We start from the raw sequence: 62,365 nt of genomic DNA, 5'->3' as shown, positions 1-62,365 counted from the left end.
GCAGTATTGTCCTCACAACCCTTTCACTGCACTAACATTAACTAACCTTGGCTGCTCTCATTGAAATATTTAAAGTTATTCACCACAAAATGTCTAAAATATAAACTGGCAGCAAAACAAAGAAATGTTTTGCGTTTGAGTTCAGAGTCGCTGCTGCAAACATTTATTTATTTTTATTCTCTTTTATTCTCTTTCCTGTGATTGAAAAGAACTTTGATGTTTTTATTTGACTTGAGGTTCCAGAGACTACACACACACACACACACACACACACACACACACACAGTAGAGACTACACACACACACACACACACACACACAGTAGAGAACACACACACACACACACACAGTAGAGAACACACACACACACACACACAGTAGAGAACACACACACACACAGTAGAGACTACACACACACACACACACACACAGTAGAGACTACACACACACACAGTAGAGACTACACACACACAGTAGAGACTACACACAGTAGAGACTACACACACACAGTAGAGAACACACACACACACACAGTAGAGAACACACACACACACACTAGAGACTACACACACACACACACACACAGTAGAGATTGAGGGTTGAGTTCCTGTTCGGACGTGCACAACACCAAACACACATTCCTGTAATAGTGCACGTCATCGGCTCAGCAGCAACAGACACACAACAATGATATCTTCGTGCACTGCACTTGTCGTGTTCAGTAAACAACGCAGTGGCTAAGTCCCTCCCTCAATTTAACCCTTGAACCGCCTCATGTCTGGATATTCATGTTTTAACCCTTGTGTGGTGTTCGGGTCTGTGGGACCCGTTTTCATTTTTTATTAAAAGAAAAAGGATACAATTAATTATTTTTTCAAACTGAGACTCACTGGCTTTGGCTCATTTTATGTGCAGAACATATATCAGAATACATATTTAATAACAACACACCATACACCCCCCCTACACATTTCTATTACATATAAGATGTTCGGGTCCACTGGACCCGGGGCTAATAGAAGTGTGGAAATTGATGTTGTGTGTACCACAAACACACCTACACACCACCACACACACCTACACACACCTACACACACCTACACACACACCTACACACACAGCCGGCCTAGACAGGAGGAGGACAGAATGCAGGTACACAGAAAATCAGTGGGTCAAATGTGCGAGATCTGGGCTGCCTGTGATGCTCAGAGCTCCCACCTCAACTGCTGACTTCAAAGAACAGGCCCGTCAAGTCTTCCAAGTTTGTATAAACGGCTGACACATCCCTGGTATCCTATGTGCCAAAGAAAATGTGGTACTCATGAGTACACTGCACGGCGATGGAAGAATCTGTGACCAGGAACATCACAAACCAAGATCATCATGGATCATAATGCCACAAAAGGAGGGGTAGACAACATGGGCAAGCTGGTGACGGCCTACAGCTGCAAACAGAGGACTCTACGCTGGCCACTGGTGATATTCTCTCAGCGTACAATGCCTTTGTCATTTGGATGGCACGAACCCAGAGTGGAAACGAGTGAAGCTCCAGAAAAGACGGCTCTTTCTTGAGGATCTGGGAAAGGCATTGGTGAGACCACAAATCAAGAGAAGAAAACATTTCCCCAGAACCCCAGCCTCTGCAGCAATGGTGAGGAGGATTCAGGAGGGGAATGCTGGTGCCCTGTCCACCCAACCTACAGAACCACAGTCTGCAGAGCCTGAAGTAAGTGTGTGATGCTGCTGCAGTGCATGTCTGGCACTCATGTCTTGTGTGAGAGAGAGAGAGGTGTTAGTAAAATGTCTGATGTTTTCATTATTCTAGGTTGTGAACACCAAGAACAAGAAGAAGCGGTGCAAAGTGTCCGACCCAAGATGGACAGGAAAACACAATATACATGCATCAAGTGCAAAAAATATATCTGCAACACACACAGTGAAGCTCTGCCCCTCATGTGTTGTATAGGCTAGTGGCTAAAGGCCATGTGTTCAATGGGGCTGATGTGTTGTCTTGACTGATATGTTTACTCTGAGTTCAGCTTGTGTTGTGAACCTGAATGGGTTAAATTTCAAGTTCAAAGAAATAAAAGTCAGTAGGTTTGAAAAACCTTGCTTCACTTGTAAATGTGTTTCCACTCATATCTTGATTTTAATTGATTTTCTTTATTATGTTTTAAACACAATATTTTTTATAAATGTGACCTAACAAAGGTAAAGGGCAAATACTAACCATATATATTGTTTATACTGCTTGTAATTGGGATAAGGTAAACATCTGTTCAGTATTTTAATATAAAATTGTGATTGTGAGGCATTAAAAGCCACAAAATGCAACGGGTCCATCAGACCCACGAACACTGGCTGAGTAACAACAATATGAACACCACACAAGGGTTAAATGACGTTTGCTTCCATTGCAAGCAAAACAATCAATAAAACTGGTTTTCCTGTTAGAAGTCATCGATCTGAATGTCAGACGCTCAACGTCCCGGCCTCCGTCAGAGGGAACATGAGCAGGCGTTGCTCTCTGGGTTGTGGTTGGACCGATTTGGCTTCGGTTCTGCAGGCTACTCTGACCCTGTGCCGGCGCGGCCCATCGTTCATTCGGCGTGATTACGGCTTCGTTATAAGGACCGCTGCTTTCACCGCGGCGAGCAACGGGACAAAGGAAGCATCTGAGACCAAAGGTTGCACGGAGACGGCCCGGTGCACCGGAAATATGAAACACATACAATCCATATATATATAGTTTTAGACACATGTATGCTTTAAAGACATAATTGTATTTACAAGGTATTATAAAACACTGAATGCTTTAAGTCAAACTCATAAAAAGTATTTTTTTTCTTCTGGCCAGATTAACATTTTTGAAGTTCTAAAAGATCAAAGTGCAAATTCCAGGGTAAAAAGGAATGATGTTTAAAACGGCGCGTTCTGTTACTGACTGATTTTTCACTTCCTGTCTGGAACCATAAGGCCATGGATTCTCATTAAAAATAGAATGAATGCAGAACATCTCAGAAAGCAGCGCTGGCGTAATCCAGCAACACAAACGCTGTTGCATGTGAAATGACACTTATCAGATCGCTGCGTCTCGGCGGGACGCTAGGCGGGACGCTCGGCGGGATGCTAGGCGGGACGCTAGGCGGGACGCTGGGCGGGATTCTAGGCGGGACGCTAGGCGGGAAGCTGGTCAGGACGCTAGGCGGGACACTAGGCGGGACGCTCGGCGGGATGCTAGGCGGGACGCTAGGCGGGACGCTAGGCGGGACTCTAGGCAGGATTCTGGGCTGGACACTAGGCGGGACGCTGGTCGGGACGCTAGGCGGGACGCTCGGCGGGATGCTAGGCGGGACGCTAGGCGGGACGCTAGGCGGGACGCTAGGCGGGACAAGTCCGGAGGAAACGCCTCAGAACAGAAACATCTCTCTTTCTCTGAATGTATTGAAACACTGCTGCCTGGATTCTTATAATAATTATATTATTATTATTATTATGGCACGATTCACCTAAATATGACCCCAAAGGAATTCAACATGAAGGGTTCTGATCTCTGGAAGCAGAGTCAGGGTTAGGGTATTCATATTTCATGTTTTGTCATTAAAAATGCAAATGGGAATAGACTGTAGGCAAGCAAAATGTTCACAGAAGTGGCTTCTAAACAGATCACCATCTGCTGAGGCCCCTCCCTACGTATCAATAATTACGCCCTTATTTACATCTCATCATGTAATTGGCTGCAGGAGTTGTTTCTAACATGGTTAGCTAAAACTGAAGATTCAAAATGTTACAGCATCAAACAAATCACCCTTTAGTCAGGTCACACTTTAATACTGGATAATCTAACATGTGTGGCAAGGTAAAAGTATACATATGTGTTTTGTTGTTGTTGATATTGCTATCTTGATATTATATTAACATGGCAATTTATCATCTGTGTGTGCATTCAGAGAATACTTTTATTTGTGTAGAGGAACAAGTGAACTGAATCCCTCGAGAGCTGCTGATTCCAATCATGACTTAGTATCAGCAGAATGAGGGTGAATGTACTCCCAGAGAGGGTGAATGTACTCCCAAAGAGAGGGTGAATGTACTCCCAGAGAGAGGGTGAATGTACTCCCAGAGAAAGGGTGAATGTACTCCCAGAGAGAGGGTGAATGTACTCCCAGAGAGGGTGAATGTACTCCCAGAGAGAGGGTGAATGTACTCCCAGAGAGAGGGTGAATGTACTCCCAAAGAGAGGGTGAATGTACTCCCAGAGAGAGGGTGAATGTACTCCCAAAGAGAGGGTGAGTGTACTCCCAGAGAGAGGGTGAATGTACTCCCAAAGAGAGGGTGAATGTACTCCCAGAGAGAGGGTGAATGTACTCCCAGAGAGAGGGTGAATGTACTCCCAAAGAGAGGGTGAATGTACTCCCAAAGAGAGGGTGAATGTACTCCCAGAGAGAGGGTGAATGTACTCCCAGAGAGAGGGTGAATGTACTCCCAGAGAGAGGGTGAATGTACTCCCAGAGAGAGGGTGAATGTACTCCCAGAGAGAGGGTGAATGTACTCCCAAAGAGAGGGTGAATGTACTCCCAGAGAGAGGGTGAATGTACTCCCAGAGAGAGGGTGAATGTACTCCCAGAGAGAGGGTGAATGTACTCCCAGAGCGAGGGTGAATGTACTCCCAAAGAGAGGGTGACGCATGTTACAGTCTGAGATTATAATCTGGTGACGCAATATTTAATGACATGTTCACAGAAATGGGCCGACCCTGGATTAAAGGTTAGAAAGCCTTCCAGCGCCTTTGAGCCAGGACTGCGTGCTCACCATTAGACATCGCACTCGCATATTTACCTTTCATTTTGGGATGCGTTTCCTGTTTCCTGTTTAGATATATTAGTCCACCATTACATTCTGGCACCAAGTGTTAGTAATAACAGCATAACAAAGAGCCCAATGAGACGACCATGATCCGGACACAACGAGGATTACAAGATGAAAGGCTTTTGAAGAGGACATTTGACCTTTCACAGGTACAGGGAATCATTTCCACTGACTCTAACGCTACTCTGCTGCACCCTACATATTTAATCTGCTTTTAATCTACCAGATTTAGATGTTCCTCCAGAGCTTGATGCATGAATTCCTTTTTGCCTGCAGCTTTGACTTTTTCCGCATCGGCTGGTCCAAACGGTCGACCTCAAGACCGTTTCTGGATCAATACGCTTCATTAAACTCAGGAGATGGAGCTCAAACAGCTTTAGCCTCGCTTTAGCCTTCTGACCTCCAGAAAGGCTGCCGCTCCAAACTCAAACGTGACGTCAGAGCTCAGCGCCTCGACGTCACGAGCAGAAATGAAGTCTCGCCGGTTGTTCTCCTGTTTCCATCTGAAAAGAGTCGCGTCTCCTTCTTCTGCTTTGGTGCGATGACGTCATGTCGGAGTCGCGTCTCCTTCTTCTGCTTTGGTGCGATGACGTCATGTCGTTATTATAAAGGGTCGGCATCATCAGCACGTCTTCCCTCCACATCGGCTGGAACACCTGTGGCGCGTAAACGACGACGTTGATGAGCTGCGTAAAAACGCGCGTGGACCGCGTCGTTGGCTGGAGCACGTTGAAGAATAGCACAGGATGAACTTTCACGTCTTTAGTTTACCTTCAATTCAGGCTGGATTTTGTTTTGTGCGCAGCGGACCGTATCAGCCGTGCGCAATGGCGCACGCGCGCAGTTTAGAGGGGACGACAAGTAAGACATTCCAATGTTTACATAGTAATCAAGTACATTTACTTTGAAACATTCTAGGTGTACTTACGGCCGTCTCTGTTACAGCTCTACACTCCCCGTGTGTGCGCGCGCGCGCGTGTGTGCGTGCGCGTGGAGGAAGAGGGGAGGGGATGTGGAGTGGCGTGGTGGTGGTTACAGTCCTGGAATGTGTGCGCGCTCCCAATTTTCTCTTTTCTCGGCGCGCGGGACACGGAGAGAGTCGTGCGCGTGCGCGGCCGCGACAGGTTTGGAGGGGGAGGCAGGACGACGCCGCCGGAGCAGGAGCGATGGCGGTGAACGCGGAGAAGGCGCAAGTTTGAGACCAACTATGTGAAGTGGACGCGACGCGGCGTCCGAGACGGGAGGCGGCTCGACGGTGAGCCCCCCCCGCGCCCCCCCCGACGCGCCTCGGGGATCGGCCGTCGACGCGACTCCAGAAAGACACAATGAAGAGTTGTTTCCGCCGCCAGAGTTCTATTGATCCGTTTGCGCGTAAAGTCCGACTTCGTTTAGCTCCTTAAAGTTCGCTGCGGCTTTTCCAACAACACGAACTCGATGCAGGACGCGGAGGAGAAAGTTCCGACCCGGTTCGGCTCCCTTTCACGGTTAGCGGGGGGGGGGGGGGGGGGGGGGTTAGCTCCGCGCTAACCTTCACCGGTTCGCGTTAACGCAGCTTTACGTCGTTCCCTCTAACAGATGACGTCATTTACGAGGTTTTCCGTCGGATGCGTGTTGAGTTAATCTGCTGAATGTTCCCGATCCTCGCGCTGAACTGTTCCCGTCTGCTTGGCTCTCCAGGCGGCTTCGCTGTGCGTGTTGAGACGCTGCGCCGCGCTGCGCCGCGCTGCGCCGGATCCATGCCCGTGTGAAGGTGCCTGATAGCGGCCAACGAGCTCCCCAGAGCCCGGATCTATTGTCAAACTATTCAAAATGATGAAAGCGGACAGCAAAGGATCCGAGAGGACCCTGAGGAGCGCGTCCCCTCACCGAAACGCGTACACGTCCGACTTCCACGCCATCAAGTGCTCCTTTGATGGGACGAAGTCCGAGGACGCCGCCAAAGCGTACGCCAATGGCTCCAGTGACGCTCGGGAAGACTCGAGGGGACGACCCTTTGGCACGAGAGTCAACAAGATCAAGAACATTTTCCTCCAGATGGACGGCCAGCAGCAGGAGTGCCAAGCAGAGGCCCCCCAGGTGTCCCCAACGAAGGTGCAGGTCCCAGCCACGCACAAGCTGAGCCCCGAGTCCCACACCCCGGAGAGGACGTCCAAGGGAGACGATGTCGAGATGGACAAGATCACTTTGGCAGAAAAGTTTTCTGTGACCAGAAAACTATTCGAAAGAGGCGCCAAGGAGCAGCCGGCAACCGAGAAGCAGGCTGCAAACAGGGCGGGGACCCGTTTGTCCCTTGGGAGTGCGTCTGATGAGGGACGAAGCACAAGGAGAGCGTCGGGATCGTCCGACTCCTCCGTCAAAGCCGAGCAGAATGCATCATCACCTGGAAATCGCCCAGACGAGAAGGACCAGAGCGATAGAAGACGTCCCTCAAGAGCGCCACTGAACGCCGGACCGATGTCCAAACGGCTGGGGAACTACATGACAGACACGGACTCGGAAGACAACACGGCTGCTGCAAAGGAAGACGTGGCGTCTGCCAAACGGCACTGTCCCACTGAACGCTTACGCCCTAGTGCCCCAACGGGGGACACGTCAGACAAACGTCTTCCTGCTGCCTCAACGGGGGACACGTCGGACAAACGTCTGCCTGCTGCCTCAACGGGGGACACGTCAGACAAACGTCTGCCTGCTGCCTCAATGGGGGACACGTCAGACAAACGTCTTCCTACTGCCTCAACGGGGGACACGTCAGACAAACGTCTGCCTGCTGCCTCAACGGGGGACACGTCAGACAAACGTCTGCCTGCTGCCTCAACAAGGGACACGTCAGACAAACGTCCTCCTACTGCCTCAACAAGGGACACGTCAGACAAACGTCTGCCTGCTGCCTCAACGGGGGACACGTCAGACAAACGTCTTCCTACTGCCTCAACGGGGGACACGTCAGACAAACGTCTGCCTGCTGCCTCAACGAGGGACACGTCAGTGAAGGAAGCCACTAACCCTACAACTAATGCGTCACAGACCACTTCTGGTTCTGGTTCTGGGTCTGGGTCTAAAGCCACGTTGCCAGTGACCAGCACAACTTACAGGTCTGTTCCTCCGTCAGCTGACTTCACGACCAACCCCAACTCAAAAGCGCCAACGAGCCCGGTGGGCTGTGGCCACAGACGCCCCTCATCACCTGGTGATGGATCCACTAAGCGATCTTCTGATGGTCCGCCTCCAAGGGTCAGGAGCATTCCGAGCACCAAAGCCACTAAACAGGTCGAAGGAGGTCGGGGTGACGGTCCTGGTCCGACCAAGGACAAGCAGGCCAGCCCCACCCAACCACTGGACTCCAGAAAGGGGGGCACGGTTAGGGCCGAACGGGTAGTGGTCCAGAACGAGTCCTCGGAGAGCGAAGAAAGTGAGGATAATGTGTTTGAGAAGCACAAAGGGCCAAACTCAAAAGGCCTGCCGGCGGATCTGGACGGAGCGCTTTCACCAGAGAAACTGAACTTTGACCCGTCGCGTCATGCTGTGCAGGAGAGACAAAGACAAGCGGAGACGATGGGTGAAGGTAGACTCTTGGAGGACAGTGAACCGTTTGCATTGAAAAGGGATCAAAGGGAGGACAGAGATGATGACATTAAGCATGAAGACGATGGTCTAGAGGATGAAGGTGAGCTGGAGGAGCAGGTGGGACAGAACGCCCTGGACAGAGTCCTGCCAGCGGTGTGCGGCATTGAGAACGCAGGATTCGTGTATGACAGAGACGTGGACCAGCTCCTGAGGGAGGAGGAGGAGGATGAAGATCAGATGTATGGGGACTATGACGTCTGTCATAAGGTGCCTGGTCTGTCGGACGAGGAGGGACCTCCTCCAAAGAGGAAGATCAAGTTCTCCACAGACCCCATTCTGGTAAGCATGTTGCTTAGCGCTGTTGTTGTAAATCGCTGAGTCAGCAGCCGGGGATTATAAAACAATAAATCGCTGAGTCAGCAGCCGGGGATTATAAAACAATAAATCGCTGAGTCAGCAGCCGGGGAGTTCCTCTGTAGACACACAACAGGTTGGTGGAGTTCGAGAGTCGGTTCCTTCGTCGGCTGCTGAACCGTATCGTCACCGTTCTGAAGCTCTAACTGGGTATTGATCTCACCCAAGTCACTAGAGGGAGGGGACTTCTGGTGTCTCAGCCCTGCAGGAGATCAGGAACAAGGGGGGGGGGGGGGGGGGGTCAGGGACACAAGGCAGCAAAGTCGTACATGAGGCACTTTGAAGGTTTCCCGTCTGTTACCCATGGCGACTTTGTAGTTCTCTCCAGCATGGATAAAGGGATTCCGTACGCCTGCGTGGTTTCAGAGGAGTCCCTCTAACTGTCCAGTTTACAAAGAGATGGAGCTTCTGTTGGAGGCGCGGAGGCGCTTTGTTCTCTGAGGTCCGAGTGTCCAACATGTCTTCACTCAGGAAATGGATCCTGGTTTGGTTCGTGAACATCTAGTACTACAATAGTTCTGGTTCTGGACACGTTTTAAATGCTTTTATACACGACTGATGTTCCAAACGCCAAGCGTGGAGTATACAGTATGTGTGCTGATTGATCTTTGTCTTTACCGGTTAAATGGTATTTTTACACTAACTATAATCTCAGACCTTTAGGACTCTGTACTTCAAAGTGATTCTCAAGATGACATCTTTAATATTTCTGCACGTCCTGTGACTGAAACCTTTCTAGTTGGCTAGGTGTTGGCTTCCATCGTCATCATCATCATCATCATCTCTAACACCCCCCCGGAGCTTGTGAACTGCTGCGTGTTTATCCAGGCTGTTATCTTTGGCTGTGGATTGCTCCATCAGTCATTCTGGTAGGGGGTCCTGGGAGAGGGGACCAGAGTCTGCCCCGGGGCGGAGGGCGGTAAAAACCAGCGTCCCCTCGTAGATACAGTAGAGCTGGTGACGATCCGGATCACCATGTGGAACGAGCTGCTCGGCGGAGGTCTGTTTCCAGTCGTTTGTGTCGCTGCTCTGGCCATAGAGCTGGAGCTGGAGCTCTAATGTGAGCCCACCTTCAGGCCCTGATCTCAGATCAAAGCCGGCGATTGAACCTTATATGGTGTGCATGTTAGCCAATTCATTCCCACCAGTGCCCCGAGCGAGGCTAACGGTAGCCTCCTAGTGGCGGTGCACGGGTCTCCACGGGAGAGAAGGGGAGCTCTGTGCTGCTCGCTCTCCTACAGTCATCCTGACAGCGGTGTCTTGTGAGGATTAAAGGTCTCTATGAAGGGGAGTAGTGTTCACTCTGGTCACAGTTGAATGAATGAGTGAATGAGTGAATGAGCACTTGAGCGTTGAAGGCAGTTAGATTCTGTCTGTACATCCATATAAATAAGTCACATTTATATTTGTACTTAAACCGCTGATTTGTTAGTTTACTTGTTTGTTCACGCTGAACTGTCAAAGAGCAAAGTGCAGTTCAATGATTAACAACTTTAATGTTATCTGCTCGGAGACAAAGTCATTCCGGATTCTCCAGAGAGGTTCGATCACGCTGCAACAGGAGCCTCGAAGTGGTTTAGCACGGCCCAAAGGCAAACGTCTGCAAGCAGGATCTACACCTGCTGCCCCCCCCCCTGCAGAATGACACCGAGCAGCAGCAGCTGCTATTGGCTGGAGCAGCAGGCCGGGCGTGGTGAAGGACTGCTGAGCGCATGCCGAGCTACTGAATTCAGCACTTCTGATTCCGCTTCACTCACCTGGGCAGGACGTTTGCGGACGTGATGCAGCCGGATTAGAATTAGAACGCGCAGAATCGAGTTACGGTTGAGATTAAGAATCTGACAGATGGGGAGAATAATCGGATGCCCCCCCCATCCTTGCTCCTGATCTAAAGATGAAAATGAAGATGCAATATTTGCAGCAAGTCTACACTATAGTCTGATTAGTGGGGGGGGGCATCCCATCATGTTATTCTTTCCATTTCCTGCATGATGGGCACGTTTGACACGACTCCACCCTGATCCAGCGAGCAGACAGGCCTTCCCATTATAGCATCCGGTTCCCATCAGCCACCTGGGCAAGCGGGTGGCCAGCCAACCAAAGGGGACGGAATACTAATGTGGCTCATGAAGCGGCTTCACGTTGTGATTGTAGATGAACGATAGCGTGTTAACCCTTACTGTGCCGTTCGCCCCTTACACACAAACCCGTTCAGCCTGTTCATGTCGGCGCTGCTTTGGAAATTCGATTCCATTTCCCTCAGGCTACCTCTCCTTGCTCAAGTTCACGCATTAATACTGTTAAATTCTGTTATTCATGATACTCAGCACAAGAAGAGAAGAAATACTTTATCGTTGAATCTATACATTATATGTCACACTCTACACTGCGACACACAACGAGATTGCGTTTACACCCGAGTACAACGGGCCCCTCGAAACAACCACACACTAATACATGCATCAAAGGGCCGAGCATGAGGAGAGGGAGTAGGGTTGTGCTCTGGAGGCAGACTGGCCCCTCTCCAGTCACCAGCCCACACCACCAGAGCTGGGAGTCAAACCGGGGAGGTGGTGGAGTTCTCCGCTTCCCAACCCACTGAGCCAAGCTCATCAGTTAACAATTTCAAGGTCGACCTCCAAGAAGAGACGTGTATGTTTTTCTGCCGTAAGCAGGATCTGAAAGAGTAGGCCCAAAAGAACCAAGTCAGGCCGTAGGACTTCCCCATCTTGGTCTCTCGGGGTGTTCTGATTTGTCTTTTTGATTTTGACATCATCTTGTAGGCCTGCTTGCATCATCAGCTGAAATCCAGTGCGCTCATTTGTCTCTCCTGAAGGGTTTCCCTGGGCTGCCGACCCATTTCCCACCCTGGTGTTCTGTTACGTGGAGGAGAATGATGGGGCTTCAGTTGGATGTTAGCATGTTAGCACATGTAGGAAGGGCAGATGGAAAACCCTCCCCGTTCATCCTGTCGGGAGGGAATGGAAATATGAGGATGAGTACTTTATTGACCTTCAACACGCCCTCGGCAGGGATTGAGTTTCAGTGCAGGCTTGTGGTTATTGCGTACATTTTGGTAATTCCAGTAAAACTAGCTCTTCTAATGCAGGAACTTCCTGCACCGATGTTCCATCTTACTAGAGACTAACATAGAAGCTGGTGCCGGACGACCGTTGCCATGTAGCATCATCCAGACATCAGTGACTGACCCCATTGACTAACATTTACGCTAACAAGTGGTTCAGTGTTTGGGTCGAAAGAAAAGCTGATGTTTTGTCTGATGAGCAGAAACGCTAATACTGATCAGCTGTGGCGTCGGAATTCTTTGTGAGGAGAGAGATTCTTCCTCTCGTGGTGAAAACAGTGTTTGAGTGATTCGGTTTCAGCATTGTTCTATAAAGGCCTGGGAGTCCATGGCAACAGGCGAGTGGGGGGGGGGCGGGGGGGGGGGGGCATTCAGGGGGTAAAGGGCAGAAACCAATCGCATTGCTGCTGCTCCGATAATATTGAGGATGTCTATATTTTCAACCCTTCCTGAGTAACTAGTAGGACTAGTTTTTTGGTGCACATCTGCACCGGCCTCGCCTTCCTGAGATTAAAAGAATAACGCATTCCTATCAAAAGTACAGCCAAGTGTCTGGTCTGGTGTTCTATTATGGGGGCCAGAATCTTTCTAAGCAGACGCTCTGGATGCCTTAATTTCACGTTTTTTATTTTTGCAACATTGTAATAACAATTGTTTGTTTTGCGAGTTAATGCATTTTTGAATATTCCGTCTATTTGAAGCCTTGGATTCCACCGCCAGGTTATTGGGCTTGCTTCTATTGAACTTCAGTTCAGTGCATTGTGTGAAAGAGCTCTGTCATCTTTGAATAATTGCACATAGTCCAGGTGGACAAAGGCATACAACCAGAATGCATGGTTCTATTGTTTATTATGCTGCCCCCCCACACACACACACACATGCATGATGGAGAATTAAGTGTTCAGATCAGCTTTCAGTGAAACCTCTCGTTAGCTTTGTAGTAGCCTGTAAAATTACATTCGCTGATTCGAGCATTCTTAGCAGGCCCAGCTGAACAGGCAGTGTTCATGTCACTTTGATCTCTGCCTTCGAACACAATATTTATTGTATTTATATTCATCCATTGCGATGGTCTCCCTGGCTCTGCCCTACATTTCGAAGCCTGAGCATCGTGGAAAAGCCTCTGGGACACGGCCATTGCTTTGAAAGGTGTGCCTGCAGAGTTAATGAGTTTATATAACGAGTGAAAGTTCTAATGAGCACGTCTTGGGAATGCGTCTATTTTCTTTGTGCAAATGAGATGAAGCCACGAATGATGGGAAAGAGGAGTTGCTGATCGAGTCTGTTGTGTTAGAGCACTGAATATTCAGAAAGGAGCTCTGCTAGGTGTTACTATGAGAGCAGTCAGAAGAACAATGAGAGAGTTCCACTGCAAGTGGCCCTCAAAGAGCTCCACCGACCCTCAGGAGCCGTTAGCACCATCAAGTTACTCTCCATGGGATGCACAAAGGACTGTTTTCCGTATTTATATACAATATGTATTTTGAATCTGTAAATAGAGTTTTTATGGATTTACATAACCTCGGCGGAGGTTATAACAGAAATTATTACCTGCATCTGTACTATGAGATACTACTCAGCATGAATGTATGTGATGGTTACTACTTGGTCAGTACACAGGGCAGAGTACTGAACCTGTGTACTTCATTGTGATTAACACAGGTCTTCGGTACCTTTTCCAACGAGGAGTACGATCGGAGTAATGATGACGTGGATCCAGTTGCTGCATCCGCCGAGTACGAGTTGGAAAAGAGAGTGGAGAAGATGGATGTGTTTCCTGTGGAGATCGAGAAAGGTGGGTTTCGTTAACCTGCAGGTAAATTCCAGCAGAATTTCGTTGGGTGGGTGGTCACCCAAAGTCACGTACAAAGACAAACAGCTGTGAATATTTACGTTTAACACCTACTTTTAAATGCTCTAGTTCTCATAAATATATAAAATAGTTTGTCCATTCTGAACTCACTGTTCCTAATCTTTAATTTAAAGTACCAGTTGGGAGTATCAGACACCTCCCCATTTTAATGCACCAGTTTGGCTGATGCTCTATAGACATCGTCCTCACGTAAAGATTCATGGTTTCTGTGTTTAGGAGAGAACGGGCTTGGAATCAGTATCATAGGAATGGGAGTGGGGGCCGACCAGGGTCTGGAGAAGCTGGGGATCTTCGTTAAAACCATAACGGAGGGCGGAGCGGCTGAGAAAGATGGACGGTGAGTTGAAGCCCTGAAGGCTCCTCTTGTGCCCAGCGTCAAACCAAAAACATGAAGCTTGCTCACTGTGCCCCCCCCCCCCCATCTCCAGCATCCAGGTGAATGACCAGATTGTGGAGGTGGACGGCACCAGTCTGGTGGGCGTCACCCAGCTGTTTGCTGCTACCGTCCTGAAGAACACCAAAGGCACAGTGGGGTGAGCTCAGAGTCCATCTTCTCAGCCACGGTGAGAAGGTCCTAGTGATGAGACAGGAAACAGGCCCCAAAAACAGCCACGTTGAGAAGGTCCCGGTGATGAGACAGGAAACAGGCCCCAAAAACAGCCACGTTGAGAAGGTCCTAGTGATGAGACAGGAAACAGGCCCCAAAAACAGCCACGTTGAGAAGGTCCCGGTGATGAGACAGGAAACAGGCCCCAAAAACAGCCACGTTGAGAAGGTCCTAGTGATGAGACAGGAAACAGGCCCCAAAAACAGCCACGTTGAGAAGGTCCTAGTGATGAGACAGGAAACAGGCCCCAAAAACAGCCACGTTGAGAAGGTCCCGGTGATGAGACAGGAAACAGGCCCCAAAAACAGCCACGTTGAGAAGGTCCTAGTGATGAGACAGGAAACAGGCCCCAAAAACAGCCACGTTGAGAAGGTCCTAGTGATGAGACAGGAAACAGGCCCCAAAAACAGCCACGTTGAGAAGGTCCTGGTGATGAGACAGGAGACAGGCCCCAAAAACAGCCACGTTGAGAAGGTCCTGGTGATGAGACAGGAGACAGGCCCCAAAAACAGCCATGTTGAGAAGGTCCTGGTGATGAGACAGGAAACAGCCACGTTGAGAAGGTCCCGGTGATGAGACAGGAAACAGGCCCCAAAAACAGCCACGTTGAGAAGGTCCTGGTGATGAGACAGGAAACAGGCCCCAAAAACAGTCTTGTTGAGAAGATCCTGGTGATGAGACAGGAAACAGGCCCCAAACACAGCCACGTTGAGAAGGTCCTGGTGATGAGACAGGAAACAGGCCCCAAAAACAGCCACGTTGAGAAGGTCCCGGTGATGAGACAGGAAACAGGCCCCAAAAACAGCCACGTTGAGAAGGTCCTAGTGATGAGACAGGAAACAGGCCCCAAAAACAGCCACGTTGAGAAGGTCCTAGTGATGAGACAGGAAACAGGCCCCAAAAACAGCCACGTTGAGAAGGTCCTGGTGATGAGACAGGAGACAGGCCCCAAAAACAGCCACGTTGAGAAGGTCCTGGTGATGAGACAGGAGACAGGCCCCAAAAACAGCCATGTTGAGAAGGTCCTGGTGATGAGACAGGAAACAGCCACGTTGAGAAGGTCCCGGTGATGAGACAGGAAACAGGCCCCAAAAACAGCCACGTTGAGAAGGTCCTGGTGATGAGACAGGAAACAGGCCCCAAAAACAGTCTTGTTGAGAAGATCCTGGTGATGAGACAGGAAACAGGCCCCAAACACAGCCACGTTGAGAAGGTCCTGGTGATGAGACAGGAAACAGGCCCCAAAAACAGCCACGTTGAGAAGGTCCTGGTGATGAGACAGGAGACAGCCACGTTGAGAAGGTCCTGGTGATGAGACAGGAAACAGGCCCCAAAAACAGTCTTGTTGAGAAGGTCCCGGTGATGAGACAGGAAACAGGCCCCAAAAACAGCCACGTTGAGAAGGTCCCGGTGATGAGACAGGAAAGAGGCCCCAAAAACAGCCACGTTGAGAAGGTCCTGGTGATGAGACAGGAAACAGCCACGTTGAGAAGGTCCTGGTGATGAGACGGGAAACTATAGCCCATTTCCAGGGTTGTAGTTGTAGTTGTAGTGAAAGAAGCAACACGGATAGGAATGATACGTATGACGAGGATCGTTCCAAACGTTATTTTCTTAACCATGTTTAACTTGTTCCTTTGTATGTCACACTAACGCATTGAATTCCAAAAAAAAAAACAGGTTTCTGATTGGACGAGAGAAGCCAGGGTCACAGAGCGAGGTGTCCCGCCTCATAAGCGAGACTCTGGAGCAGGAGAAGAGCCAGCAGCAGCTGGATGATCCCTACGAACCCTCTACAGAGGAGGTGAGCACCCCCTCCTCATGTTCTATGAGAGACTGAGGCATCCAATGAGGACACGTTGGAACTTCCTGCGCTTCCCCAGTCATAACGACCGCTTTAAAGTCTGTGGAATCAGGCTGATCGGTAAAACCCAACTTGGGTCAATGTGAGGCGGAGCGTGAGTGATCCATCCGTCCTGAGTAATCCATCCGTCCTGAGTGATCCATCCGTCCTGAGTAATCCATCCGTCCTGAGTAATCCATCCGTCCTGAGTAATCCATCCGTCCTGAGTAATCCGTCCGTCCTGAGTGATCCATCCGTCCTGAGTGATCCGTCCGTCGTCACTCTGCTGCGTCGGGAGGCGTTGTTCAGTCACCGCCAGGCGAACTTTTGAAATATTTGCAGTCTGAAGTTCAAGCCTGTAGCAGGCAAACCGAGGAGACGCCGTTTTAATGCGGAGTGTGTGAGTATACGTCTGAGTATTCACAATGGTATTTTGCTATTTTCATTGATTCTGTAAAGCTGTGTAGCTAAATCTGCTGCGACTAAAGGTTCTGCTGCGGACTGGTGGACCTGCCACTGGGCGTGTTGTTGACTCAAGCCCACATGCTGGGTGTGTTGCTGTTTACAATGTTTGATGCCATGTGTGTAATGACATTTCAGGAGGAGCGCTATGAGGAAGAGGAGGAGGATGAAGCAGATGAGAGGATTTTGAGCTCCAATTTCTCTCCGGGTCAGAACACCGAGGTGTTGGAGCTGCCTGATTTTGAGTCTTTGTTCATGCCTGCCAATATGGACAGCTCTCAGATGGCCTTCAAGTTCAAAGAGGTATTAGCCACGCCGCTACTTTCCATCTTGTGTGACTTCAGTTTCAAAGATTCTGAATTTTGCATCGACAACCAGAAATTCTTAAAACGCAACATTTGGCTAAATCAAGTATTTTGTTTTCTCATTTGTGTTTCTTAGCTGCAGCTCAAACACAGAATTGCCATGGCTGAAATCAATCAGCTCACTGAAAAGGTAGGATTTAAGTACTTTGAAGATTTTTCTACTCCCAAAAGGGAATTTACTAATTAAGAAAGTTCTTTGTAATTATGCATGAAAACGAACCGAAGTTTTTACTGGAGACTAGAAGGTTCTTAGCAGCATTTTTGCTGACGTTTGACCTCGGCTTTATTAAATAAGACTGTCTGCTGCCATTAGATCTAACCAAATCCAATTCATCCAATGAAAATAACTCTGTCTGTGCAGCTGAGAGCATCTGAGGAGGACAAATCATTGTGGGTAGCCAGGGAGTCGGCAATGGAGCAGAAGATCACAGATAACAATGACAAACTCCTGAAGCTGGAGAGTTGCTGGCTGGAAGCCCAGACTCTGCGTAAAGGTGTGAATGAGCAGTTAGCCGACACGCAGAGTCAGTACGAGGCCGTGGACAAGAAGTACAACAAAGCCAAGAAGCTGCTCAAGGACTACCAGCAGAAGTGAGTATCAGCTCGATCGCATTCACCGGATCACGTTTCAAAATGAATGACCACCAAAAAGACGGGACCGTCGTAGAGCGTGCGTCTGACATTACGACCGTTACTGTTTCACACCGAATGCAAGACGATCGGCGATTATTATAACCTCATTGTGATCGAGTAGACTTTAAAATGCAGAGCATTGCATGGCATTAGATAAATGTTTAAATTCATTAAAACGAGATCCACACCGGAGTCTAACAGCGAGCGTGTTTCTACTCGGTCACATCTTCTATCACTGAGGCGGCAGTAATGGCTTGTGGGTCCATTACTGCCGCCTTTCGGCGCTAGTACTGTAGCACAGGTCACATGTCCATCCATCCTTTGTCTTGACGAGACGATCGTCTCATCTACAGCCGTCTTTCCGCCTTGCGGGTCACGGGTCTGCTAGATTCAGAGAACATGTTTACCGACGACAGGACTCATTTGAAACCGCATTTCCTCGCTGCCTCCCCAGAGAGATAGACTTTGTGAAGAAAGAGGAGGAGCTGAAGAAGACTCTGGATGAAAAGGACAAGTGGTACAAGGAGCAGCTGGAGACACTGCAGAGCAGGGTGAGACCCCAAGCTGAAGCAGAAACAGATGCTCTAGGGGGAAGCGGCGCCGCATTGACTGCGTGTTGTTCTAGGTAACAGCCTTGGAGTCCAGAGACGTCGCAGTTGTGGAATCTCAAGGTAGTCAGGACACGGCAGCAGATGAGAGACCGAGCAGCCGAGACCCGATCCAGAACTCTGTGGACTCACTGCAAGGTACGAAGGCCCGCTAGCTCTTTAGTGAAGCCGCTCGTGTGCCAGCAGGTGCACAGGTTCTGATTTATCCATTGATCTGTGCATGTGCTGCGCAGAACGAGACTGGAACGAGCTGGTCCCGGAGACCGAGCGCCTGGACACCAGCGCCCACAGAGAGAAAGGCCTGCTGGCTCAGAAGGCCAAACGGCAACCTCCATCACGCAGCAAGCTGAAGGCTTCAGGTCACACTCAGGTCAGCGTCAGGTCAGCGTCGTGTCAGCGTCGTGTCAGCAGGGACCCGAGCCCTGGCGTGACGCCTCGGGCAGGTGTGTGCACGCCGGAAACGCCATCCCAGCTGCCCTCTCGTGTACAGAGAGCACGGCGCCGTCTGAGCAGAACTCTCACGGGGAGCACGCTGGGACTCGTGTTGGAGCAGCACAAAATAGAAATGATGCGACAATGTTCAGTTCAGTGTTTCTCAAGAACCCGGAATATATACAGCCTCAATCTAGTGTTCTGTATCCAGCGCAGAGCCTCCTGTTATATAATCATTGACCCCCCCCCCCCCGTATCGCCCTTCTAAATAATTGGTTTTTGTTCTGCAGGAAACTGAAGAGGAGGCGGATCGAGAGGAGCAGGAATCTCCCTCCAGGAGGAGGTCCCTCCAGGAGAGTCTGTCCATCCCGGTGCCCGTCTGCTATCCTGGGAATGCACAGAAAGATGTTCCGGGGGAGACTGGAGGGATATCTGGGAGTAAGGCGGAGCTCGCCAGCAGCCCGTCTTTGTCCCCGTCGCTGGGAGAAAGTGTTGAAAGCAGTGGGAGCCCGTCTTTGTCCCCGCCAAAAGAAACCCCGTCAACGCATTCCCCCTCCGGTTTCATGCGTAACGTTAGGAAGAGGGAGTCCAAAGGAAAGGGGAAGGACAGCAGAGGTACTGCAGACCAACTGGCACGCCTGCAATGGCGGCGCTTTGTGTTGCTGCTGCTAATCCTGCTTCCTGTTTCATCTCAGAGGAGCTCAGCGAGGCTTCGTCGGCCGGGAAGCCAAAGCGACGCTTTCCAGACTTTGGGTAAGTCTCCATGGCGTCCACTCGGTTATTCCCGTCTCACCATCATCTGTGTCCTGATGGAGAAAAATTGTTCCTGGTCAACAGAGGACTTCGAAAGTCAGGCAGCAAAGGCAAGAAGCATGAGAGGGAGGCAACGAGAGCGTCTTTGGACAGCAGGTACGTTTTAGTCTCCTCTTTGTGCCTAATGCTCATCACTGTTCGAGTGAAGCGTGAAGAAGAGGATCTTACTCTTCCTGCACCGTTAAGGGGGTCGGCAGAGTTGCTGGAGGAGTCTGGGGGCAACGTGTCCCCTGCAGATTCAATGACGTCCATCCCTACCTGCATGCCCTTCTCCTGGTTTGGAGACAAAGAGCGGGACAAAGACAGAGAGCCTTCATCATCCCTCAGTAGTCTGCCTCATGCTACGAGCGAGAACAGCAGTGAGCTGATCCAGGATCGGAGGAATAAGGTGTGTGACTTGATGCAGCAGCAAACGCTGTGGTCCAGTGAGCTTTATAATATTAAATTAGAGATTTAACCTTAGTGAGACAATCGACCAGCTTTAAAACGGCCATTCTAGACTTTAACATGCATCCAGATGCACTAAAGCTGCGAGCGCTGCATGCTGGGTCCGCGGGTTGATGCAGCTCCAATGGGAGCACCCAGTTAAAGGCCTGCCTGGCTCGTAGGCTGCGGTCAGGCTGGTGTTCCACAATGCCGTTAAAGCAGTTCCAGCACAACAATGACAGAGTTAACGCATGAAATGAAATACTTTGTGCTTTTCTGATCAAACAGACAAATCTCTCCTGGTCCGCTTTATTCAGTCGCTCTTTAGATTTGGTACAGTATACACGTCTCTCTCTCACCTTTGGTGTTAGCTGACACGGTTGGGAGATACTAACAGATGCAGTTCTGCGTTTTGTAATGTCTCCTCCCCTGTTTGTTTCCTAGCAGGTATGTGGTCGTGTTAGAGCTCTAACGCCATCTGATTTGCCTTTCATTCACAATTAGAGCCCTGCAGCTCGGTTAAGAGCAAACGCACGAAGCCAACGGGAGCTCCTCGGGCTTGTTGCACCAGCTGAGCTGACATTTGGTTGCTAGCGCTTTATTCTGATTCATCCCCTACATTGAACCCCCGAGCCCGCATGCAGCTGGTGCAACAGCCGGGACGCCGTCCCCCTTCCCTTCCAACGTGCATCTTAAACAAGCCACAGTGTACTTTGTCTCGACACCCCATCCTTGACTGAATCAAAACATTACCTCATACCTTAGGTGTGTGTGCGTGTGTGTGGGAGGGGGGGGGGGGGGGGGGGTCACTTGAAGTGGAGTTTGTTTTTGTAGTTCAGATAGTGCTGGCGTACTCTTGGTGGTGGATCAATCGTGTCCTGCTTGCTCGTAGACGCTCTGTTCATTTCTTTCCCTTGTTGATCATGTAATGCTCAAATCGGCCACCTGGGTTTCTGCCACGCCTTTAACTCGTTCTCATGATGCCGTAGCGCGTGCTGCACCCGCCTTTAGACCTGCGGCTCCTAGCGGAGACCCGTTGTGTGCTACTCTAGTCAATGCGTTCCTTGTTTCCACTTGTCCCAGAGCTTTTCGGTCATGGATGATTCGAGCCCGGCCGGTCCAGACACCTCTGGGTTGGTCGCTGAACCCAACCTGCCTGGGCGCTCACACACTCTAATCTTCTCTTCCAGTGAGGTGAGTTCTCTCCTTGGTGCATCTGACAGGACATTCTCCAGCGTGCTCGTTGACCCTTCCCCTTTCCTTGTTGGCATTACGTTGTGGCTGCAGAGGAGGAGCTGCACGTGCGTGTTGTGAGTCAGCGGTGACGTTGCTTGTGTTTCATCTCGGCTCGTAGAACTGTTAAGCAGGGCTTCATGTTTGTTGCACGCTTGGGCAGACCCCAGAACGTTTGCTGCTCTCCTCGGTGGTCTGTCACCTTCGGGGTTCTTCCTGATTCCTCATTTGGAAACACAAAGTGTGAACACACATCTGAGAATGCTGTTGGTCCTTTGCTGTCATTGCATGTTTGTTTTCTTATTGCTAGCTTGAAGAACTTGAATAATGCACAGTTTGGTTCACAGCATAGTACGTAGTTTTATGTTTAGTGTACTACTACTCCTGTTTAGTGTACACTCTGGCTTTGTTGTGGTCCTCACAGGCTCCCTCTCCTGAATTTAAACCATTTTTCAGAAGATGTTTTTCCCAGTTGTTGAATTATAAATTTCTGACATGAAGATTAAAGTTATCTTGTGAATTAAGTTGAATAAATTATCTCTATTTCACCACTTTCATAAATTGTCGGCAGATATCAGCTTTATATATTATTAATCTCATGACTTTTTTTCCATGGACTAGCTTTATATAGATTATTTGATATCGGAAATAATAATAATGACGTGAAACGGTTGTCCAAAGCCATGATGGCTGAGCTCAGAGAATTGGGTATAAATATAAGTGTCCTGCTGTTCCCTTCTCTATGATCTGCAGACTCTGGATGACGAACCACCAGCTGCAGGGAAAGATTATCAGTGGCAGAACCGGCCTGTCTCCGAATGGACCAATCAGCAGGTCTGTCATTGGCTGATGGGCATGAATATGGACCAATACACATCCGAGTTCACTGCTAAGGGCGTGGATGGCCAGCAGCTGTTATACTTGGACAGTGACAAGTTGAAGGTAAGTGGAACAAACAACGAACGCCTTCACTTTGAATAGCGTCAGTGTTTACAGCTAAAGGCTGCAGCTAGCTCGAGGCTAGCGTCGGTGTTTACAGCTAAAGGCTGCAGCTAGCTCGAGGCTGGCGTCGGTGTTTACAGCTTAAGGCTGCAGCTAGCTCGAGGCTAGCGTCGGTGTTTACAGCTAAAGGCTGCAGCTAGCTCGAGGCTAGCGTCGGTGTTTACAGCTAAAGGCTGCAGCTAGCGTCGGTGTTTACAGCTAAAGGCTGCAGCTAGCTCGAGGCTAGCGTCGGTGTTTACAGCTAAAGGCTGCAGCTAGCTCGAGGCTGGCGTCGGTGTTTACAGCTAAAGGCTGCAGCTAGCTCGAGGCTAGAGTCGGTGTTTACAGCTAAAGGCTGCAGCTAGCTCGAGGCTAGAGTCGGTGTTTACAGCTAAAGGCTGCAGCTAGCTCGAGGCTAGCGTCGGTGTTTACAGCTAAAGGCTGCAGCTAGCGTTAGCTTCCAAAGTCACTGAAAGCATTTGTTAACTGAGTTTTAAACATAAATGTCTCACCCACGAATATCGACTAATTGGCTAATAATTCGCACCCGACTCACAGCTTATCGGTGGGACGTTATTACTCTGCAGCGATATTGATCGTTAGACCAGAGTGTAAACTATAGAAATACATTTAGCACGTTCGGTTAACATTTTCTTCGGTAAACTATGGTCATATAATCAGAAATAGTTGCAGCCTGTCACACTTATAGGCTGGAAAAGTACGATGTAGTAAGAGTCATGAAAGTGCTGCTGCACGTTGATCCGGAACAAACGGAGTAATTTACGCATAAAGACATCAAAAACAACAAGCATTAACCCTTACCGTGCTGGACAAGAACACAGTCCATGGATTCCAGCGGTGCTCTGGTTTTCTGCTCCTGGACCAGTCCAGGGATGTTAATTCCATCGTTTTCTGACAAAAATAAATTTAAAGCTCCTCTGCGTGCTCCTCAGCGAAGTATCCATATCCACGAAATACCTGCCCGGGAAGTTCCTCAGCTTTGCTAAAGAGCCAGAAACTGTCCGGGTGACCTCTTTGGCGCATTGGGAGGGGGCGTGGCAAGGAAAGGTCAATTTAATGTCAGTCAGTCACGTGGCCGGAAGTGAAGATGTATTCCTGTTGCAAGTTGAAATGATTAGAATTTTTAAGGGACAAATATTGAGGCAATTACAAGTTACATTGTGAGCATTTAACCATCTGGGCTTTTTCTAGTGCGGCCGTTAATTTAAATCCATTCTTTAAATCAGCCATTTAGTGAGCTTTGTCTCCTCGGGCAGTTCGTTCCAGAGATTCTGGGCCGTCACAGTAAAATCTCTTTCTCCATTAGATTTCAGTCTGGATGTAGAAACAGAGCGAAGGACAGCTACTGAAGAATCTCAAACTATACTGAGGCCCGAGGTCTAAAATGCAATCAGGAACGTTCTAGAAGAAATGGTGGAGAGGAAATAAAAGCATGAACAGCAGTGCCCGCATTAACATGTTTAAAAAGTTCCAAAGATGCGCAGAGTCCAGTGTCTAAAATGAGAATATTCTCTATTTACAATTTGCTAACATAACTAATAAATTGATCATGCATGGTTTTTTACAGTGACGAATGAAATGTATTATAAATGTCTCTAGTTTCTCCCCGTGTTTGTCCTACTTCAGTTACATCTCAGTATAATTCTGCCTACAATGTGTGTGATTTGTCCTTCAGGCTCTCGGTGTGTCAAGTCAGAGTGACCGTTCAGCTATCAAGAAAAAGCTGAAGGAGCTACGGAAGGCTCAGGAGAAGCTAGAGAAACAGAGAGAGAGAAAAGAGAAGGAGGCCCGACGCGGCGGGAGGCTTCCACTCAATAGCGACTCCTTCTGCTGAGCGGGCGGCTGGAAACGCGCGCCCCTTTATTCCCTCGCTGCCCGGATGTCGCTACGCTAACTGTTGTCAGACAGGATTTATGTTCCTACTTTGTCCTCGTTTTCTTTTCATCGCTGCTTGTCTTTAACGTTTTAACAAGTTTCTGGGCAAACTGTTTTATCTGAAAGGTGGGAAATGTCAAACTGGCTGGCTGTTTGACCAAAAGGATTCAATATTCTTTTTTTATCAATAAAGATCATCGAGCTGTAATTAAAAAAAAAAGCCTGTTATCAGAGCTAATGTCGTCGTTGCGGATCATGGAAGTTAGAAATGCATTACTTTCCCGGCCTTTTATATTCTGCTGCTGTCATTTTCCTGTATCCACTGTAAAACTCTTCAGCAGGAATGTTTTTGTACAGCTCAGATAAAAGCACTATATTTACCTTTTAAGCTTCAACGGCCGACGAGGTTGAACTGTATGAATACGTTTTATACACGTGCCTATTAACTGCATATCTTTTTTAAACCTAAATACCAGTTTATTTTATACTATCTAATTTTTTCTACTAAGTAGAATAGCTCGGCCACCGTTTTTTCTGAATGAATATCAACGACCGACTCAAGCAGGGATGGGATGAGTGCTGCTTCTGCTGGGATGGTGCCATGACGCTCGTGTAAATACACACACAGCACAGGTGTGCCGAGGAGGAGGAGCTACGGACCAATGGGAGTCTGGAGGGCCGCGCCCTGTGTGAACTAGGAGTTCCATGCTGAAAGACTTCCTCTCTCCCTCCCAAGCACGACTCTGTGCTTCGTATAGAATACAACATGAAAGAAGATTGTTTTCCACGCCTGAATCAGACAAATATTTGTTACGCTAAAACATGAATAAACTAATTTTCACTTCACGTGTGTTTCCTTCCACCTTGCTGGGTTCGTTTGATCTGCTCCAGGCTGACGTTTTACTGACTTGGGACCCCCTGCTGAGTTCACATTTAACTGAAGATTAAAGCCTCTTTCTGAGGATCACACAGGTGTAAATCAACACCCTGTCAAGTACAAACTATACAGTTAACTATGTATTAAAGACTTAAAACTTTTACTCATGAAGTTATGCATTTCAGATGCAAAATGAAACATTGAGTATTAAGGTTTTTTATTTCAGGAAGTAAGTTTGTTCTATTGATGTTTTTAAGATGAAAGTTGTTTTTAACACAAAAAAATGAAATGTTTCATATCATATTACTGAACATGATCCATAGAGAATAACTACAGATAATGAGTTATAGCCATTTATCACCAATCTAAATACTGTATTCTCATATACTGTAAGAGAAATGTCTCGAGAAAAAATAGGGTTAATCTTTTTCGGATTCACAGCATCTCATTTGCAAATTTACAAAGGAGAAACATACCAATACTTTTTTGATCTCTTGTTGCTTGTACACATTACCCCAAAAATAATTTTAGATGGAATTTAAATCCAAGCAGCAACGAGTTGTGTAACAGGCGAGGGGAAGGTCTGACTGTAAGAAGGGATTCTACTGAAATGTAATAAAAATCTAATTCTACAAGCGATTAATAAATCATCTGACTTGAGCTTTTCCTTTTGTTCTCTTATGTCGGCTTGTCACAAGACCCACCAGAGAGCTATGTGATCTCTGGACATCGCCTCTAATCAAACCAGTTATAACACGTGATTATGCATTAAAAAGCCAATAAGTTAATTCTTTTTTTAAATTGATACCGTTGTGGCTAAATCTGATGGTTCCTGCAACACTTTGTCCTGAATCAAATACAAAGAAATCCAAAAAATGTATACAGACGTTTCTGGAGGCTTCTAGAAACTCCGAAACGTGGTCATGTCCTTCGGCTCTTTGCTGGGGATGCACCAGTCGTCTGCCTCGTGGAGCGTCTTGTAGTGCTTCCAGGCGGATTTGTTGTAAACAGGAAGTCTCTCGATGGATTCTGTGGAGAGCGCCTGACAGGAATGAAAGAATCAAATTCAATTAGGATGTAAATACAAGGAGGTAAGTACACCCCCCCTTTCTGTCCCTTTATACACGTTCATATGCAACTCAAGTACCCGAATGTAGATCACAGCATCAGTTCCGTAGCCCTCCAGAGAGTAGAGCTTCAGGTCCCCCTGAAAGTAGCGGGCGTACAGCCTGGAGATGGGCAGGCCGTAGCCGTAACCAGCCTGGACAGGAAGCAGAGTTAGTCTGACACTGGCACACGCTCTTGTATAATTGATCAAATGTCTGGATGTGGGCGATGAAAACATGTTGGGAGGGCGTCGGGGTTTGGTCAGAGGCGTGGCGCCGATGCCAACATGGAGCTGAAAGGCTTTATTCCTGATGCAGACCACAGCAGTCCACCAGGAGCACTGACCAGAGGAGCGCCGCGGGAGCCGTCGGTGCTGGGCCGAGGCGCCGTGGAGTACGTGTAGGTGAACAGCCTGTCGATCTTACGCAGCGGCACGCCTCCCCCCCGGTCACTCACCTGCAGAGGGAGAATCCTCATCTCACCACCTTGTTTGCCACGGGGCAGATCTTTGCTGATCCTCGCTGGGGAGGCGAAGCAGCGCTGCCTTACCTTCACGGTGAGATCTTCGGTTCCGAGAGCAACCTGCGCTCGGATAGCGGGACACTCCATGGCGTCGCCGCACAGCTCCATGGTGGCCCGCATGGCGTTCTACAAGAGAAAGGCAGCATGTTAAAAATGTTGAAGAGTTCCCTGTGAACCCGCCCGAGATCAAAAAGTAACTCCTACCTTGAACAGCTCAAACGCCATTTGGTACAGGTGGGATGGAACGTACACCACGGTGATGGCGTCGCCCTCACCTTTGACTGCCACAAGGAAGAAACTGATCAGATGTTGATTGATTCATGTAACAGAGACGATCATTGAGCTGCTTCTTCACCCTTGAACTCCTCCAACAGCAGCTCAGGAGAGTTCATGTAGAACCGGTCACAAAGGTTCCGCGCGTTTTCATAGGCATCTGCGGGGAACAGTCGGGATTTCAGCGACGCCTTTGAGGCGTGAGCTGCAGCGCGTTTCCTGAGAGCGTCCGGCGGCGTTCTCACCTCGGACCACGTCGCTGACGCAACAATGTGGATCGATGCTGCCGATCTGTTTGGGATGGGCCGGGTTCACCTTCCAACCGAAGAGGAGCGCTGGAGCGAGACGCACAAGCACATTTCAGAAGTCACTATTTGAACTTTGTACAAAAGCAAAAGACAAAACGAGACTCCGATGGCGCGTTCAGGGTCGGTCGCGTGACTCGACTCCGCCTGGAGCCCCAGGAAACATGATGCATGCTGGTCTGTGGTCTCCCACGCCGACTTATAAATGTTCCTGATCCTTCTTTCAATATTTACTTTTATCAGTGTGTTCCCAGGAGCTGTTGCTCCACTCGTCCTCGTTGCGTTGCCATGGAGACTATCCCAGCTAAGATGCCGATGTAATCAACGGTAATATTGAGGAAGAGGAGCGTAATCTCACTGTGCTGGTTGAGCAGCATCCTGATTGAAATCCGACTCATGTAGAAACGATCCAGGAAATACTGAACGTTCTGGCTGACGACCGGGTCGGTGCCGTAGTTCTCCTTGTACTCCACTACCCCCTGCGCCATGGTGGGAATCACATCGTTGTGCCGATTCCTGATGTTAATGACTGCATCTGCGAAACTAAACGAAGAATCAAGATGAAACCGGAATAAAAGCCCAACGCAGGAATAGCGGTCAGGGTTTCGTTCTACTTACTCGCGCGTGATTTTCTCATCGTTTGCATTTTGCTCTTTGAACTCAAGAATCTCCTGAAAACTCTGAAGGTACCTGCGTGTGAAAACGTCATGACGATCTATTCACGGGGTTCAAACAGCGCGAGGAGACGCGTACCAGCTCTGCACCAGCCGCACAGACGGCGTCAGCAGCAGGTTGTCCGGCAGCAGGTTGATCTCCTTCATGATGTTGGCCAACCTCACCGGCAACTCCTGCCTGAGGAAGGTGAAGGAGGTCTTCTCACACGCGTTCTCTGAGCCTGCAGGCGGAAGAACAAAGTGAAACACGACACCCTGGTGCCGTTATGAGAAAGGAAACAGCGCCGTCCTCTACCGGGTCGGCCTCTAGTCCTGTTCCCTGGCAGGTCCGTCCTCTACCGGGTCGGTCCTAGTCCTGTTCCCTGGCAGGTCCGTCCTTCTACCGGGTCGGTCCTAGTCCTGTTCCCTGGCAGGTCCGTCCTTCTACCGGGTCGGCCTCTAGTCCTGTTCCCTGGCAGGTCCGTCCTCTACCGGGTCGGCCTCTAGTCCTGTTCCCTGGCAGGTCCGTCCTCTACCGGGTCGGCCTCTAGTCCTGTTCCCTGGCAGGTCCGTCCTCTACCGGGTCGGTCCTAGTCCTGTTCCCTGGCAGGTCCGTCCTTCTACCGGGTCGGCCTCTAGTCCTGTTCCCTGGCAGGTCCGTCCTCTACCGGGTCGGCCTCTAGTCCTGTTCCCTGGCAGGTCCGTCCTCTACCGGGTCGGCCTCTAGTCCTGTTCCCTGGCAGGTCCGTCCTCTACCGGGTCGGCCTCTAGTCCTGTTCCCTGGCAGGTCCGTCCTTCTACCGGGTCGGCCTCTAGTCCTGTTCCCTGGCAGGTCCGTCCTCTACCGGGTCGGGCTCTAGTCCTGTTCCCTGGCAGGTCCGTCCTCTACCGGGTCGGTCCTAGTCCTGTTCCCTGGCAGGTCCGTCCTCTACCGGGTCGGTCCTAGTCCTGTTCCCTGGCAGGTCCGTCCTCTACCGGGTCGGTCCTAGTCCTGTTCCCTGGCAGGTCCGTCCTTCTAATCTCCCCGCACACATTTGATCCGTGTTGATTAGAACATGTTCTGTTCCTAAAGCGTTTTCTCCATCCGCACCAGATCCTTCTGGATCCTGACAGACATTCACTGAACATTATTCTGCAGGTATAATCGATCATATCGATCAATCGGCTTTTGTAGCATGCCCTTACCAAAATCCAGAAACTGCTTCATGGAAAGAGGGGAGGGTGAAAATTTGGAATAATAATCGATGTCCTTTCCTATTGACACGCTGCTCCTCAGGAACCTTAAGATCCTCATTGTGCCAGGTTGGGTTCGGTTCCGGCTCGGTTCGGTTCCTGCTCGGCTCGGTTCGGTTCCGGCTCGGCTCGGTTCGGTTCGTCACAGACACGGTGTTCGCAGCACTGCTAGCTTGTGTGTTGATATTAGCTTCCGCGCTGATTTCTGCAGCTCTCAGTCACATTCGTGGAATTAACTTTCTGCTGTTGAGGGATTTGTTCAAATGCGCACATCCACGGTCACGGGCACGGGCACGGGCACGGTCACGGGCACGGCCGCGGCGAGGTCGAATCTCAACGTCATCCTTTCGATCAGATAGAGAGAGAACTGCTGTGCTGCACAAACGTCAACACAGACGGTCCAGAGAGTCGCGACGCGGTCAAGAGAAGGAACCGCCTCGCCTCACTGCGTTGGTTCGGACATCACAATATGTTATAAAACTACATGCTATTATTTGGGGTGTAATTCTATCAAAGGTCTTTATGTTCATGTTTTGGTTTAAAACTCAACTACTCGCCGCGGTTCTAAACGCTGATGTAAAACCGACATGGAAATAAAAGACAATAAAAAGATGAGATTTTGACTTTATTCATCCCAAACTGGGAAAGGAAGACGCTACTGCGGCATATGGAAGCAAAGCACAGAATACCCGGTATATAGTAGAACGGAAAGAGAGTAAAACAATAAATAAAGTAAGATCGGAAGGGTGTGTGTTTACATCCTTGTATTGTAGTGCAAAGGGGAATATTGAATACATTTTGATTTAAGGCAAATTTGTAGAAGATTGTAGGGATTTATGATATAAACAACCCAGTTGATAATATATATATATATTATTCTGTTGTAATCTTTGGAAAATGATTTCCTGGTTTGTTTTTCTCATGATGCGAGCTCTGCCAATCAGGGTTCTGTTTGGGTCGGATCAGGCTCATGATTGGGCCTTTTAGTTTAGTCTTAAAACGCAGGCGGCGAGTACGTCGTACATTTCCGGCAACGTCATTTCCTTTAGTGGTCTACTCAGACGCCTGCGTAAAAAAGTCGAGGAAGCGGGCCACGTTTTTGAATAATGCCTTGGTAATTTTTGATCAGACTCTTGATCAATCAATCGCTAATAAAACCGCGACTCGCCTTGATTACTAGCGTGACGTCACAGCGGGAGAGAAGCGGCGTCGTGAGTAAATCTTATTTCGTGACCCGCCAAAAAGTGACCATTTTGTGCGACAGTTGCTTTTCGATAACGTCGTTTTTGTCATGAGTGGCGGATTCACGTTTGGGCAAAGCTCCACGGGCTTCGCGTTCGGAGCCCCGAAGACCACGGCCCCTGTTGCCCCTGTTGCCCCTGCTGCCCCTGCTGCCCCGGCAGGCTTCGGGATGGCGACGCCCGCGGCCGCCGGAGGAGGCTTTACCTTCGGGACTGCCCCGCAAGCCGCGTCCAACCCCCCCGGCTCGTTCAGCTTTGGCACTCCGGCAAGGAGCGCGCCAGCCGGGGGGGGCTTCTCCTTCGGGAGCCCGGCCGCCACCACGTTTAACCTGGCCCCTCAACCCGCAGCAGCAGCGGGTCCGGGATACACCCTCGGGACTCTGCTGTCTGGCCAGACCGCCGCCCCTGCAGGGGGGGGCTTCACTTTCGGGACTCAACCTCAGCCGCAAACTGCAGCAGCACCGACGGCTGCGCCAGCAGCAGCATTTGGACCCACAGCAGCATCTGGACCAGGAGCAGCATCTGGATTAGGAGCAGCATCTGGACCAGGAGCAGCATCTGGACCAGGAGCAGCATCTGGATCAGGTGGCCTCTCGTTCGGAGGGTTCAGCTTCGGAGCAACCAAGGTCCAGGTGACCCCGGCTGCAGTTCCTCCTGCCCCCCTAGCCGCTGCCCCCCCAGCCGCTGCCCCCCCAGCTGCTCCGGCCGGGGGCTTCAGCTTCGGCACCGGCACCCCCCCCAACCTCGCCTTGGCTAGCCAGTTGCAGCCAGCTAACCCCACTGCAGGCCAAGGTGGGGGATTCTCGTTTGGGATCAAACCCTCACCCACCCCCGCCCCTCTTGCCCCTCTTGCCCCTCTTGCCCCGCAGGCAGCTCCAGCCCCGGCTCCATCTCTCTTTGCCGCACCCGCCCCCTCAGCTGCAGCTCCTGCCGTTTCCACGGCAGCAACAAGCGCAGGCTTTATGCTGGCTGCAGCTGCAGCCGCAGCACCGAGCGCTGCTGCAGCCACGGCCGCTGGGGGGGGGCTGTCCTTCATGCTTAAGCCCCTGGGGGCAGCTACCACCGTCACTGCCCCCGGCACTGCCGCCACAGCTCCAGCTGCTGCTTCCGGCTTCATGCTGGGGTTCAAACCTGCAACCATTGCCGCGACCAACGCGACCACTGGCGCCTCTGTGATCGCTGCCCCCGCTGCCCCCCCAGTGATGACCTATGCCCAGTTAGAGGCTCTCATTAACAAGTGGAGCCTGGAGCTCGAGGACCAGGAGCGGCATTTCCTCCAGCAGGCGACACAGGTGAACGCCTGGGACCGCGTCCTGGTGGAGAACGGGGAGAAGATCACAGCGCTGCACAAGGAGATGGAGAAGGTGAAGCTGGACCAGAGGAGGATCAACCAGGAGCTGGACTTCATCCTGTCCCAGCAGAAGGAGTTGGAGGACTTGCTCTGCCCACTCGAGGAGTCGGTGAAAGATCAAAGCGGAACCATCTACATGCAGAACGCTGACGAGGAGCGCGAGAGAACCTACAAGCTCGCAGAGAACGTAGACGCGCAGCTGAAGAGGATGTCCCAGGACCTGAAGGAGATCATCGAGCACCTGAACACCTCCAGCGGCCCGGCAGACACCAGCGACCCCGTAAGCTGCCGGAGACCGGCGCCTCGCTGTTGGTCGTTCTCACCTAAATCAAATGTTTCTTTCTCTTCTCCTCAGCTTCAGCAGATCTGCAAAATCCTCAACACGCACATGGATTCGCTCCAGTGGATCGATCAGAACTCGGCTCTCCTGCAGAGGAGAGTGGAGGAAGTCTCCAAGCTGTGTGACAACCAGCACAAAGAGCAGGAGAAGACCTTCCGTTTAACCTTCGACTGATCTGGAATAAGTGTATTCACTTGATCTGGATTAAATGTATTCACTTGATCTGGATTAAATGTACTCACTTGATCTGGATTAAATGTACTCACTTGATCTGGATTAATTGTACTCACTTGATCTGGATTTTTCTATCTAATTGGAAAGAGTTTGGACGCACAAGAAAACATGCCTCCTTTAGAGTGATGTTTCCGTTGTACCTTTTACAGCGTGGTTAAACATGCCTCCTTTAGAGTGATGTTTCTGTTGTACCTTTTACAGCGTGCTGAAACATGCCTCCTTTAGAGTGATGTTTCCGTTGTACCTTTTACAGCGTGGTTAAACATGCCTCCTTTAGAGTGATGTTTCTGTTGTACCTTTTACAGCGTGCTGAAACATGCCTCCTTTAGAGTGATGTTTCTGTTGTACCTTTTACAGCGTGGTGAAACATGCCTCCTTTAGAGTGATGTTTCCGTTGTACCTTTTACAGCGTGCTGAAACATGCCTCCTTTAGAGTGATGTTTCCGTTGTACCTTTTACAGCGTGCTGAAACATGCCTCCTTTAGAGTGATGTTTCCGTTGTACCTTTTACAGCGTGCTGAAACATGCCTCCTTTAGAGTGATGTTTCCGTTGTACCTTTTACAGCGTGGTGAAACATGCCTCCTTTAGAGTGATGTTTCCGTTGTACCTTTTACAGCGTGCTGAAACATGCCTCCTTTAGAGTGATGTTTCCGTTGTACCTTTTACAGCGTGCTGAAACATGCCTCCTTTAGAGTGATGTTTCCGTTGTACCTTTTACAGCGTGGTGAACAATGACCTTTGTTTCCTTGTAAATGCTGTGCTTGTTCTAAATAGTTTGATTAAACATTCGTTGTTGAGCTAATCAACTTTACTGATATTTGTTTGTGTTGCAGTTTCACAGAAGCAGAGCTTTACGTAATGAATGAACCGTTTTTGTAAGATAAATACCAGAAAGGAGAAGGTCACCTAATCCTAATCGAAGCGTCTCGCCGGTTGTCCCTTTAACACTATTTTCTTAGTTTATAAGCAAAGGAATTCTTAAACTGAACCACATAAATGTAGAACAATCGTTGGTTACAGTCCAACCGTTACCGGGTATTTACCGAGGTTATGTAATCGCCAATGTTTCTGTGCTAGCAAGATAGCAAACTGTTCTGGAAGGATCTGGGTTAGATTTTCAGGGAACGTTACCAGGAACAGATTATAGAATGTTGATTACGATCCAGAAGAGATTCTGGATCCGTTTGACACTTTTGTTAACATTGCAGTCAATGGAGCTTAAAAATCTATCCCGCCACCGAATTTCATCCGGATCGGATCCAGAATGGAGTCAGGATAAGAATATTACATTTTAACATTAAACCCATTTATGGATTCGAGAATCATTTAAAAAGACACAAACTGATTCACTTTGACTTTTCATGGTTGGTGTGTAAAGATACCAAGAACAATCTAGAACCTTCTGGTGCTGATCCACATCACCATGTGGACGGTGTAGATCCAGTTAGGAGGGGAGCGAGCTGCTTGGGGGAGGTCTGTGCTCTCTGAGTGATCTTCTAGAATAGTGATGACATTTCACAACAGAAATCAGTTTACACATTTTTATTTTACATAATTCGACAGGCCAATTTGAAATCTTTTGAATTTGCTGTTCCCTTTGGATTCCTCTGGTGCAACAGAGGAGGCGTCTCGCTCCAGTGATGAGCTACGGTACAGTGGATGCTACCTGAACGCCGCGGCGCTCCCAGGTGAGGCAGGAGAGCAGGCCTCCAGCCGTTCAATGGTTGAACCGAAATGTCCTTTTAGAGAAGAAGCTGCGTCGTAGGAATGTTTTCAACGATAAGATAGCGGTACCTTCCTTGCACAGACGTCGGGGTTCTAGTAAAACAGCTCCAGAGGTGCAGACGGAGACTTTACCCTCGGCTCAGCTGCTGCAGGACAGTGAGTTATTTATCAAAAAATAAATACAGTGTGCAGACATTTTAAAATATGTACAAAACGGATAAATCTTTTCATCTTTACAGTGTAAAAATACACAAACCCGGGTAATTCCTTGTTCCCTACTGTTCCATCAAAAACATTATTGAGCGTCACAAAAACAACAAACGTGTCCCATCAGCATTCGTTGTCAGTCCAGGTTGTCCTTTTCTCCAGCAGCTGAAGCTTCACCTTTATACCCGGGGGTCTGCTTCTCTACTCGCACCGCGTGGTAACGAGGGACGCCGCCGCCTCGTTTGGGGTGGTTGAAGAAGCCGCACTGCAGAGAGACGTTTGAGACTCGATCTTAAAGGAGCACGCCTTTGTGGTTTAATGGCTCGGGTTACACAGCCAAGCAGTAAAGGTGAAGCAGAAGTTGCTGCGGTGCGTTCACGCCGAGACAGAGGAAGCTGTGAAGCCTGCTGGCGACGATGAGATTCAGAGACACGCATTGTACTAGAATCCTAAATACCTCCCACAGATACTAGTGTCTCACTTTTACACGGAGCAAAAGCAACGGACTAATTCCTTTAGACATTCCCCTAAAGCTCAGCGCAGTGCGCGTCTGACCCGCCCTGCGCTCCGCCGGCCGGCTAGCCGCTGCAGGATTCAGGCGTTTGCTCTTCACCGCCGCTGCAGCTCAACCAGGCCTCAGCAGAGCTCGTCTTCCTCAGAGGGCTGAACACGGATCTCTGCCTTGTGGTACGCAGCGTCATACTGGTCCTTTGATGCCCTCTTGAAGAAACCACACTGAGGGGGGGTAAGGGCGAGGACACATTAAGAGCGGCAACAGGAAGCAGTAATAATCCGACGCACCCCCGTTGGGCTTTTGAATCCGGCCCGTCGAACTTGTCCAAATGATATCATTAAATGTACTTTAATTAAACTTCATGCATTTTCCCTTTCCCCTGTAATACTTCCTGTAAAAGGCCGAATCCTTTCATGTAATGCTTTAACATGTCATCTATGTTAGTTCACACAAACACCGCATACATCGGCTCCTGGCCCCGCCCCTCTCTAAAGCGAGGGGGAGTCACTCCGAACAGGCTGTAAATAAAGCCCTCGGAAGCAAACTGTCATTTGTCGATTTGGGCTAGACAAATACAATTTGATCAATTTAGTTCCCGATTCATCTCCTCCATCGCCCTAACCCTTTCATCCTTTGTAAACTCCAACATTAATGTCTCGCTTCACACGAGGATTAAATGTCTCACCTTCCAGAGCAGAAAGACCAACAAAGCCAAAATCAAGCTGCCTGCTAGAACGGCCACCAGTACAATCCACCAGGGGACGCCGCTGTGCTGCGCCACGGCGCTCTCTGGGGACACCGTCAACGTCACCTGTGATGCAACATCGGGGGTCAGGGGTCACACGTCAAAGCGAAAGCTGATTTATAACGTCCTCGTTTAGTGCTTTGCCTTCATGTCTGATTAGAGCTTCATTGACGTGCACGTTTGCATTTTACTGCTCTAGATGTTCATGGTTGGGCTAAACTTTATATTCAATATGATATAAATTCAGTGATGCCTCTTATTCCACCAGATCATCACACCTGTAGCATTATTGCGAGAGCCACGCCCACTCTGCTTGAGATCAGACAAACAGCCAGAAAATAAATCACAAACAGCAAAAGCAAAGAATCTGGTTTAAGTCTGAGAAGCTACACAGACAAGGAAAAGTACTTCTCAATACACACACAGTAGTACTTCAGTACCTAGATGCAATACTTACCTCAGTGTCCGGCGATCGCAGGATTACATGTTTGGCCTGAGTATGGAGGATGAGCGAGGCCTTCACGATGATCAGCAAGTGGGAAAATGCTGCGTAGTCCTGAGTCACGACAACGACAACGACAACGACAACGACAACGACAACGACAACGACAACCGTCACACACACACCCCGACACAGCAGACACGTGGAAACGTTACCTCAATGAAGGTCGAGTTCCAGAGACGAGCTCTCAGTCGCACTGTTGTACCGTCCAGCGCCTGGAGGGGGCACTGCAGCACCACGCATCGGAGCTCATCTTCACACGTCTGGAACAGAGGCCGTGCGTGAGACACAAGGCAAGCTGCACCGTTACAGCGTGAACGCACAAAGACTCACCAGAACTTTGGTTCCGTCTCCGACGTGGCGTTTGGTCCTGGTGGGCGAGGACTCCTGAAACGCATTCCCTCCCTTTAGTAAGTCAGAGTGGAATGAAACCGATTCCAGCTTCAGCTGCGCTACCCGGGTCTGGAGGGGGTTGATCTCAGACGCAGGAGAGCAGACGATGTCCTGCAGTCCCGCTGCGCTCATCTTCACCAGGTACAGAAGCCATTTCCCATCTTTGTTCCATTTGGGCCAGTGAACGAGTAGCGAGGCGCTGACCGAGGATTTCCACGAGTTGTTTATCTGAAGGACGAATCGAGGACTTATTTCTTATTTCACCGTAAAATCGTACGACAGCAGTGAACCTGAATCCTCACTCTGAAGGAATAGTTGATCAAACTCCCGATCTGTTCTTCGGCCTTCATGGCGCTTTCCCCTTTCACAGCGCCTCCAAAAGAAACCTGAGGAGGACTGGCTTCCCTGTGGAGGACAAGACGATCGTCTACGCCACGCTACACATTTGGCTGATCAATACTTCCAGCCTCCAGGCACCCTCACCCAGAGACCGACAGCGGCAGCTCAGTGATCACTTTTGCCTTTACTTTAATCGGGACAATATTTTCTTGCACGCTAGTTCTGCAAGTAAAAAACAGAAGCGTCAATGAAGGCCAGTAATATACTGTGTGTAAATGAACACATCTGTGTATAAATAAACACATCTGTGTATTCTCTTACGACTTAATCAGAGCCGAACACAAAGCAGCGACACTCACGTCTGGAGCTGCAGGTCGAAGTCGATCTCTGTGGCGTCAGGATTTAAGCCCACGGTGCTCAGGATGATGTAGAACGTGGTCTGGTGCAGAGAACATGAAACCAGCAGCAACCGTTAGTGCCAGGGGGACAGGGGACAGGGGGACGGGGGGACGGGAGGACGGGAGGACAGGATGATGTAGAACGTGGTCTGGTGCAGAGAACATGAAACCAGCAGCAACCGTTAGTGCCAGGGGGACAGGGGACAGGGGGACGGGAGGACAGGGGGATGGGGGGACAGGGGGACAGGAGGACAGGATGATGTAGAACGTGGTCTGGTGCAGAGAACATGAAACCAGCAGCAACCGTTAGTGCCAGGGGGACAGGGGGACGGGGGGACGGGAGGACGGGAGGACAGGATGATGTAGAACGTGGTCTGGTGCAGAGAACATGAAACCAGCAGCAACCGTTAGTGCCAGGGGGACAGGGGGACGGGGGGACGGGAGGACGGGAGGACGGGAGGACAGGAGGACAGGATGATGTAGAACGTGGTCTGGTGCAGAGAACATGAAACCAGCAGCAACCGTTAGTGCCAGGGGGACAGGGGGACAGGGGACAGGGGGACAGGGGGACGGGAGCAGGGGACAGGAGGACAGGATGATGTAAAACGTGGTCTGGTGCAGAGAACATGAAACCAGCAGCAACCGTTAGTGCCAGGGGGACAGGGGGACGGGGGGACGGGAGGACAGGATGATGTAGAACGTGGTCTGGTGCAGAGAACATGAAACCAGCAGCAACCGTTAGTGCCAGGGGGACGGGGGGACGGGAGGACAGGATGATGTAAAACGTGGTCTGGTGCAGAGAACATGAAACCAGCAGCAACCGTTAGTGCCAGGGGGACAGGGGGACGGGGGGACGGGAGGACAGGATGATGTAAAACGTGGTCTGGTGCAGAGAACATGAAACCAGCAGCAACCGTTAGTGCCAGGGGGACAGGGGGACGGGAGGACGGGAGGACAGGGGGACGGGAGGACAGGGGGATGGGGGGACAGGGGGACAGGAGGACAGGATGATGTAGAACGTGGTCTGGTGCAGAGAACATGAAACCAGCAGCAACCGTTAGTGCCAGGGGGACGGGGGGACGGGAGGACGGGAGGACAGGATGATGTAAAACGTGGTCTGGTGCAGAGAACATGAAACCAGCAGCAACCGTTAGTGCCAGGGGGACAGGGGACAGGGGGACGGGAGGACAGGGGGACGGGAGGACAGGGGGATGGGGGGACAGGGGGACAGGAGGACAGGATGATGTAGAACGTGGTCTGGTGCAGAGAACATGAAACCAGCAGCAACCGTTAGTGCCAGGGGGACAGGGGACAGGGGGACGGGAGGACAGGGGGATGGGAGGACAGGGGGATGGGGGGACAGGGGGACAGGAGGACAGGATGATGTAGAACGTGGTCTGGTGCAGAGAACATGAAACCAGCAGCAACCGTTAGTGCCAGGGGGACGGGGGGACGGGAGGACGGGAGGACAGGATGATGTAAAACGTGGTCTGGTGCAGAGAACATGAAACCAGCAGCAACCGTTAGTGCCAGGGAGACAGGGGACAGGGGGACGGGAGGACAGGGGACAGGGAGGACAGGAGGACAGGGGGACAGGAGGACAGGGGGACAGGATGATGTAAAACGTGGTCTGGTGCAGAGAACATGAAACCAGCAGCAACCGTTAGTGCCAGGGGGACAGGGGGACGGGGGGACAGGAGGACAGGGGACAGGGGGACAGGATGATGTAAAACGTGGTCTGGTGCAGAGAACATGAAACCAGCAGCAACCGTTAGTGCCAGGGGGACGGGAGGACAGGGGACAGGGGGACGGGAGGACAGGGGGATGGGGGGACAGGGGGACAGGGGGACAGGAGGACAGGATGATGTAAAACGTGGTCTGGTGCAGAGAACATGAAACCAGCAGCAACCGTTAGTGCCAGGGGGACAGGGGACAGGGGGATGGGAGGACAGGGGACAGGGGGACAGGATGATGTAAAACGTGGTCTGGTGCAGAGAACATGAAACCAGCAGCAACCGTTAGTGCCAGGGGGACGGGAGGACAGGGGACAGGGGGACGGGAGGACAGGGGGATGGGGGGACAGGGGGACAGGAGGACAGGATGATGTAAAACGTGGTCTGGTGCAGAGAACATGAAACCAGCAGCAACCGTTAGTGCCAGGGGGACAGGGGACAGGGGGACGGGAGGACAGGGGACAGGGGGACAGGATGATGTAAAACGTGGTCTGGTGCAGAGAACATGAAACCAGCAGCAACCGTTAGTGCCAGGAGGACAGGAGGACAGGGGGACAGGGGACGGGAGGACAGTGGGACAGGGGACGGGAGGACAGGGGAACGGGGGGACAGGAGAACAGGGGAACGGGGGGACAGGGGAACAAGAGGACGGGGGGGCACGGGGACGGGAGTACAGGGGGACAGAAGGACAGGAGGACGGGAGAACAGGGGGACAGTAGTACAGGGGGACGTTGGGACACAGTCCCACCTCCGAGTCTCTTCTAAACGGGTTCCCCAGCTCGCAGTCTGCCTGAGATCCGTTCTGGTCGGCGACGCAGATGATCGGCTTTCCCCACGGAAGAGAAGACAGAGTAGCAAAGTAACCGGAACGGACCGGATCTGGGCCTTTGAAGTTTTGTAACGACTTTGATTTGCGTTATTGTTGCTAACATAAAATGCTAACACGTGGATAGAGTTCATGCTAGCAACAGCTGTAGTTACAGACTGGTTTCCTCCATGACACTGTGATCACCGTGACAACAGGCCACTGGAGCACGTGCACGCTCGTAGGCTCGTTCACCATCGTTTCCTGCGAGCGGACTCCAGAGTACGGCAGCGTCCCGGGAAACGTCCCCAGAAGCTTCGCTTCATAAGCGTCGTCTCCATTCACGTTGTGGACCGTCAGCCGGACCGCCAAGTCCTTCCTGTCGTCATCCAGGTGAAACACGGGGACGCTCCTCTTGCTGCAGACACGGGACACACGGGACACAACATAGGACACGGGACATGGGACACAGGACACACGACACAGAACACACGGGACACAACACAGGACACGGGACACACGACACAGGACACGGGACACAACACAGGACACGGGACACGGGACACAGGACACACGACACAGAACACACGGGACACATCACAGGACACAGGACACAGAACACAGGGGACACGGGACACACACAACACCACACAGGACACAACACAGGACACGGGACACGGGACACAGGACACACGACACAGAACACACGGGACACAACACAGGACAAGGGACACGGGACACAGGACACGGGACACATCACAGGACACAGGACACACGACACGGGACACAACACAGGACAAGGGACACACGACACAGACACGGGACACATCACAGGACACAGGACACAGAACACAGGGGACACGGGACACACGGCACGGGACACGGGACACACACAACACCACACAGGACACGGGACACAGGACACAGAACACGACAAGGGACACACGACACGGGACACACGGGACACAACACAGGACACAGGACACGGGACACAGAACACAGGGGACATGGGACACAGAACACAGGGGACACAGAACACACGGGACACACGACACGGGACACAGAACACAGGGGACACAGGACACAGGACACACGACACAGAACACACGGGACACACGACACAGGACACAGAACACAGGACACAGAGGACACAGGACACACGGGACACGGGACACAGAACACAGGACACGGGACACACGACACGGGACACAGAACACACGGGACACAGAACACACGGGACACGGGACACACACAACACCACACAGGACACGGGACACAGGACACAGAACACGACAAGGGACACACGACACGGGACACAACACAGGACACAGGACACGGGACACAGAACACAGGGGACACAGAACACACGGGACACACGACAAGGGACACAGAACACAGGGGACACAGGACACAGGACACACGACACAGAACACACGGGACACACGACACAGGACACACGGGACACGGGACACACGACACGGGACACAGAACACACGGGACACACAGGACACGGGACACAGGACACACGACACAGGACACGGGACACATGGGACACAACACAGGACACGGGACACAGGACACACGACAGAACACACGGGACACAACACACGACACGGGACACACGACACAGGACAAGGGACACACGACACAGGACACGGGACACATCACAGGACACAGGACACAGAACACAGGGGACACGGGACACGGGACACAGGACACGGGACACGACAAGGGACACACGACACAGGACACGGGACACATCACAGGACACAGGACACGGGACACAGGACACAGAACACAGGACACGGGACACGACAAGGGACACACGACACGGGACACACGGGACACAACACAGGACACAGGACACGGGACACAGAACACAGGGGACACAGGACACAGGACACACGACACGGGACACACGGGACACAGGACACAGAACGCACGGGACACGGGACACACGACATGGGACACAGAACACAGGGGACACAGGACACGGGACACAGAACACACAGGACACAGGACACACGGGACATGGGACACACGACACAGGACACGGGACACATGGGACACAACACAGGACACAGGACACAGGGGACACAGAACACACAGAACACACAGGACACACGGGACACAGGACACACGGGACATGGGACACAGGACACACGTCAGGCTCCTCTCTGAAATAAATCAGTCTTGCTTTCTGCTGAGGTAACGAGACGTCAGAACTCACGTGGGTAACGGCGAGTACACGTCTAGGTTGTTCTGCTTGTAGTATAATTTATACTCCATCTTGATATTACTCCGGCAAATATGATCACTCCCACATCCCTCTTTCACAAAGTTGACCTGCAGAAGAACACAGACCCAGACCCAGTGCTAAGCGCTGCTCCACTGCGCCCCCCAGTGGATGCCGCCGTCCCTCCGTTCACCATCGTGACGGCGCCGCCGGCTTGAGCGGGATCCAGAACGGGCGTCAGCTGAGGGAGGCCGCTCTTTGACTTGTGTCGGTTCGGACCCACAATTTCTGCAGAGACCTCGATGGGAATGCTGCGCATCCTGTCTTTGATGTTCTCCTGTCCAATCACAAATGGTCACCGCTATTTAAGTCTTTGGCTGTCTATAAGTGTTGGACGATGCTTCACATTGATTTGAGTAAATACGGAAACAAACAAACATCAATGCTGCAATTATTGATGGATCTCTTTTGTCTGGAGGTCAGAGAACGCTGCGATCACAATAATAACATCATAATAATAATATCAATCTCCCAGCCTGACGTCATTAACCCAACAACAGGCTGCTCTGATACATTACCCATGATGCTTCTGTGTTTCTGGCGTCCACATATCTGCGCCGGACGCCGTACCTTTAGTTCAGCGACGATCTTTACACACGTCTCCTGGTTCTGGCCGCGCAGGTCCAAGCTGCCGTTGGCCTGGTGTTCTGCCTCCGTGGGGGGGTCGCTGAGGAGCGTGGCTCTGGAGGGCAGCCCGTGTTTCCTGCGAGCTCCATCCACCTCCACAGAATACCTGATGGCTGCCGGGCGGAGGAGAGCTCAGGTTAACCCCGGCCGCTCCGTCCCGGAGGCTTCTGGCGCGTCACTCACTCAGCCGTGGGTTGTAAGACGCTGGGTTCGCCTTGTAGGTGAAACACGCATCGACCGTGAGGCTGAGGACGGGACAGAGATTTACGTTATTCCTACGAGAGGCTTTGACTGAAAACGACCTCTGGGACACGTGAACGTCAGGACACCCACCAAATGCTGCCGCCGCAGGTTTTCATTGTGAGATCGATTTCCTGTGGAGATGTTGTGACATCGCTCGTCATGCTAACGACCGGCCGAGCCCTGAAAGAAGCAGCATTAATTCATGCTGTGGGGGAACTCGGACACGTTTAAATATTCTCACAGTATGTCAGGGAACCTGTAGATCAGAGCTGCGTCTGACAGAGAGCCGACGGCCACGTCCGGATAAGAGTTACTGTCCAAGTCCATGTTCCCCGCCAGCGAGTACCCGAACAGCCTCACGCCGCTCTCCTTCCCTGAGAGGATCTGCATCGAAGGAGAGATGCTGGTAATAATAATAATAAACTCTGCCTAGTAACAGTATTTACATCCAGCAGTCATGACTAAATCTGGGATTAATGCTTCCTTTGCTGAAGGAAATACTCTTTATCTTTCCTCTCACTTGGGATGTATTGTTCGTAAATCCAACCTGAGCAGGTGTGGGTTTGATTCCCCGAGCAGAGCCGTGATAGATGTAGACGTTCCCCGCCCCGCCGTCGTCATACGGCGCTCCAACTGCAATGTCTGAATCAGAAAGTTAACCCGACAGCGGTTTGCAGAGGAAACTTAAACATGCTCCGAATGACGGCGGAATGACCTTCGTACGAGTCCTGATTGACGTCTCCGACGTTCTCCACGGCCAGTCCAAACATGGAATCTTTGGTTCCATTCAGACGGACAGGGCTGGTTCTGTCCCACCTTCCTGCCTGGTTGATGTAGACATAAACAGCCCCCCCAATGTCTCGGTCCTTCATGTAGAACTGGGGGGCTCCGACAACGATGTCCTGCCATCTAGATAAAAAAAGGAAGCCGAGGAAACGGGATGAACGATAACCTTTAAATGGGGAGTCTGCTTATTGAAGGGCAGTCGTTCTGGTTCCGACCCGTCGCTGTTTAGGTCGGCTACGGTCACGTCGTATCCGAAGGAAGATGCAAGTCCTGGGCCGTACAAGATGTGCTCCACCAGCAGTTTGGTGGAGACGTCGCTCTCCTTCCTCAGCAGGACCACAGCTCCACTGTGATTGGCTCTGGGCGCTCCAGCCACCACCGTCAGATGACGGCTCCTCGTGATTCTGAGTCCAGAATCGAGGGAGAATCCTGGAAGAGACAAAGAAACAAACTGATGAAGTGGTGAAAACCCGGACCAAAGTGAGATGGGATGGAACCCAGCTCGCTCACCAAGGTAGCTGTTGGCAGGCAGAGGAACCAGCTCAGGGTCCGAGGGAGGCTCCTCTCCAACTTCATACGGGCCGTCGTCATACACGCCCATCTCCAGCAGCGTGTTGTTCTTCTGCTCCACCCGTACGACGCCTGCAGGAGAGGGAACAGAACCGACGTGCTTGTTTAACGGACAGAAGCCCGGCCCGTATTCCTGTTTCAGTAGAACCGGGCACCTTTCCAGTTGTAGGCGCCCGGCGCCCCAAACACCACGTAGTGGAAGTCCTTGGTGAAGGTAGCTGCCAAGCCCTGCTGGCAAGACCCAAACATCTCGTGGCCTCTCGCTCGGCCCTCGCAGAAGTTCCAGTTCCCTCCGTCCTCATCAGAGGACGCGTCGATGGTCAGGTCCTGGCTCAGGACGTAGCAGCGCCCCGTGATGTCCCGCGACTCCTGGGGGGTGTTCACAAACAAGCGCCTCTGATAGCGATGAGCACAAGTCTGAAATTACAAAACGCAGAGGAGTGTTCCTTTATTCTATGACATAAAAACAGCCGTTACTGGGAACAATGGTTCAGATCCCAGTTCAGCTCACCACAATCTTTCCTCCAGGCCCCTGGCTCTGAACCATCACCCCCATCCACTGGTCCTCCTTGTTCTCCACGTTTATGTTCTCTATCCACACAAGACAAGCATGGAGGGAGGGAGACGCAGACACACACAGACACACACACACACACACACACAGACACACACAGACACACACACAGACACACACACACACACACACACACACACACACACACACAGACACACACACACAGACAGACACACACAGACACACACAGACAGACACACACACACACACAGACACACACAGACACACACACAGACACACACACACACACACACACACACACACACACACACAGACACACACACACAGACAGACACACACAGACACACACAGACAGACACACAGACAGACACACAGACACACAGACACACACACACACACAGACACACACACACACACAGACAGACAGACACACACACACAGACACACACACAGACACACACACACACACACACACACACACACACACACAGACACACACACACAGACAGACACACAGACAGACACACACAGACAGACACACACACACAGACACACACACACACACACAGACACACACAGACACACACACAGACACACACACACAGACAGACAGACACACAGACACACACAGACAGACACACAGACAGACACACAGACACACAGACACACACACACACACACACACAGACAGACAGACACACACACACAGACACAGACACACACACACACACAGACAGACACAGACACACAGACACACACACACACAGACACAGACACACACACACAGACACACACACACACACACACACACACACACACACACAGACACAGACACACACACACACACAGACAGACACAGACACACAGACACACACACACACACACACACACAGACTTTACCTTCATAATCAAACCCAACCCGCTCGCAGTCGGTTGCTGGGGTGACGTCACACCTGTAGAGCCCCCCCGTGATGTTGGCTGTCTGCTGCCCCAGCGCTCTGGCTCTGGGGGCTCCGACCAGCAGCCTGAAACAGACACACAACAAGCAGAGCTGGTTCATGCTTCCTACGTTCCTTTGAGCAGCTCGTTGGACTTCCTGCGTGTTTGAGACACTTTATGGCTGATTTATTTAGCATTTATTTTACTTGAAATGTCTCCAATCATACTATCATCACTAATACGTTTGTCTACATCAGCTAGATAGAGGAACAATACAAGCTAAGTCTCTCTCTCTCTCTCTCTCTCTCTCTCTCAGCTGTAAAGAGGAGCTTCAAAGGCTTCACCATTTAGGAGTTGACAAAGACCATTAATGTAAAAACACGAAACACATTTGAGACACACACACACACACACACACACACACACACACACACACAGGCCAATATTAAAGTAACCTGAGCGTAGGGGGCAGGCTGGGCGCCGTGTCTCCATTCGTCACTGGTTAACGCACACATTTTGTGTGTGAAACGGCTCAAAGAGAGAAACATGACGCGTCAGCGGGAACAGAGGAGCACTGTCCTCACATTCTGCAGAGGGCGAAGGAAGCGATTATCTGGAGTGTGTTCCGTGTCCAGAACCATATTTAACTGACCGAAGCGCCAACAGGCATGAAGAGACGGTTTGTTTCATGGGGTCACAGTTACGACCCTGAGATGATGTCACGTCACGCCCATCTGATGAGGAGCGCCCATCAGCATGAGGAGCCCCCATCAGCATGAGGAGCGCCCATCAGCATGAGGAGCCCCCATCAGCATGAGGAGCCCCCATCAGCATGAGGAGCCCCCATCAGCATGAGGAGCCCCCATCAGCATGAGGAGCCCCCATCAGCATGAGGAGCCCCCATCGGCATGAGGAGCGTACATTCTGCACAGAGCAGCTCACAACAGCCTCTTGTGACATCATCATCCTCATCTCATTGTGTAGCTACTATGCCACGACAATAAAGGCTTTCTATTCTATTCTATTTATTGTTATCTCTGTTTCACACAGAATGTGAATTTAGAGTGAAACGTCTGAGAAAACGAGTGATGTCATTTTGTAAGTTACGCCTTTATTTGTTAATAGTAGTTATTTGTGAACCATGTTCCAGATTCTCTGGACGGCTAACTTCATTTCATCATAAAAGGCAAGCGTTAGCTCTAGAAGCTGGAGCCGCCCTTCTACTACTACTATTATTACATTACTAACTAAGAACTCGACCAGCCGGTGATCAGGAACCAACTCGGCTTGAATCTTACCAGCCGTTTACATGCCTGGCCGTTGTTCCTTTAAGGTTATTGTAAAAGCATTATTTTAGAGAAGATGCTCCTCAGAACTATCTGCAACCCCATGAAACCTCCTTCTACGACCCTGACGTAAGACAACTGTACCCTCAGTCACTACTAACCGATTTATAACCTCTAACCCGTCCGCTTGCTGCAGCGCAACAACGGGGTAACGGTCCCGTTCAGTGTCCCGGCCGTCAGCCAGCCCAACAGCAAGATCCCCAAAACCATTCCAGCGTGAGAAGGTCTGCAGGACACGACCTTCAACGCGCAGCGCTCTACTGTACGCAAATCGAACATCTCAGCTCCTGAGCGGCAGCCTCGTCAGAAGGTATCTGACGAGGAATCTCTCTGTGGCAGAGGAGGAGGAGCTTCAGCAGCTTCCCCACATCAGAGACCTGCTGGCGTCATTTCATATCAGACGTTAGCTAAATACTTTATAACTTACAAATCACCGTAAAGTCGAACCAGAACATTACACTGGAATGCTTTAGATTAATGGCTCAAACAATTAAAGTATAAATCAATCAACAGGACATAATCAATGAGCTTCCCGTGTGTCTGGGTGTGATGCTTGTCGTATACCTGGTCGTCTGTCTGCCTGGAATCCGTGCATGAACCCGTTACATCGATGAAGAGCCGTTTTCACAGGTGAAGGGAGGCGAGGGCTGTTTGACATTTCGGTCGCTTCGATTCATTCTCCACTGCGTCCGCAGCGCGTCTCAGAGCAGTGTGAACAGGAGTAGAACCTGGTGTGGCGTTACACCTGATCTCACTGCTCTGTGCCAACAGATGTGCTCCAGTCCTCCTCCAGCTGTGCACTCAAAGCCACAAGAGCTGCTGCAGCTGTTCTAACGGAATCAGTTTACACACATGCGTATGCTGCTGCTGACCTGTCACTGGGGGGGGCTCTCCATTGATTAAAGCGGACCGTCCGTCTCTTATCCACCCAGGCAGACTTTAGTTTTAACTCGGGCTGATCCCATCTATCGAGTTACGGGAGCACAGATGGCTGCGCGTGACCTCTCCTCTGCACCCCGTCGCGTTATTCATCCAGATGCCACGATGTTCGGCCCGACGTCGATGTCTCCAGAAGCAAATACTGGACTAGAGACGACATCGTCACGCTGTAAACACGGACTGAGCTGCGTGAACGGTGGCAGCGACAGCACATTTAGCCTTTAGCTCCAAAACTGCAACGAGATGAAAGGCCGGTTGAACGTAATCCATCTAGTCACGCATAAACGCAATCAGCAGAGAGGAGCCTGCAAACGGAAGCATTGTCATCATTACAATGTGATAGCGGTAGCGTTCAGCAGCTGCTGCTGGTCATCACCACAAACGAGTTCAAACAGGACAAAAGAAACGGATGCAGAGACTCCCGGGCTTTCTGTGAAGAGCTCTTCATTTCCCCTTTTGAGCTCCACTCGTCTGGCCGATCAGCTCCTGGTCACACGAGGGTTGGAGCTGAGGTCAGCAGGACGTTAATTTATAGCGACTCAAACAATATCGTTTGTTGCATAAGCAATTAATTCAATCGAGCTACTATTGCGATTAATAAATTCATCCTGAAGTCTTTATGAATAAACATTTCCCCAACCTTCACCTGCACACTAATGTTTTTCTTCTTCACTATGTAGATTATAAATGAGATATTTTTTACATTTTAGTTTTGTTTCTTCAACCTTCTTCTCTCAGCTCACATTTTCCTTTTTTAAATACTTTTTGCATCAATCAAACCGTTATTTTCTATGACGTAAAGAATTTTCATTTTAAAATGTTGGGAAAAATATTTCATCTCAGGAAATCAAATTCCCAAAATATAAAATGCGATCGTAGTCTTTGTCTTCTTAAAAGGCAGTTTTTGTACATGTTGGATGAATTTGACGCCTGTTTGCCTGAACTGGTGCAGCTTCCTCATAGAGCTGCGGAATCCTCAGACCTCTTACTTTTACAGGCTGGAATCCAAATACCAGTTAGGTGTCACATTTCGTGCACCAGTCTGCCCAGCGCACATTACAGTCACTTTCATGGCTTTCTTTATACTTCCCCGGACACAGATGTTGAAACATCTCTTTTAAGGACACCCCCTCCTTTGTGCACTAGAGAATCTGAATGTCAGGAAGTGAGTCCAGTTCATTTTGTACAAAGTCAGAACATGGTTGAGATAAAATTCCTAATTTAAGAGTAAACCATGTGATCTTTGGGACATCTCCCCGACTCCTGTCATCTCCTTTGCTCTGCTTCTCAACATGCTGCTGCAGAGTCCTGATAACCAGAGCCCCCCCCCCCCAGAGCCACAACAGGCTTTGACTCGTCCCTTACTTTACCCCTCGTGTTCTCACTGCACCGAAGTTCCACATTAACGAGATGTTCTCCACCCAAAACGAACTATTATGAACGAACGGCTATTTCTGCAGCAGAGCTGCACTTTCGCACAACCAATACCTGTGAATGAGGTATTCACTCACATTCACTCACTCACATTCACTCACATTCACTCACTCACATTCACTCACATTCACTCACGCACATTCACTCACTCACATTCATTCACTCACTCACTCACATTCACTCACTCACTCACATTCATTCACTCACTCACATTCATTCACTCACTCACATTCACTCACTCACTCACATTCACTCACTCACTCACATTCACTCACTCACATTCACTCACTCACATTCACTCACTCACATTCATTCACGCACATTCACTCACTCACATTCACTCACTCACATTCACATTCACTCACTCACTCACATTCATTCACTCACTCACATTCATTCACTCACTCACATTCACTCACTCACTCACATTCTTTGATCCGGATTGAGCTGCCGGTGCGTGGCGAGCGCAAAGCCGAACAGGCTCCCGGGATCCCCGACCTTCCTGATGACATGTCTGGTGTCGAGGTTGAATCCGCCCGCTGGCCTCGGGAGGCAGAGACACAAACAGCAAAAGGCTGAAAGCAGCGGCATCGCTGCGCCGCCCGTCCAGATGTTCCGATACACTCCGACGCGGGGAGCGACTGGCCCCGGTGCGCCTCTGTTGGGTTCTATCCCAGCTGGAGGCTGCCGGCTGGACGCTGAGACCCTGCTCCGCAACGCCCCCCGGCGGCCGGCACGGCAAACTGCACAGCTACGGAGAGCCGCTGGTTTATTTCGGGAATAATCAGTGTCATTTCCTAAATGAAAGCCGCCTTAAAGTGACGACTAAAAGTCATCATCCAATACGACAAATAGATCTATAAGGGCTAAGAACAGTCCGGCATGTAGTTTGGGTTTTACAGCTAATGAGAAAAAAGATGAATGAAAGAAATAAGCGTCAATTTCTGTAGATTTGATTATCAAATGCTCAAAAACCTTTAAACCTTTATTTGTATCGATGAGATTAGGATAATGATGCTGAAGACACCAAATGATCATATTACCTGATCAGGTTCGACCAATCTAAAGAACTCAACCTCAGTTCCACCATAAACACCTTTACCTGGTCTCACAGAAGCAGCACTTCCATGTCCACCGTTTCCCCGGGTGTCGGTGTAACAGGAGCTGGGAGGGGAGCTGAAGCCCCCAGACCTGGTCTCAGGTCAGTGGGAAGACAGAAACCGGAGAGACGGTGGAGGTCCAACAGGTGCGTCCCTGCGGGTGCGTCCCTGCGGGTGCGTCCCTGCGGGTGCGTCCCTGCGGGTGCGTCCCTGCGGGTGCGTCCCTGCGGGTGCGTCCCTGCGGGTGCGTCCCTGCGGGTGCGTCCCTGCAGGTGCGTCCCTGCGGGTGACGAGGCTTTTCTTCACAGATCAGCTGAACTCTGACTTGAGGTCTGTGCGGCCCCCCCAGGTCAAATCACCGGCGAAGATCCAAGTTTCCTTTGTGGAAAGAAGCAGAGCCCTTTTGAAACTCCATCCTCACATCACCCCGGCTGGTGGAGGGAACCGAACCCAAACGCACAGCCGGCACAAGGAATTGTGTGGAGCGTCGCGGCACGAAGCCGAACGGCAGAACGATGCAAACAGACGCAACAAGTCTGTAGTACTCCAATCTAGGATTAGGACATTCATGCTGCATGTAGAGCCGATCACATGCGGACTCCAGGACATCTTCTCCCAGCGATCGGTGTGGGTGGTTGGATTTCACTGATTCGACACCCCCGTGACTCTGAAACTCAAAGCCTGCTGGGACAGAAGGGCTAACTCCTTAGCTTGCAGTAATGATAACAGAGCCGGGGGGAAGAAGCCAAGTGTTACTGGAGAGGCACCGAAACATGACCAGAACGCACAGCTGGTGGAAGTGAACCCGCCCCGACGACCGGAGCGCAGAGGCACAGATGGCTTTAAACGAAGGCCCCGCCCAGAGACATTTACAGAGCACACCATCTCACCCTACCATCCAGATGTGTTTGTTTTATTAAGGACTGGAGATAAATACTGGATTTATGGACCCATCACATGATCTAGAATTAATATCTGAGATCCAATCAGGACATCTTTGAGAAAGTGTGTCTCTCGGGGACAAATGAAGTGATCTTGGTGATGTCTGTGTCCACTAACGCAGCAAGGACCCCCCCTCTGCTTCTACTCCGGTGCTGAGCGTCTGCATCAGCAGACGTGAGCAGCTGATCCCGGTGCTGTGGTGAGGGCGAGCATCCACAGTAAAGGTGCTCCAGTCCCCTCACACAAAGGAGTGCCTACATTTATGGGTCCTGGGGGGGGGGGCTGAAGCAATGGAGGGGGCAGGACATTCCCTCCAGGATGTGTCCGTGTTCCGTGTTCCGTGTTCCGCGTTCCGTCACGTCAGTCGTGCTGCAGAGCAGGAAGGCTGGAACCACATCCTTTACAACAATCACCGTCGTTCTTCAATGCCAGGAAGTGCGTAGAGTTCTTTTTAAGTCATATAAATTGAGATTTAAATGTGTTTCATGAAAATTCAAATAAATATTCACAACATTTATTATAAAAGTGTATATTCATACATCAGCAATGCTAAAACGGAGCTAAAATCAATGCAAATGCGTCACCCATTAGACTGATGAGTATCCTTAGCAACATGTTTTTATATATTGTGCTGTTTTTTACAGTGTATTTGCTGTTTTGTGATTGTTTTTATTTGCCACCTACTACAAACATAAATTAGCTGCAATTTCTAATGAAAGAGAAATGAAATGGACAAATCACGATTTATACTTTCTTTCTGGCTCGAGTATAATCAAAGCAATTCACACACCCAATAGAGATCTTTGGGTGGAGCATCGAACATTAATATCACGTTAGTTATGAGCTCCAAACTCAACGCTTCCCTCCGTCGGCCGGTTCTTGTTGCCAAAGCCTTTGTTGTTAAGAATAACTCCGTGTCCACCGGAAAAGCTGCCATGATTGTTAGGAAGCACGTTCAGGAGCGCCACGCGAAGAGTTTCCATCTTCGGCTCCACTCGTGTCCGGAGCCGTGCGCCACGTGCTCGACCTTTCCGACGGCGAGGTCAAGCATTTCCTCGTCTGCTGATTCCGCGTCTTTGACCAATGCTCCACACCGTTTTGGTTAAAGCTTGCTTTTCTTTTGAGGTGTTTAAAGCTAAAGCTGAGCAGCTTGCAGAAATACGCTCCGAGTCGTCATGGTGATGAATGCTGCATTCACACAGCAGGGTCAGCACAGCCCGAGTGAATGCTCTCACATCACACTGTAAAAAATGTACTGTGATCATTATATTAAGACTATTCCTACTCATGATCAATCAAAAACACTTTGACATGAGACAATAAAAGGGACAGTGGAGGTTAGAGAGACCAGACTTTGATGGTTTGGACAGGACTAGAGGACGACCCAGGAGAAGACACATGGACGTAGTGAGGGAGGACATGAGAGGGGCTGGTGTTGGGAGGACGATGCAAAGGACAGGACTAGAGGACAACCCAGGAGAAGACACATGGACGTAGTGAGGGAGGACATGAGAGGGGCTGGTGTTGGGAGGACGATGCAAAGGACAGGACTAGAGGACAACCCAGGAGAAGACACATGGACGTAGTGAGGGAGGACATGAGAGGGGCTGGTGTTGGGAGGACGATGCAAAGGACAGGGCTGGAGGACTACTGGCTAGCGTGCTAATGTTGCTGTAGCTAATCATGGCTTAATTGTTAGCTTAGCTAGCCTCGTTAGCTTCCATGGAGTCGGCAACAATGAACTTACCACATTCTGCATCTGCTACATCTCTCTTTCTTTTTTCCTCCTTTTCTTTTCTCTGCTTCTTCTTTTCTGCTCCAGATGGAAAACTCCTCTTCATTTCTTCCTCTTTCATGGTGGGAGGTGGGGGAGGAGCTTATCCCAGGGGGCCAGTGGGAAGAAATGACGTTTCATCAGACCGGACACGTCACACACTTACGTTTCACTTTTCCCGGTTCAGGCTCCAATCAGCGTCAGGTGCAGGCTGCTGAAGGTAGAGGGGGCGGAGCCCCACGAGGGGGGGTTGCTACTGCGGTGTCATGTCATTTCAAACTGCCCATTCCTGTCGTTGCAGAGCAACCACTGCAAAATGGATGGAGTAAAGGGGAGCAACAATATGAAGCTCGTTGGCCCGTCGGAGCGAAAACTACGCCGGACGAGTGTCTGGAGAGGATTCAAGCTCAAAGTCTCTCAGCTTGACCTTTGGGATCCCACAGAGTAATCAGGATACTTCACCCACGTTTACAAGATATGGGAGTGTCCCAGGAACAGAAACGTAGATGCATTGCATGATGGGAAATGAAGGAACAAGTGCTCCATTGTGAGCCATTCCTAACTTTATAAAGATCAATGGAGTTCAGACTCCTACTTTACTCTCTTGAAATGAAATGTATTCTGCATTTCCCTCAACTATTTAAAATCTATTAATGATTTATCAGCAGGAAAAACTTCTAGAATATGTTTATAGAGTGAAATCAAGTCAACAAGATATAGATGAACTTCAATAAAGTTATGCTTCATCTTTTCTGTGTTTTATGTGTACCTGTCCGCTTTGGGCAGAAACGTTGCTTTAAGCCGGATCTGAGTTAAAGCGGATAAACACAGTACAAGTACCGAGTAGTAGTAAAATGCTGCCATCCTGCGGATAAACACAGTACAAGTACCGAGTAGTAGTAAAATGCTGCCATCCTGCGGATAAACACAGTACAAGTACCGAGTAGTAGTAAAATGCTGCCATCCTGCGGATAAACACAGTACAAGTACCGAGTAGTAGTAAAATGCTGCCATCCTGCGGATAAACACAGTACAAGTACCGAGTAGTAGTAAAATGCTGCCATCCTGCGGATAAACACAGTCCAAGTACCGAGTAGTAGTAAAATGCTGCCATCCTGCGGATAAACACAGTACAAGTACCGAGTAGTAGTAAAATGCTGCCATCCTGCGGATAAACACAGTACAAGTACCGAGTAGTAGTAAAATGCTGCCATCCTGCGGATAAACACAGTACAAGTACCGAGTAGTAGTAAAATGCTGCCATCCTGCGGATAAACACAGTACAAGTACCGAGTAGTAGTAAAATGCTGCCATCCTGCGGATAAACACAGTACAAGTACCGAGTAGTAGTAAAATGCTGCCATCCTGCGGATAAACACAGTACAAGTACCGAGTAGTAGTAAAATGCTGCCATCCTGTGGCGGCCTCAGCTCTACGAGACGCTCTTTGATCCTAAACGTGAAGCCGCCGAAGCTTCGGACTCTGAGGGTGAATTTGTGAACCCGTGAAAAAGAACACACAATTATTGATGTAGTTTCACGAACAGATTGTTGTCGCGCACACAATAAACACGAAAGAAAGTTACACGTCAAAGGCCATTATGGACTTGGAACACATGGGGGCGCTGTTGCTTTCCTCTGCGGCATCCCTGCATCAAATTGAATAGGGTCGTGCGGCTAGCCGGAGCTAACGTAGCATAGCAGCTCCTCCCTGGTGCGGCCTGGGGGGGGGGGGGGGGGGGGGCTGCGTCCGGCGGAAGAAACGCCAAATCAAGCGTTCCAATCCGCTTTGACCAAACCTCGGTGACCTTCTGACTCCGTTTTGTAAATATGATTTTTATTTTTATTTTTGTTGTTTTTTTATTTTACCTTCTGACTCCGTTTTGTAAATATGATTGTTATTTTTATTTTTGTTGTTTTTTTACCTTCTGACTCCGTTTTGTAAATATGATTTTTATTTTTATTTTTGTTGTTTTTTTATTTTACCTTCTGACTCCGTTTTGTAAATATGATTTTTATTTTTATTTTTGTTGTTTTTTTATTTTACCTTCTGACTCCGTTTTGTAAATATGATTGTTATTTTTATTTTTGTTGTTTTTTTACCTTCTGACTCCGTTTTGTAAATATGATTTTTATTTTTATTTTTGTTGTTTTTTTATTTTACCTTCTGACTCCGTTTTGTAAATATGATTTTTATTTTTATTTTTGTTGTTTTTTTATTTTACCTTCTGACTCCGTTTTGTAAATATGATTGTTATTTTTATTTTTGTTGTTTTTTTACCTTCTGACTCTGTTATTGTTATTTTTGAGGCAATAATCTCTTTAAAACATTTGATTGAACCAAACCGTGAACAATATCCTGAAAACGGATGCACGGATCAATAACAAGGCGTGAGATCTGGAGGAGGAGGAGGCCCAGTTGAGCAGTTCTTTATCCTGATGGAGCCACGCGTCATCCAGATGACGCGCCGCTTCTGGACATGAATTACGCAGACGGTTTAAGACCAAAGTCTTGGCCACGGTTCGGTCACAAAAGCTTTATCTGATTCTTTTGATGAAAAACTCTGCAGACAACCTGAACAAATACTGGGAGTATTCAGTCGTGTAGCCTTTACCCATTGGCTGCGTCGCGCACACCGAGCTTCCTCTCCATCTCTCATAAACGCGCCCCCACCCCCGACCGGAGCAGAGCATCCCGGGCCGCGGTGAGAGGGACACTCTCCACGGGGATGCGTTTGGAGTCGGGCCACATCTCAATAGTTCTTTTCCTTCCAGCTCGCAGTTTGGCTGTTTCGTTTTACGCGCCTGTTCCGCTCCGACTTGGAGATGGCGGCTGTTTTTGAGAACTTGGGCACTGATCTGCACCCGAACCAGATGACCTCGAGCAGTTTCCACAGCTTGCACAAGCCGCAGGAGTCTCCGACGCTTCCGGTGTCCACGGCGACGGACAGCAGCTACTACAGCGGCGCGCAGCCCGGCGCGCAGCCCGGCGCGCAGCCCGGCCACTGCGCGTCCCCGTTCGGCCAGCTCGGCTACCAGTACGGCGGTGCCACGAGCACGGTGCCCTATCACGGCTTCAGCGCGTCTTACGGGGGGGCGCACAGCTCCTACGGCTCCTACGGCTCCAACGCGTCACCTCCACCTGATGCAGGTACGGACGCTCAACCCGCGGGTTCTTCCGTAAACGTTAACACTTTTAATTAAAACTTAATTATGTTTAAAATGATTAGATAGCACGAATCTATACGCGCAACAGCCGTGCACGTACATGTTCGTTTAGTTGTTGTTTTTGTCTTAAACAAGCAAATTCAGAGTCTTTATGAACATTATATGACATTTCCATTAAATCTATTTAATCCTAAATGACGCACATTGTTCCTTTAAATATAATAATTAAGCTGCCTGCGCACTATCAATGGAATGTAAATATGCTTTCAGAAAAAGAGGAGAGCGAGCCGGAGATCCGGATGGTGAACGGCAAACCGAAGAAGGTCCGGAAGCCTCGAACCATTTATTCCAGCTTCCAGCTGGCTGCGCTCCAGCGCAGGTTTCAGAAGACGCAGTATTTGGCTCTCCCGGAACGGGCCGAGCTGGCGGCCTCGATGGGCCTCACGCAAACACAGGTGCGTGCGTTTAATGCGGGTTCATGGCAAACGTCATGTGATCGGATCATAAATAAAATCGTTTCTTTCTAGATCAAAATCTGGTTCCAGAACCGACGCTCGAAGTTCAAGAAGTTGTGGAAAAGTGGAGAGCTGCTGCCAGAGCTCGCTTCCGGTGATTCCCCTCCCCGCACGCCCCCCGCCGCTGCGTGGGACTTTCCACAGACTCAAGGAATGAGCAGCCTCAGCCTACCTCCGAGCAGCAGCCCCCCCGGCGCGGCCGCGCCCGCGCCCGCGCCCGCGTCGTTCTACTCCTGGTACTCGAGCACGAACTCTGCGACGCACCTGCAGCCTCTGGTCCAGCAGCAGCACATGAGCGCGGGGGGGCCCTTCTGAAGCCTGAAGCGTGACGCGTTGGGTTCAGATCGGACATTACGTCATTCTGCAGACGCGTGCACGGCCCGTGCGCGCTTCGTGCTGGCAGACGCAGATTTCTACAGTTATTTTTGTATTTATTTGTTTTGTTCATGAGCCACTGTTACCCAAAGCAGCCCGCCCGCGTGCACGCGGACGCGCTTTTCACCATTCCTGTTATTAAACATTATTCGCAGGCCAACCTGCAGATGTAGCAAAGTTAACGGTATCGTGCCTTTTTCAATATGACCTCATTTTATTAATTCCTCCGGGGGGGTCCACGTTGTTACATATTTAGACCCAAATCAACCACCGCAAGCTGCTGATTGTCCTTCCCTCTGACTTACTTCTGTCACAATGAGTTGTAATGTTGTTTATTTATTTTAGCAGTGTTCCATATATGGTCATGCAGACGTTATTTAATGTTGAATGTAACGTTATCAGAATGTTTTCTGTGTCTATGCTGCTACATTTGTTTCTCACCCATTTTGTTTTTATTTGTAGTCCTGTGGCCTTCTGATCTCCTGGCAGACTTACTGCATATATACAGTATTAGTATATTTCTTTATACTATTTGTTTGCTGCTATTGAGTTAAAATGAATGACGCAGACTTCAGGCGTCCAGACAAACATGTTGTTCATGAATTTAAAAATGTATTTTTGGTGGAGAAAGAGCGGAACGTGTCGATAACAACCGACTAAACCAAATTGATAACTTTTAACCTGTCGCTTAGCAACTATTTCAGTCGCCCGAGCGAGAACTAATGATGCATTCAAATGCATCGGACATTGGACAAATTGGAGACTGTCACACTTAGAAATACACAAATACATTTGTAAACTAAGGCTTTAATAAATCTTATTTCATATAAGACAGAATCAGATATTTTAAATAAAATGTAGGCGTTGTTTAAATTATAAAATGCCACGTGAATCGGATCTGACAGTTTAATTGGGAAAATAATACAGATTCCACTTATAGGCTATACCCGTTAATGTCCTATTCTATTATAATGGCTATATGTTTTTACTCTTTATTTCCGGGGTGGATCAGTAAACCGCGTCTGTCAGATGTTTATTTTTCTTAAATAATAACTTAGTAATAATTAGTTGTTTGTACATATATGTGTAATAATACTCAGCTGTCTCGGCTTAAATGTATTTTACTCGGCTGCGTCAGCAGATGATTAACGTTAGCCGAACCGGGGCGGGCGAGCAGCGGGGCCGGGGCCGGGGGCCCGGGCTCAGCGGGGGGGGGGGGCAGCTCATCAGACTCTGGGGAGTCTGATGAGCTGCTTTCAAGACATTTTACGAACGAGTCCGCCTCGAGCTCCAACATCATGGAAACATTTCTGAGGAGCTCTGATCTCTGAGCGGGGGGGGGGCATGCATGGGAACACACACACTGCGTTTATTGCTGTAGAGCTTTTATTTTTTTATCTAGCTTTATTAGCGCTAGATAAATAAAGTGGGCGGGGACTGTTATAAATATCGCAGCCCATCACTGAGTTCTCATTCTCGATCGCGTCCCTTCAAACGGCGGCGGGATCGTTTAGGGCAGGTGTGCGTCCAGCCCCAACGCACCTGCACGCACGCACGCATACCTTTGTGCACCTTTGCACATTTACATTTAGGCATCATTAGCACCATGGACTAAAACGTTATAACGCATGAAATGCGTTTATAACCAGGGACACATTTATAATCGAGGCCCCCTGCTGCTTCAGAGTTCTGGCTTTACTGTTTTCTAGTAACTTTAAATGCCCTCATTCATTCCTGCTCTGTAATTCATCCATGTTTACTCTAGTTTGCGTTTATGTGAAAGCTCAATTAGCCTACTTTATATATAATTCTTCGCAATTTTAGATGTCCTAATATGGGCTGTTATTTTTTACACAAGACAATTTCCCACTATTTCGAGGGTCAACATTGTCCAAGTCCCAATAAATGGTCATATCAATGCATAGCTTTTAGCCTAGCATGTTGACTCGACGATAATTATATCTGCGCGCAGTAACTGCTGCTTTAAATCTTGCACACACAGAAATACTCATAATTCCCCCCAAAGATCTCGAGTGCGAAATGTCATCAGCGTAACGAGCAGAAACATTTATGCTAATAATCTACATTTCCCCCGTCAGCTATAAAGAGGGGAAATAAAGCAGACATTTCACTCATATTCTGGTCTCTGCTGCGGGACCAGCACGTTGGGCGCGTCATGGGATCGAGTCTCTGCGGGGGGGGGGGGGGGGGTCGGCTCAGGCTTCAAGGTGCGTATTATTATTATTATTATTTCATCTCTTACATTTTCATTGAAAGTTGAGTGAAGATTAATTACGTTTAACAAACACTTCACACGTACATTTTATTTTTCATGTTTACAATTGTGAGTTTTATTTTATTTTTTATTCTGCGTCAAATTATGATTTTACATGTTAAGGTATATCTAGGTGTGTATACTGTATTCACACAGTATATATATACATATCTATTGGGAGCGCCACGCGCACGCAGACAGCAGCAGCGGGGCGCGCTGAGAGAGCTCCACGCTGCTCGTTCTCGTTCCTCTGACTTTAATGCTGAAGCCTCTTCGCACCTGCAAACAATTCCAGCCTCGTCCGGCTCAGTCGGGCTCACCTATTCCGCTAGTTCCGCTTTCGAAGCAGCACATTTCTCTCAGAGAAAGAAAGATCCTCCTTGCGGGAGAAAAAGTTCATAATTACCTCAGAGCTGGGAAAGTGCATGAGAATAAATACGCGCGGGATGAGGGTAATTATGTTTGATGGGCTCAGCTCGTGTAATCACATGCACTGACCCCGATGTGCAGCTGCGCCTTTCACGCACGCTCGCGTTCGCAGCAGCACAATTCATATGATTTCTTAATGGTATTGAAATATACATACATGTACACGTTCATATATTCAAATAGCAGTGGAGACAGAAACATGCCGGAGCAGCTTATTCTTTAGTGTGTCCTACAAGGACTTAACAGCGACAGCATTCAATAATGGTAATAGTAATAATTAGTAGTAGTACTACTAGTAGTAGCAGTAATATATGATGTAACCGACAAATACATGTAAAACGTGTATTTATTTTTGCTGGACAGAATGCGAGCATTTAATATCATTCTCAAATGTTATTTGTTTCCTCAGGATATATTTTTACATTTTAGCAATTCCATTATTTAATTTGAATATCGTTTTTGTTTTTTTAACTGGAATAATATTTTTACCATGTACATTATTTTAAAGGGAGGTCTAGGAAACTTGAACAAACAAGCACGCAGCACTTTTGTATAAATGAGATTAAATAAAAACGAGTAACTGAATTAAGTGTGAACTTAGAACACGAAGGCTTTTCACTTTTCACTTCCATCGATGTGTCCCGCATGTTATTCACTTATTTAATTATTCACTTAACACGCACGCACAACTGATCTCACGCATTCTCTGCAGAAAATGAGGATTGAGGAATCCGCGTTTAGCGTTAAATCACGCAGCCGGATTCCTTCTTGTTTCATCAAATTCTAATTCTTCCAGGCTTTTGGTAAACATCTGCAACAGCAACACGCACGTCGGCTGAACGCACGCGCAGCCATTAATCTAAAGGACAAGCCTCGCAGCTCACGCACGGTGCCCGCTACAATAACACGATCCTGCTTTGTGTCAGTTTACATTAAACCCGCACCATGCTGAAGCTGGGGGGGGGGTCGAATCAAACACCTCTCATGACGTCATTTATATCAATATTTTACTGCTTACAGTACATAAACTTCAGAAACAGATAAATAAATACAACTGAGCAATACAAAACTAAATATTTTCTATATTCTAAACACATCGACGAACACAGGAAGCCTAAAAGCACAAAACAAATCCGGAAATGATGTACAAAACAGAGACAAACAAGCCGCTCGTCCGTCACGTGGTTGTTCTGAAGCAGCAAACGGTCAGGCCTTTTAGCTTTTTCACATCGTCGGGTAGAAGCTCTGCTCAGCGCAGCAGGAACAGAGCAAGAACAAAAACGCGCCGGAATAAGTTAACTTAAATAACACATAAACAACACACCATATGATCTGAGAGCCTGGTGGTACTAATATTTGGTTTAAGAATGGCTGTATCCACCATTAACTGAAGGTCATAGGTCATCAGCTTGGGCCAAACAAGTGACGTAAACAAGCAAATAATTCACACAAAAATGATTGAATAAACAGAAACAGACAAACAGCAGCCAATCAAAGGATCCATTTCTCCTGACTGTTATGGGCCAGTTGCAGAACGCACTGCCGTCATCCAATAGGCGCAGGCCGGCGCGTCAGGCCGGCGCGTCAGGCCGCCGCGTCAGGCCGGCGCGTCGCGCCGCCGCGTCAGGCTGCTGCCGTCAGTGCCGGATTGTTGCGCCCCTTCCAGCGCCTGATCCACGCGCCCTGGCTGAGGTCTCTGTTCACATGAGCTGTGACTGTTGCATAGACTCTTGGTGCGCGGATGGATACCACGAGGTGTAGCTGGGAATGTAAGATCCGGTCGTCCCCACGGGCGTCTTCACGGTGGTCGGTGAGCCCCAGACAGGAGCCACCGGCGGAGAACCGCTCGACAATCCGCGGCCAGCGGCCAACGCGCCGGCGTCAATGGCGCCGCCGCCTTGCTTCATCAGCTTCTTGAATTTAGACCGTTTATTCTGAAACCAAATCTTCACCTGGAGACGAAAGGAAACGTTCAAAGAACCGGGACGGGGGGAACGGAGAGATTTAGGCAGCAGCAGACTTTATACAAAGTCAAGAAGCAATAAACAATAATATTATTGATTCATGTTGCATTAATATTATAATGTGAGGATCATAGAAAATATGTTAACATTTTAGCATTAACATTCAGACGCACGAATTATATCCAATGCTCAATAATAATAATAAAAATAATAACAACAACAACAACAATAACATAATAATAATACCTATAATAATAACAATAATAACAATAACAATCATAATAATATAATAATACCTATAATAACAATAATAATAACACCAATAATAATAATAATATAATAATACCTATAATAATAACAATAATAATAACACCAATAATAATAATAATAATATAATGATAATGGTAATAATATTAATAATAATAATATTAATAATATAATAATACCTATAATAATAACAATAATAATAACACCAATAATAATAACAATAATAATAACACCAATAAT

General features: G+C 49.5%; 6 protein-coding genes across 6 annotated transcripts in view; 3 read left to right on the top strand and 3 right to left on the bottom strand.

Annotated features, from left to right (window-relative positions):
- The first annotated feature begins 6,678 nt into the window (after nucleotides 1–6,678).
- On the top strand, nucleotides 6,679–24,944 carry ppp1r9ala (protein phosphatase 1 regulatory subunit 9A-like A). The gene is made up of 20 exons (XM_068746130.1): nucleotides 6,679–7,438; nucleotides 7,805–8,772; nucleotides 13,595–13,727; nucleotides 14,022–14,142; nucleotides 14,234–14,338; nucleotides 16,093–16,216; nucleotides 16,856–17,020; nucleotides 17,159–17,212; nucleotides 17,444–17,673; nucleotides 18,170–18,266; nucleotides 18,341–18,461; nucleotides 18,557–18,693; nucleotides 19,046–19,370; nucleotides 19,451–19,508; nucleotides 19,593–19,664; nucleotides 19,755–19,956; nucleotides 20,283–20,327; nucleotides 21,078–21,188; nucleotides 21,981–22,169; nucleotides 23,905–24,944. The coding sequence occupies exons 1-20, from the start codon at nucleotides 6,679–6,681 to the stop codon at nucleotides 24,061–24,063; spliced, it is 4,176 nt and encodes a 1,391-aa protein (XP_068602231.1). The 3' UTR covers nucleotides 24,064–24,944.
- Nucleotides 24,945–25,151: 207 nt separating this feature from the next.
- Nucleotides 25,152–29,309, bottom strand: pdk1 (pyruvate dehydrogenase kinase, isozyme 1). The gene is made up of 11 exons (XM_068745920.1): nucleotides 29,027–29,309; nucleotides 27,942–28,083; nucleotides 27,807–27,878; nucleotides 27,547–27,731; nucleotides 27,129–27,218; nucleotides 26,966–27,043; nucleotides 26,815–26,891; nucleotides 26,638–26,736; nucleotides 26,434–26,544; nucleotides 26,129–26,242; nucleotides 25,152–26,023 (listed from the first exon to the last, which is right to left on the bottom strand). Exons 1-11 carry the CDS (start codon nucleotides 29,133–29,135, stop codon nucleotides 25,883–25,885), a joined length of 1,218 nt encoding a protein of 405 aa, XP_068602021.1. The 5' UTR covers nucleotides 29,136–29,309; the 3' UTR covers nucleotides 25,152–25,882.
- A 1,056-nt stretch (nucleotides 29,310–30,365) lies between these two features.
- Nucleotides 30,366–33,035, top strand: nup62l (nucleoporin 62 like). The gene is made up of 2 exons (XM_068746393.1): nucleotides 30,366–31,946; nucleotides 32,022–33,035. The coding sequence occupies exons 1-2, from the start codon at nucleotides 30,366–30,368 to the stop codon at nucleotides 32,178–32,180; spliced, it is 1,740 nt and encodes a 579-aa protein (XP_068602494.1). The 3' UTR covers nucleotides 32,181–33,035.
- A 1,774-nt stretch (nucleotides 33,036–34,809) lies between these two features.
- Nucleotides 34,810–49,761, bottom strand: itga6a (integrin, alpha 6a). Its single transcript, XM_068746447.1, has 25 exons — nucleotides 49,745–49,761; nucleotides 45,560–45,684; nucleotides 44,636–44,715; nucleotides 44,280–44,541; nucleotides 44,065–44,196; nucleotides 43,770–43,983; nucleotides 43,484–43,677; nucleotides 43,316–43,410; nucleotides 43,025–43,152; nucleotides 42,859–42,948; nucleotides 42,709–42,770; nucleotides 42,469–42,638; nucleotides 42,032–42,175; nucleotides 41,833–41,948; nucleotides 39,858–40,020; nucleotides 39,546–39,623; nucleotides 37,026–37,105; nucleotides 36,811–36,888; nucleotides 36,630–36,732; nucleotides 36,391–36,555; nucleotides 36,268–36,321; nucleotides 36,090–36,197; nucleotides 35,890–35,988; nucleotides 35,373–35,498; nucleotides 34,810–34,908 (listed from the first exon to the last, which is right to left on the bottom strand). Coding segments are annotated over exons 1-25 (2,967 nt in total). The 5' UTR covers nucleotides 49,747–49,761.
- Nucleotides 49,762–55,958: 6,197 nt separating this feature from the next.
- On the top strand, nucleotides 55,959–57,130 carry dlx2a (distal-less homeobox 2a). The gene is made up of 3 exons (XM_068746446.1): nucleotides 55,959–56,283; nucleotides 56,571–56,755; nucleotides 56,828–57,130. The coding sequence occupies exons 1-3, from the start codon at nucleotides 55,959–55,961 to the stop codon at nucleotides 57,128–57,130; spliced, it is 813 nt and encodes a 270-aa protein (XP_068602547.1).
- Nucleotides 57,131–61,594: 4,464 nt separating this feature from the next.
- The window catches only part of dlx1a (distal-less homeobox 1a), a 1,609-nt gene continuing 838 nt past the window's right edge, over nucleotides 61,595–62,365 (bottom strand). Inside the window, exon 3 of the mRNA XM_068746390.1 lies at nucleotides 61,595–61,846. Coding sequence (XP_068602491.1) covers nucleotides 61,595–61,846 — 252 coding nt within the window. The remainder of the gene's footprint in view (nucleotides 61,847–62,365) is intronic.

The sequence above is a fragment of the Brachionichthys hirsutus genome, chromosome 12, assembly GCF_040956055.1.
Source record: "Brachionichthys hirsutus isolate HB-005 chromosome 12, CSIRO-AGI_Bhir_v1, whole genome shotgun sequence".
In the NCBI taxonomy this organism is placed as follows: domain Eukaryota; kingdom Metazoa; phylum Chordata; class Actinopteri; order Lophiiformes; family Brachionichthyidae; genus Brachionichthys; species Brachionichthys hirsutus.
Note: the sequence above shows the minus strand (reverse complement) of the source record. Positions and strands in the feature narration are given on the sequence as shown.

What these genes read in the sequence shown, in the direction of transcription:
- ppp1r9ala (XM_068746130.1), top strand. Translation starts at nt 6,679, where the DNA reads ATGATGAAAGCGGACAGCAAAGGATCCGAGAGGACCCTGAGGAGCGCG. An exon ending in TCCCACTGAACGCTTACGCC is followed by an intron (nt 7,439 to 7,804) that starts CTAGTGCCCCAA and finishes CTGCCTCAACGG; the next exon opens with GGGACACGTCAGACAAACGT. An exon ending in TAATCTTCTCTTCCAGTGAG is followed by an intron (nt 21,189 to 21,980) that starts GTGAGTTCTCTC and finishes TATGATCTGCAG; the next exon opens with ACTCTGGATGACGAACCACC.
- pdk1 (XM_068745920.1), bottom strand. Translation starts at nt 29,135, where the DNA reads ATGAGGATCTTAAGGTTCCTGAGGAGCAGCGTGTCAATAGGAAAGGAC. An exon ending in GTGCGGCTGGTGCAGAGCTG is followed by an intron (nt 27,879 to 27,941) that starts GTACGCGTCTCC and finishes TTTCACACGCAG; the next exon opens with GTACCTTCAGAGTTTTCAGG. An exon ending in CCGAAGATCTCACCGTGAAG is followed by an intron (nt 26,545 to 26,637) that starts GTAAGGCAGCGC and finishes CTCCCTCTGCAG; the next exon opens with GTGAGTGACCGGGGGGGAGG.
- nup62l (XM_068746393.1), top strand. Translation starts at nt 30,366, where the DNA reads ATGAGTGGCGGATTCACGTTTGGGCAAAGCTCCACGGGCTTCGCGTTC. An exon ending in CGGCAGACACCAGCGACCCC is followed by an intron (nt 31,947 to 32,021) that starts GTAAGCTGCCGG and finishes TCTTCTCCTCAG; the next exon opens with CTTCAGCAGATCTGCAAAAT.
- itga6a (XM_068746447.1), bottom strand. An exon ending in GCCTGCCAACAGCTACCTTG is followed by an intron (nt 43,984 to 44,064) that starts GTGAGCGAGCTG and finishes TGTCTCTTCCAG; the next exon opens with GATTCTCCCTCGATTCTGGA. An exon ending in GACGCAGCTCTGATCTACAG is followed by an intron (nt 42,949 to 43,024) that starts GTTCCCTGACAT and finishes TGCTTCTTTCAG; the next exon opens with GGCTCGGCCGGTCGTTAGCA.
- dlx2a (XM_068746446.1), top strand. Translation starts at nt 55,959, where the DNA reads ATGGCGGCTGTTTTTGAGAACTTGGGCACTGATCTGCACCCGAACCAG. An exon ending in GTCACCTCCACCTGATGCAG is followed by an intron (nt 56,284 to 56,570) that starts GTACGGACGCTC and finishes ATATGCTTTCAG; the next exon opens with AAAAAGAGGAGAGCGAGCCG. An exon ending in TGGGCCTCACGCAAACACAG is followed by an intron (nt 56,756 to 56,827) that starts GTGCGTGCGTTT and finishes GTTTCTTTCTAG; the next exon opens with ATCAAAATCTGGTTCCAGAA.